The 60948-nt window shown below is 42.1% G+C and overlaps 3 protein-coding genes across 4 annotated transcripts in view; 2 read left to right on the top strand and 1 right to left on the bottom strand.

The window, feature by feature from the left end:
- LOC129839744 (ubiquitin carboxyl-terminal hydrolase 43-like) overlaps positions 1 to 542 on the top strand; it is a 131241-nt gene extending 130699 nt beyond the window's left edge. For both annotated transcript variants that reach the window (XM_055907353.1, XM_055907354.1), the window contains exon 16: positions 1 to 542. This exon is cut by the window's left edge and continues 3915 nt beyond it. The gene's annotated coding sequence lies outside the window, so the exon portion shown is untranslated.
- A 9158-nt stretch (positions 543 to 9700) lies between these two features.
- LOC129839285 (melanin-concentrating hormone receptor 1-like) lies at positions 9701 to 17429 on the bottom strand. The gene is made up of 3 exons (XM_055906594.1): positions 17420 to 17429; positions 16720 to 16909; positions 9701 to 12585 (listed from the first exon to the last, which is right to left on the bottom strand). The coding sequence occupies exons 1-3, from the start codon at positions 17427 to 17429 to the stop codon at positions 11562 to 11564; spliced, it is 1224 nt and encodes a 407-aa protein (XP_055762569.1). The 3' UTR covers positions 9701 to 11561.
- Positions 17430 to 27290: 9861 nt separating this feature from the next.
- On the top strand, positions 27291 to 59770 carry LOC129839272 (growth factor receptor-bound protein 2-like). The gene is made up of 5 exons (XM_055906581.1): positions 27291 to 28100; positions 49431 to 49528; positions 53404 to 53526; positions 54593 to 54761; positions 56306 to 59770. Exons 1-5 carry the CDS (start codon positions 28023 to 28025, stop codon positions 56489 to 56491), a joined length of 654 nt encoding a protein of 217 aa, XP_055762556.1. The 5' UTR covers positions 27291 to 28022; the 3' UTR covers positions 56492 to 59770.
- The last annotated feature ends 1178 nt before the right edge of the window (positions 59771 to 60948 follow it).

Here is a 60948-nt window from a genome sequence, read left to right on the forward strand (position 1 = left end):
ATATTATGTCTGCTGTGGGAGTAGGAGCGTTTGGATGGGACACAAAGTCTGTATTGTTCATTGACATTTGGTTTATTTATTTGGTTCTAGATGAGGACACTATGTACCTACCACAAGGTTTACTTGTACCAAAACGAGCAGTTGTATTTAAAATGAAGACTATAAATTAAGGATTTTTTTTTTCAATTCTTTTGTGAAATGTGGGATAAAGATGTTTTAATATGCAACTTTTCTACATTTTATAAAGGTTTTGTAAATAAATGACTACACATTGCTCTATATAATGTATGTATAAAGGGAGACATGATGTAGTATAGCCTTGTATAAATCGCGGGGCTATGAGGTTAAGGCTGATTCACAAGTATAGGCTACAACTGTGGTGTGTACTGTTCTTCTATGCACAAGAGTACGACAAGGGATATGCTATTACTGTAAAACTATTACTGTAAAACAACAAGGGTTTGTATCTGCCTAATATGTCTCTATAATGATATCCAATTACATTTTTTTATACTGTAAATAAAACACATTGTTTATCACAATTGGGCTTGTGTGCAGTTATTATGTATTCACTCACTTGGCTGCATGTGTATTGTATTGTATATTATAAACGGTGTGGTTCGAGCCCCGAATGTTGATTGGCTGACAGCCGTGGTATATCAGACCGTATACCACGGGTATGACAAAACATTACTTTTTACTGGTCTAATTACGTTGGCAACCAGTTTTTAATGGCAATAATGACCATAAACAACACCCCCTCAGGCCTTATTGCTTAGTGTTCTCAATGTTTTGTACACTCAGTGAATAGTATAGTATAGTATACATGGGTATTGTATGGTGCTGGTACCATTGTTGGAGCTGTCTTTATACTCTTCAAGCGTCTACATAAAGCACACATATAAACATCAACATCTCTCCCACCTACCATGCCAGTATTTCTTTGAAAGGTTCACATTGTTGCACTTCAGGGCTGGGCTCATTTTGAACTGAAGGCATTCAATTCAGGAGGTGATTTAAAAAATACATTAAATGGAAACATTTTTGAAATAAATAGCTTCTACTACTCAGTTTATTGAGAAGTCATTGAAAATAGATGCACTTTTTTTTAAAATTAAGTTTACTTTCTGAATTGACTGCCTTCAATTCGAGTTGGTCTCTAGTACTTTATACATCAACAGTGTTAGAGCAAGAGGCTTTTATCTTATTGGTAATAAGATCAGCCTGTTAATCGCAGCTATATCCCTTCCTGTTTTTCCTTGAAGGGATGTGCTCATTATCCCTATATAGTGCAATACTCTGACCAGAGCCTAACAGGGTGTCGTTTTGGATGCACATAGAGAGTGGGGCTTTTATGGGACATTCTGTCATTCACTTGATCACTATGATGCATCATACGTTCATCACCCTAATGCCAGTATTTAGGTAAATTAGACAAGTCAGTGGGTGGCAATAATTGCTCAGTAGATGGCACTATTGCAGTTGGTATGGTTGTGTCTAGTGGTTGAGTGCAGATTATATCATTTGATCATATCGGGTTTAGTTCCAACGTTCATCACATTCTAATTCTATTTGGTAGTAAACCTGCCCTGAGTCATAGATTGAAGGCAATGAGAACAGACAAATTCATATTAGTCTGTCTCAATGTAATTTATGCTTAATGTACATCTTGAGAAATGTAATTGTGTATAAATAAAAATGGGTATATTAACCTTCCACTTGATTTCATACCAGTGAATCATGGGATACATGGTGAGCCGTCAGGTAGAACATTCAACCCTCCGTTGCCCTGACACCTGAGGGTGAGTAGAGATGCCGATACAATTAGCTCCTTAGTTCCTATGGAGAAACAGACAAGTATGGCTCGGAGCCATTTACAGACATGTACAGATGTGACTTGTTATCTTTAGTCACAGTGAGACAGAGATCCACAGTGTGTGCACTAAAGGAGAAGGGATGAAGGAATAGGATAAAGGTATCCTATGGCGTCTTCACAAAGATGGCACCCATTTAGACTTGAATTAACAGGCTCTCTCTATTCTCATTGATACATCGGATGCATTCAATTGTAATGACTACGTCTGAAAGAACACACGCCTCCTGCCTTGCATTGACGACATTGAGCGGTTACAGCGAGTTCTATCTGTTTTCTGTGGCAGTGATTTTTGACCAATGTGAGGAGACGTCCCAAATGGCATCCTATTCCCTATGTAGTGCACTATAAAGGGAATAGGGTGTAATTTGGGATGCGCACAGTGTGTTCTTGTATGTGATCATGTTGGCTTGATTTATGGCTGCGTTCTGGTCTGGAGAGTGGACTGTCAGACTCAGTAGGATGAATGGGATTAAATGAGATAATGACCACTATACAGAACACAGATAATAGACACAAAGGACAGAACATTACCCTGTTCTTGGAAATGACAGGGAACAGCATCCTAAGCTTCGCCAATGAGGCCACTGGGACATTGGGTGTGTTTGAGTTGACGTTGTCATTAACTCGCAGTGCAGTACTTTCCATATTACCCTCATTCTAAGGGTTCACTTCAAGTTCTTGAGTTCTGGGTAACCTTTCCGATTTTTAAATGAGGATGGCTCATCTTCAGTCCCTAGGTGGCTAATGTAAGAATATAATTACTTCTGATGCCCGTTAATAGCCACTCTTGTTTGCTCACTTAAACATCAAAGTGGAAAGAAAATCAGCCCACTATGGAGCTTTAATGACTATGGAGCTTTAATGACTATGGAGCTTTAATGACTATGGAGCTGACTATGGAGCTTTAATGACTATGGAGCTGACTATGGAGCTTTAATGACTATGGAGCTTTAATAACTATGGAGCTTTAATGACTATGGAGCTTTAATGACTATGGAGCTTTAATGACTATGGAGCTTTAATGACTATGGAGCTTTAATGACTATGGAGCTTTAATAACTATGGAGCTTTAATGACTATGGAGCTTTAATGACTATGGAACTTTAATAACTATGGAGCTTTAATGACTATGGAGCTGACTATGGAGCTTTAATGACTATGGAGCTTTAATGACTATGGAGCTTTAATGACTATGGAGCTTTAATGACTATGGAGCTTTAATAACTATGGAGCTTTAATAACTATGGAGCTTTAATGACTATGGAGCTTTAATAACTATGGAGCTTTAATAACTATGGAGCTTTAATAACTATGGAGCTTTAATGACTATGGAGCTTTAATGACTATGGAGCTTTAATGACTATGGAGCTGACTATGGAGCTTTAATGACTATGGAGCTTTAATGACTATGGAGCTTTAATAACTATGGAGCTTTAATGACTATGGAGCTTTAATGACTATGGAGCTTTAATGACTATGGAGCTTTAATAACTATGGAGCTTTAATGACTATGGAGCTTTTCTCTTAATCCAACTCTCAGCGAGCGCCTCCAGGCTTCAGGTGATGACGTCATTTAAAGGAAACTTAATAAAAAATCACGTGCTGACAGTCATTAGGCCCTATAAGTTAAAGCTATGGCTCTTAATAGAATCAGTACTATTCATTGTTTTTTCTGTATATCATCATATCACACACAGAGTCATTTAATACTGAATAGTTCCTGGGGCATGCTGAGACATCAAGTACCGCAATTGATGTTGCAGCTGAATCAGGACTTCAGATCTGTGTGACTGTGAGGTACGCTCATCACACAGACACAGACACACACCTCCCACCCATGCAGTATTAAACTGACTGACCTGCCATTCTCAGAATCTACACTTCAATAAAGATGATGCCCTCCAGAGAGAGGACATGTGTGTGTTCTCTCTCTCCTGTAGTGTGTCTGCTCTGCGCTGGCTTCTGAAGGCTCCTTTAGAGCCCGAGGGCTTTGAGAACTCTACATTTGAATTTATTTTCTCTCCAAATGCCAAAAGCACGTTTTCATTTCAGCCCACTAATGTAAAAACATAACTTTGTTTGATTTCTGAGTATTTTTTAAGGAAATGAATTATTTGAAGACCCTATTAAATGTTATTTATTCATAAACATATTTCCAGTATGAATTTACCGTCTGTTTTATTTTGTCTAGAAACATAAGTACACAGCATTTGTCAATGCAACCCAGAATATATACTCCCTAATTATAACCAGAAACAAACTTTATGCTTGGGAATAATTGCATGTTTTTCATCTGCATAGAAAAACAACATACATCTTTTCTTTTTTAAACAACACTTTATCCATGTCAGTTGCAAACTAGAGAGAGTATACCATATTCAATAAATAAACACGCAAGTTCTTTGAACATAGCACATTGTCACGCCCTGACCATAGATTGCTTTGTATGTTTCTATGTTTTGTTTGGTCAGGGTGTGATGTGGGTGGACATTCTATGTTGTATGTCTATCGTTGTCTCTGATTGGGAGCTATACTTAGGTAGCCTGTTTTCCATTGTGTGTTGTGGGTGATTGTTTTCTGTTTGTTTGTGCGTATTGCTTGCAGAACTGTTTCGTTTTCACTCTTTATTATTTTTTGTCAATTCAGTGTTCAGTTTATTTTGTTTATTAAAGTGCTTATGAAGACATAATGAAAGCTCAATTAAGGCTTTATAAGTTGTTAATTGGTTTAAGTCTGTCCGAAGTTCCTCCTGTTGCTGACCATGGGCACGGGAAATGCATAATGAATCATCTCTAAGGAATTATTTTTAGTGTTCACTCCTAGTAATTACATTAGTATTCACACTTTCACTGAGTCACAATATTGTATTTATCTCTGTCTCTATACACAACATTAGAACTTAAGAAAGTCCAATGACATCAGTGGAGCATGACTTGGTTCTTTATTGTGATTATTGTGTGAAGTTACAAAGGCTACTTATCATCCATGTAAGTGCTGGCAACGTGACCGGATATCCTGTCAATGGAGCACATTGAGACATCGTAGCAAAGCAATTGTCCGTTACGCTAATGTAGTTTGTCACTTTATTGATTTCTCTCAAGATGGGGATGAAAATCAACCAAAATCTCTTCAGCCAATAAGAGGCCTTCTCCAAGAGGTGCAGTGACTAATTATTATTATTATTGTTATTTTTATGTGGACATGAAGGAGACAGGGCTATCATGGAACATAATTGACCAAAAATGGCCAAACAATATATAGATAGAGACAATATAATATTGATGTATATCTGTACGGCACTTGAAGTTTGAAAATAGCTGGATAAGGGAACAGTTCCCAAGAAGAATGCTTCTCAAACCTTTTATATTCCACCTGCTACCCACACTCCTGCGCTTGGACGTCTATCTTGTTCTTTTTCCTTTGTCCCATTGTCGCCTCCAAGTTTCTGGGTTAAAATGGTATTGGAGTGGCCTAGGGTGGACTAAGCTGTCCCTGGAACACACTGCTGCCAGCATGGGTTTGAATGTAGCCCACTGCTATTTCAGCACACTCTTTCCTTCCACACTTTTTCTCTGACTCTATCCAATAAACGAAATGAATGGGACTGCCCCACTCCTTTAAAAAAAATCTGTTTGGAGAGCTCCTTGGTCTTCATGGTGCCACTTGCTTAGTGGTGTTGCAGACTCTGGGGCCTTTCAGAACAGGCGTTTATATACTGAGATCATGTGACAGATCATGTGACACTTAGATTGCACACAGGTGGACTTTATTTAATTAATTATGTGACTTCTGAAGGTAATTGGTTGCACCAGATCTTATTTAGGGGCTTCATTGCAAAGGTGGTGAATACATATGCACGCACCACTTTTCCATTTAAACATTTTTAGAGTTTTTTGAAACAAGTAATTTTTTTAATTTCACTTCACTAATTTGGACTATTTTGTGTATGTCCATAACATGAAATCCAAATAAAAATCTATTTAAATTACAGGTTGTAATGCAACAAAATAGGAAAAGCACCAAGGGGGTGAATACTTTTGCAAGGCACAGTACGTGGTTGCACACACACAACTCTTACCTCATCTAATAGTTGCCTTCAGATGGGAAAACTTGCTATAGGCTCTCTCTACCAGGCTCTGTACAATCGATAACATCGCAACATGAGGCTCTCTAAAATCAATCAACACAGGAACTGCAACTGGTGTTTATTGATGAGTCATCATCAGCTGCTTCCCTCTCTTCCTATTAAGCATTTGTCCATTCCAAACTCAGCCTGCCTGTGAAAACTCTATTCTGCAATGTGCGCACGCTGATCAGTGCATTTGTCAAAGCCCAGCGAACCATAGTCATCCTCTTTCCACTGAAACAAAGGCTGTAATGAAGAGTTTCTGCCCAGCAACAAAGGCAGAAGGTAAATGAAGGAAGAGGAACAGAGACTGGTTGCATCACAAATGGCACCTTCATCCCTATATAGTGCATTACTTTTGACCAGCACCCATGACATAGACGGACCAGCTGAATCCAGGGGAAAGCTATGATCCCTCATTGATGATCCCTTTGAGAGCCGTCCTCCACAAAGCCTTTATAAAATTCACACTGAAAACTCTTGTAAATGTAATGTAATCATTTAGAAAGCTTTTACTCAGGTAATGGACTTCCATCTTGACATATATGAAATAAGAGGGGAAAAGCACAATGACAGTGACAGGACCATGACCTATGACCGATGCCTGATTCTGTTTTAAGAGGAGAAAATACATTTTTATTTTTTATTTAAACTTTATTTAACCAGGTATGCCTCATTGATGGGACCTGATGATCCCTTTGAGAGCAGTCCTCCACAAAGCCTTTAGTTGAGAACAAGTTCTCATTTACAACTGCGACCTGGCCAAGATAAAGCAAAGCAGTGCAACACAATCAACAACACAGAGTTACACATGGAATAAACAAACATACAGTCAATAATACAATAGAAAAAGTCTATATACAGTGTGTGCAAATGAGGTAGGATAAGGGAGGTATGGCAATAAATAGGCCATAGTGGCGAAATAATTACAATATAGCAATTAAACACTGGAGTGATAGATGTGCAGAAGATGAGTGTGCAAGTAGAGATTTTCGGGTGCAAAGGAGAAAAAATAAATAAAATAAATAACAGTATGGGGATGAGGTAGTTGGATGGGCTATTTACAGGTGCAGTAATCTGTGAGCTGTTCTGACAGCTGGTGCTTAAAGTTAGTGAGGGAAATATGAGTCTCCAGCTTCAGTGATTTTTGCAGTTCGTTCCAGTCATTAACAGCAGAGAACTGGAAGGAAAGGCGGCTGAAGGAGGAATTGGCTTTGGGGGTGACCAGTGAAATATACCTGCTGGAGTGCGTGCTACGGGTGGGTGCTGCTATGGTGACCAGTGAGCTGAGATAAGGCGGGGCTTTACCTAGCAAAGACTTATAGATGACTTGGAGACAGTGGGTTTGGCGACGAGGGCCAGCAAACGAGAGCATACAGATCGCAGTGGTAGGTAGTATATGGGGCTTTGGTGACAAAATGGATGGCACAGTGATAGACTACATTCAATTTGCTGAGTAGAGTGTTGGAGGATATTTTGTAAATGACATCGCCGAAGTCAAGGATCGGTAGGATAGTCAGTTTTACGAGGGTATGTTTGGCAGCATGAGTGAAGGATGCTTTGTTGTGAAATAGGAAGCCGATTCTAGATTTAATTTTGGATTGGAGATGTTTAATGTGAGTCTGAAAGGAGAGTTTACAGTCTAACCAGACACCTAGGTATTTGTAGTTGTCCACATATTCTAAGTCAGAACCGTCCAAAGTAGTGATGCTGGATGGGCGGGCAGGTGTGGACAGCGATCGGTTGAAGATCATGCACTTAGTTTAACTTGCATTTAAGAGCAGTTAGAGGCCACGAAAGGGGAGTTGTATTGCATTGAAGCTCGTCTGGAGGTTAGTTAACACAGTGTCCAAAGAAGGGCCAGAAGTATACAGAATGGTGTCATCTGCGTAGAGGTGGATCAGAGAATCACCAGCAGCAAGAGCGACATCATTGATGTATACAAAGAAAAGAGTCGGCCTGAGAATTGAACCCTGTGGCAACCCCATAGAGACTGCCAGAGGTCCAGACAACAGGCCCTCCGATTTGACACACTGAACTCTGTCTGCAAAGTAGTTGGTGAACCAGGCGAGGCAGTCATTTGAGAAACCAAGGCCGTTGAGTCTGCCGATAATAATGTGGTGATTGACAGAGTCGAAAGCCTTGGCCAGGTCGATGAATACAGCTGCACAGTAATGTCTCTTATCGATGGCGGTTATGATATCGTTTAAGACCTTGCACCCATGACCAGCTCGGAAACCAGATTGCATAGCGGAGAAGGTACGGTGGGATTCGAAATGGTTGGTGATCTGTTTGTTAACTTGGCTTTCGAAGACCTTAGAAAGGCAGGGTAGGATAGATATAGGTCTGTAGCAGTTTGGGTCAAGAGTGTCTCCCCCTTTGAAGAGGGGGATGACTGCGGCAGCTTTCAAATCTTTGGGGATCTCAAACGATACGAAAGAGAGGTTGAACAGGCTAGTAATAGGGGTTGCAACAATTTCGGCGGATAATTTTAGAATGTTGCCATGAGAGACAGATGGTTGCTATGGCGAGATATTCCCTGACAAGAATAACCATAATACAAGGTTCTCAGAAAGGAGTATCCATAGCTAGCTACTGTCAGTTCCCAGTCTACATAAAATATGTCAAGATATGAATTTCCATATTCAAGTTTTGTCACGACCTGATGTTACACCTGTCCTTGTGCTTGCCTCCACCCCCCTCCAGGTGTCTCCCATCTTCCCCATTATCCCCTGGGTACTTATACCTGTGTTCTCTGTTTGTCTGTTGTCAGTTCGTCAAGTTAACCAGCGTTTTGTCTCAGCTCCTGCTTTTCCCCAGTCCCTCTTTTTCTCGCCCTCCTGGTTTTGACCCTTGTCTGTCCTGACTCTGAGCCCGCCTGCCTGACCACTCTGCCTGAGCCTGCCTGCCGTCCTGTACCGTTGCCTCACCACTCTAGATTATCGACCCCTGCCTGCCTTGACCTGTCGTTTGCCTGCCCCTGTTGCTGTAATAAACATTGTTACTTCAACACAGTCTGTATTTGGGTCTTACCTGAAACCTGATAAGTTTACCATATTGCATTACTAATAAACATCCAATTAACTTGAACTGATATCTTAAAAGAAGGTTCAGAATGGCAACAGCAATAATTCCATTTAATGAGATGTATTGTTAGGCCTACTTAAGGGCAACGTTTTCAAGCAAGGTCCTTTGTCAGAGCACAACCATCAAGTTTGACATACTTTGATTAACTTTGACATAGCAAGATCGACCCAAACATCTTGTGGATTCAATACACTTTCAATACACCCACTTTTACCCTTCAAGCACAATGAAATCATTTACAGTGAAAGAATGTCACCTTTGAGCTCAAAGCAATTGTTCACTTTGAAAAGATCTATTGATATTTTAAACAAAACAATTTTTGTACCAAGAACGGTACAGATGCTGAGTCTTTCACAAATCGGCTATACAGCAGACTTCTCGAATGTGATGATCTTTCAAAAATATTCTGTAAGTTACAGTTCAATGTGACGTGTTTTTCCAAAACAATACAATGGATTGCCTGTTTTGCCACCCATTTTCTGCTTTAATAAATGTATTTTATAAAAAATACTGAGTATACAAAACATTAAGGACACCTGCTCTTTCCATGACATAGACTGACCAGATGAATCCAGGTGAAAGCTATGATCCCTTTTTGACGTCACTTGTTAAATCCACTTCACATGAAGGGGAGGAGACAGGTTAAAGAAGGATTTCTAAGCCGTGAGGCAATTGAGACATGGATTGTGAATGTGTGCCATTTAGATGGTGAATGGGCAAGACAAAAGATTTAAGTGCCTTTGAACCGGGTATGGTAGTAGGTGGCGGGTGCACCGGTTTGAATCAAGAACCTCAACGCTGCTGGGTTGTTTCCTGTGTGTGTCAAGAATGGTCCACCACCCAAAGGACATCCAGACAACTTGACACAACTGTGGGAAGCACTGGAGTCAACATGGGCCAGCATCCCTGTGGAACACTTTCAACACCTTGTAGAGTCCATGCCCTGATGAATTGAGGCTCAATATTAGAAAGGTGTTCCTAATGTTTGGTATACTCAGTGTATATCTCCAACTGTAGCTTCAAAAAAGACAAATCTGTAAAAAGGGAGAGGAATCAGATTAAGATTCAAAGTGAGATTTGAAGTGTCGAAGCTAAACAAAGCCTAACAGTTTATCAAATAAATTCAGATGGGAGAATCCGCGATGCCTAATTTCATTGGCATTGCATAATTAATTAAGCAAATGTATGATTAGTATGAGGATTGCACTGGTTATGCATCAAATTATAGTTGGTATTGCCTGTCTCTATACTGTGATGAGAAGTGTGAGTTTGAACCATCTTTATTTTAATTATGAACAATCTGTAAATGGTATTTACATTAAAATGCGAATAAATTAAAAACTCTGAAAGACATGAAAAAACAATGTTTCTGTACAAATACACCAAAACATACAGTATATATATATTTCCAAACATCCGCACCAAACGGTCATACATGATGACTTCTTAGACAATGTACAAATGTACAGCATGGATAAAAAAAAGGTGAAACATGCATTTATGATGCAATTGCAGTGTAGGTACTAGGTACTGAACATACTGTACAATATAAGTGGTATGTGAACATTGTACATTGAAATGAAATTTAACATACATTAGCTAGATTGACAAACCAAAACTACAATAAAGGATTGTGGTAAAACCTGCCTTCCCTGAAGAATTGGAATACAATGCCTGATACAATATCAAACTATTCATAATCATGCTGGTAATTTATGACTGTGTATGTATTTATTCATTGATTCGTACATTTAGCTATGAACCATCTTGACTCTCACACTTTTACATTATCCACTGAATATCATTAGCAAATAACTGTTTGAATATCCTTATGTTTCAGTACCTATGTTTACTGTACTGAGAACCATGTGTTGGCCGGTACTCAATAATCTCATCCTGACTATGTTAAACATCTCCTCTCAGGCTCAGCCTGATCCTACTCACCTATTGAATGATAGTATTCTTCTACTCTGATCGATCCATTAACTGTCCCCATGTAGACATACGTCATTGATCCCATACAGTGATCCAATACAATGTCACAGACTGTGTACTAGGGTTGCAAAAACTAGGGATGCAGAAATCTGGAAACTTTCCCAAAATGTCAAGGTTTTATAGAAATCCTGGTTGGACGATTTTGGATTTCTTGCTTATTACTTCCTGATTCAGGGAATCTTTCAACCGGACTTTCTGTAAAACCAGGGGATTTTTGGAAAGTTACCGGATGTTTGCAACCCTACCCTGTACAGGGGTCCATACATTGATTCAATACACTGTTCCTGCCTGTACACTGTTCAAATTCAGTGATGAAATACACAGTTCTTCCTATACATTGGTCCATAGATTGTCCTCATGCACCGTTCTTGTACACTGATCTCATACCCTCTTCCACTGGCCACACCAGGTCTCCCTGGGTAAAGAGGTCTTGTTCAATAAAGGCTCAACAAAACAGAAATGGTCATGCAACCGGCCTCAGTGGTCGGCCATATTGGCAGGCAGCAGCTCCCTGGAGATCCGATCCTGCTGGGGTCTGTCAGTGGTCAATCTCAGACTAACACTACCCTCCGTGGTGCTGGTGGGGTTGACCCGGAACTTCCTGTGGACCGGCCGCATGGCCACGATGAGCTGCCTCTTGAAGGTCTCACTCAACACAATGTAGAAGAACGGGTTGATGCAGCTGTTAACGTAGCCCATGCTAATGGCTATGTTGTAGGCATAGGAGAAGGCTGGGCTGGGGTTCTGGACTCCCACGTGAACCAGCTGGAGGATGTAGTAAGGGGCCCAGCAGGTGAAGAAAGCCAGGCAGATGGCCACCGCCATACAGGTTACTTTCTTGGTGCGCACCCTCAGGCTCCTGGGGGGCAAGGGGGCCACGCTGGTGGCCATGTGCTTGAGGATCTTGAAAAAGACCAAGCAGATGATGAGAAGCGGCAGAGCGAAAGCCAAGACAAACTGGTAGAGAGTGAACCAGTAGATGTCGGCAGACGGATCGGGAAGTAGCAGGGCACAGCCCATCAGGTCGCCAGGCAGAGGCATGAGGCCTGCGTACATCCACACCGGGATGATGGTCAGCAACGACAGCATCCATACTAGAACGATAACCGCGGTTGCCACGCACGGCGTCCGAACGTAGTTGAAGCGGATGGGGTGGACCGTGGCCAGGTAGCGGTCCAGAGTCATGACCGTGAGGATGCAGGTGCTCACGATCTGGCTGTTGGAGTCCAGCGCGGTGATGACTGTGCACATAGTGGCGCCGAAGCACCACGAGCCGTTGCCCATCAACTGGTGTATGAGGAAGGGCATACCGACGAGGAAGAGGAGGTCGACGATGGACAGATTGAAGATGAAGATGTCAGGGACGGTCTGCTTGGCGCGGCACTTGGTCTTCTTCAGGATGGTGTAGATGACCATGCAGTTACCCATAATGCCCAGGAAACAGATGATGCCGAATATGGTGGGCAAGATGGCGTTGTTGTAGTAGGCATCATATCCCCCACTTATAGGGACAAGAGCAGCAGAGGAGAATGTTATTAAAATACCGGTATGATGTGTCATATATCCATAAACCAGAACTGTCAAGCATCAATTTACATAGCCTGGCTCCCGCGACCCAAGTGGTACACTCTTACATGCTGACCACACCGTTCGCCTCGCGTGCGTGAGAGTTGCAAAATAAATGTACACATACATGTTATTCAATCATTGCACCCACACTGCTCGCACCCGTCAACGAGCGTCTGCTCTAGGCGTTAAAATAGAACTTGGTTCTATTTGTGAAGCTTCAGTCTCTCCTCTCTCATCTCCTCATTGTTTTTTAGGAGCATATACCCACGTGGATGATTGAAAGATTAACTGAGGTCCACACTCCAGTCCAGTCGGTAGTAGCAATGCACCTTAAAGTTGGTTGCCAACAGCCATATAAAGTCCAAAGAAGAAGAAGAAGCCTGAAGGAGGAGAGATTACTAGAAAACAAAGTTTTACCCTTTTATCTGAGGATTAATTGTTGGAGTAGAGGACCTTGTGCATTTCAGGTAAAATAACAACCAAATGTTTATATCCCAGGATAAATGAGTGTTTCCACTGCTACAGAGTCCAATGGCAGCGAGCCTTACACCACTCCAGCCGACGCTTGGCATTGTGCATGGTGATCTTAGGCTTGTGTGTGGCTCCTCGGCCATGGAAACCCATTTCAAACAGTTATTGTGCTGACGTTGCTTCCAAAGGCAGTTTGGAAGTCGGTAGTGAGTGTTGCAACCGAGGACATACAATTTTTATGCGCTACGATTCAGCACTCAGCGGTCCCGTTCTGTGAGCTTGTGTGGCCTACCACTTTGAAGCTGAGCCGTTTTTGCTCCTAGACATTTCCATTTCACAATAACAGCATTTACTGTTGAGCAGCTCTAGCAGGGCAGAAATGTGATGAACTGACTTGTTGGACAGGTGGCATGCTATGACTGTGCCACATTGAAGGTCATTGAGCTCTTCCGTAAAGGTCATTTTAGTTTAGTTTATTAATAAGACCATTTTAAAAAACAAGCACACATAAAACTTAAAAGCCATACATGCACATTAATAAAATCATTGAGGATAACACACAATAAAGTCTGGGACTTATTTCCATTGTGGTCCTTGAGACAAGATGGCTATACAAGATCGAACACAGTACGGCAGTGAAATAATAAAACAAAAACATAAAAGAAGAACATCTATCTCATCATTCCAGTTACATCATAGGGGTTTATTCATATGGGCACAGAGGACATCAAACATATTTTAACTTTCTTTTTAAAGCTGTCGAGAGAGGACATTGTTTTATAGGCAGAGGCAACTCATTCCATTCTGAGGCTCCAGTATACAAGAAAGTACCTTTCCCAGCATTACTCCTGAACCTGTATAAGCACACATCAGCCACACCTGATCTGGTGCTGTGATTGTGTGCATCCCTAACACGAGGAAAGTAATCACTTAAATATCTGGGCGCAGGACCATAAATACACCTGTAAACCAAACCTAGTCTAATCTGGGACTCCCTAGCCTCAACAGGCAGCCAGTTTAGTTCCTGAAAGCAGCTCCTGCCTATGTGAGTACGTGGACTCACCTTCAAAACTACCCTGATCAACTTATTCTGGGCTATCTGGAGCTTCCCCTTCATAAGTTTAGATAAGCCCCCAAACCAGGAAGTACTAGCATAGTCAAAATGGCATTGAATGAGGGCAGTAGCTAGCACTTTCATGGAGTCCTTATCAAGCAGCTTGGACTTTCTAGCCAGAAACTTAATCCTGGCATTAACCTTCCCTAGCACCTTATTGGCCATGCTCACACCTCCCAAGCTTCCATCAAGGATACATCCCAAGTAGCTAACAGAGGTTTTAGTAGTCAGCACCTCACCCCCTAACTCCACTCTGATTTCAGACAACCTACACAATTTAGGTCTGGTTCCAAAATTAATTGCTTCAGTTTTCCCTAAGTGCAGAGATAACTTATTATCTCCAAGCCATTTTCTAATGTTAGTAAGCTCTGTGCTAAGTATGCTCTCCAACATAGTTTTGTGAGACACCAGAAGTGTAGAGTCATCCACAAAGAAAAAGACAGCAAGAACAAGCATCTTTCATATCAATAATATACAATAAAAACAGCAGAGGCCCAAGCACGCTCCCCTGCGGAACGCCACAACTCATTGGTTTTGCCTGAGACAGTGAACCATCAACCTCTACTACTTGCTCCCTTCCTGATAAATAGGACTTTACCCAGCCTAGAGGGATACTGCTTAACCCCAGTGCCTCCAGTTTGGAGATTAGAAGACAGTGGTTAACTGTATCAAAGGCCTTCTGTAGGTCAAGCAGTACCATTCCACACAGATTTCCCTCATCAATCTCGTTCCTGATGAAGTCAGTCAAGTAAAGTAGACATGAATCAGTGGAGTATGTTTTTCTAAAACCCGACTGAAAATCATACATTAGACCATGTGTGTTAACATATTCATACATTTGCTCATGTACAATTCTCTCCAGGAACTTTGATGTTACACAGAGGATAGATACAGGCCTATAATTCCCAGGGTCAGACTTTATCCCCTTCTTATACAGAGGTATAACTTCAACTTGTTTCATGTCCCTGGGAAAGGTGCCTTGTTCAAGAGAGAGATTAACAATATGCGTAATACAAGGGCCAATTTGCTCAGCAGAATTTATTAGAAACCTTGCAGGAATATTATCCAGGCCTGTGGCTTTGGAGGATTTAAGCTCTGCCAGCATACTGACTATTTTGTCTGTTGCTACCTTTGCAAAAGAAAAAGAGTTTGGCTGAACCCCTAACTCTACATAATACTTCTGGACTTGGTTGCTTCCATACAAACCAGAACTGGTGGGCAGCTTGCTAACCAGCTTGCTGGCAACAGAAGTAAAAAGTTGAATTCATTGGCAACCTCTGCCTTTTCATATACCATCTCCCCTTTGATGTTCAGTCCAATACTGTTTAGTTTGTTTTTGGTAGTACTACTACAGCCTAGTTCCTTAAATTATTTCCAAAGCTTTTTAGGGTCATTTTTGTTTTCAATTATTTTCTAAGCAAAGTAACCCCTCTTAGCTTCATCCATCCTGCTCTGTGCTTCATTTCTGTGATGTTTATATAGGACAAAATCATGCTGCTCTTGAGAGTTCTTACATTTCTTAAAGGCCTTATTCCTTGCTTGGATAGATTCTAGAATCTCATGATTAAACCAAGGGCTAGATCTCTGCTTCACCCTGACCCATCTAATGGGAGCCATCACATTCACCACATCAAGGAACCTACATTTAATAAAGGCTTCCCAGGCACTGTCTACCCCTACACTATCTAGCACAGGTGACCAGTCAATTTTACCCACTTCCTCCCTAAACTTTTCTACACAGTATTTTTTGAGTCCTCTGATTCTAACAGTTTTGTGACACTTAAATATATCTTTAAAAATCCTCCTTCTGCAAAATGTAATAAAATCACTGATTCCATATACTATTACTCCACTCTGCGATATTTTAGATTTATCAGACACCAATATTAAGTAAATTGTACTTTGCACTGTTTCACATATCCTGGTGGGATCTTTTATAATTTGGGTCAGAGCAAGTGATCTACAAAAGTGCATAAATACATTGTGGGTTGGGCTATTCTTTTTGCAGACATCAGTATTGAAATCCCCTAACAAAATGATTTCCTTCAACAGCAAATCATTACAGTTTGACGACACAATTTCAAGACCTTCATAGAATGCATTCTGCTTGGGCGACCTATAACACACCCCCAACAAAATCGGCTTGGTTTTGGGAAGGCAGATAACCAGCCAGACAATCTCCAGATCAATCTCCTGATCTGACGTTAAAAGCAATGTCTGATCTTACAAACGCACATATTCCCCCACCGTTCCGATTCCGATCCTTCCTGACAACAGAGTAATTACCCATCTCAATTTCTGAGTCACAAACAGATGAATCCAACCATGTCTCAGTAAAACAGAAGACACCCACCTCTGATTTGCAAACCAACAGGCGTATCTCATTGATCTTCGGTAGTAGGCTTCTGACGTTTAAGTGCACAAAATGTAAGCCCTTCTTCCCAAAGGCCTCATTGAATTCCCGATCCACTTGTAACTCGCCTCCCACCTTCCCACTGCCCTGCCTCTGGTGGCCTCTCTGTCGCCATGGAGCACCCCTCCCCAGGTGCCACTCCATCGTCCTCACCACCATGTCCTCCGTCACTCGCCTCTGGTTGCCTCCGCTCCGCTGTGGACCCCCCCTCCTCCGGTGCACTCTCCACCCTCGGTAAGTCCTCTGGTCCCACTCCACCTTCAGTGCTCACACACCCCGTGGGTACAGCACACCGACAGCAACGGTAAGCTTCATTGATCCCATGTCCAAAGCTAGAGTCGCTGCATTTTAAATGAATCCACTGCGCGCATTCCAAATATTCCAAAGCTTTACTGTTACTCTTTATCCACAGTTCGCAAGAGGAGCATGGGTGCATAGGCCGTTTGATGGGGTTCGTGATAAAGTGAGGTCCAGGGCATTGATTGATATCACCCGATAAGAGAAGGCATAGAGTTGTTATAAGATCTCCACCATTCATTTGCGATTTCAGACTGGATTTTGATGATCGTTTTGGTTTGTGCCAAGGTGCTATGAAAGTTTGGTATATAACATTCCTTCCAAATCCGAAGTGCTGGATCCATCAAAAGTGTTTGCATGACTGAGAAGTTGCTGAGAATTTACTATTCTTTCATCTAAATAGCAGATGCAATTATTTCCAGTAACATTTAAAACAAACAAATAAAAGTGCTGCCACCATGCCGAACTTGCCGGTCGCCATCTTTTTTCTTCTACTGCCAATGTTTGTCTTTGGAGATTGCATGGCTGTGTGGTCGATTTTATACACCTGCCAGCAATGGGTGTGGCTGAAATAGACAAATCCACTCATTTCAAGGGGTGTCAACATACTTTTGGCCATGTAGTGTATAAAGCGATCTGTGCATTTGAACAAATGCATAAATACACCAATTTGTTTACATCCCTGTTAGTGAGCATTTCTCCTTTGCCAATATAATTAATCCACCTGACAGGTGTGGCATATCAATAAGATGATTAAACAGCATGATTATTACACAGGTGCTGAGGACCATTTCTGTCTAATAAAGCCCTTTTGTGAGGAAAAACTCATTCTGATTGGCTGTGCCTGGCTCCCCAGTGTGCCTATGCCCTTCCAGGCCCACCCATGGCTGCACCCCTGCCCAGTCATGTGAAATCCATAGGCTCTTGAGCAACTCATACACCTCTGTTAGCCTCATTGAAGCAACAAAACTGTCAGTGTTCAACTCTACTTCCTCAGAAACCCGGGTCAGGGAGCACCCCCACCAGTAAAAAAGCTGACTAGCATAGGCTAGCATTGCGTCACAAGTAAATAGTAGCATCTAAATATCATTAAATCACAAGTCCAAGACACCAGATGAAAGATACACATATTGGTAATCAAGCCATCATTTCTGATTTTTAAAATGTTTTACAGGGAAGACACAATATGTAAATCTATTAGCTAACCACGTTAGCAAAAGACACCACTTCCATACTCCACCATTTTTTTTACTCCATCGGCAGCGATCACAAATTCGACCAAATAAAGATATAAATAGCCACTAACCAAGAAACAACCTCATCAGATGACAGTCTGATAACATATTTATTGTATAGCATAGGTTTTGTTAGAAAAATGTGCATATTTCAGGTATAAATCAGAGTTTACTATTGCAGCCCCATCACAACTCTCACCAAAGCGACTAGAATAACTACAGAGACCATCGTGTATTGGCTAATTACTCATCATAAAACATTTCTTAAAAATACACAGCGCACAGCAGATGAAAGACACAGATCGTGTGAATCCAGACAATATTTCAGATTTTCTAAGTGTCTTACAGCGAAAACACAATATAGCGTTATATTAGCTTACCACATGTGCAAACATCACCCCAGCATTGATTCAAGGCAAAAAGAGCGATAACATGTAAACCACCAAAATATATTAATTTTTTCACTAACCTTCTCAGAATTCTTCAGATGACAGTCCTGTAACATCATATTACACAATGCATATAGAGTTTGTTCGAAAATGTGCATATTTAGCGGCACAAATCGTGCTTATACAATGAGAATAGTGTCCAAATACTCAAGCAATCTGTCCGGCGCCATCTTGGAAAGGCACCTATTCTTATCGAAAACTATTCATAAACTTGACTAAAAAAATACAGGTTGGACAGCAATTGAAAGACAAATTAGTTCTTAATGCAATCGCTGAATTACATTTTTTAAATTAACGTTACTGCGCAATACAGGGTGCGATAACGCAAGGCTACACTGCAAATAATGGCGTCTTATGCATTTTACTTTTTTCAACAGAACAACGAATTATCAGCATAAATAGTTCCTACTTTTTGATGAACTCCCATCAGAATCTTGGGATAGGTGTCCTTTGTCCAAAAAAATCGTTGCTGGGTTGAAGAATGTTGTCTTCCACGTTGAAATTAGCAGTACACAATGGCATGCGAGAGAGAGATACCCAACTTCCTACAACGCCAGAAAATTAAATACCCGAAAATCGCAATATACTGACATAAACTGATATAAATCGGTTTAAAATAACAAGATTATGATGTCTTTAAAGCCTATGTCGAATAAAAACAGGATATAACTAGAAGCTAAAACGGGAGCTTCTAAAACGACATGCCAATGTCCTCAGTGCGTCAGCGCAAAGAATCAAAAGGAGGGACACATCGATTCCAATCCATTTATAGACTTTCTGATCTGTGTAGAGACTCCATTTCAAGGCCCTCTATTCGCTGACACCCAGGGGAAGGCGTATGCAGTGCATCTCAACCAATAGAAGACAGGCAAAGTTATACACAGGTCTGAGAACAGGTTGGAAAAATCTGCATTTCTCAACTCCACATAGGGAAATTGCTCTAAGTCCAGTTCTGTTTCACTTACAGACATAATTCAAACAGTTTTAGAAACTAGAGAGTGTTTTCTATCCAATAGTAATAATAATATGCATATTGTACGAGCAAGAATTGAGTACGAGGCAGTTTAATTTGGGAACACCAAGAAAAAAATAGTGCTAACAGCTACCCCTATTGACAAGAAGTTTTTAACATGTGACGACAATACAACAGAACAGACGAACAGGAATGACATTTACTCTAACGGGTGGCCGAAAATAGATCTAACTTAAAGCCACACCAGTACTTAGCCACACCTCCATGGTTCCTCCAGGAACCAATAGCTACATTGAACCCTTACAGGTTCCTCCAAGAACTCAAAAAAACGAAGGTGCAAATATGAACCATTGACTAGCAATGGTTCCTTGAGGAACTCCAGGGTTCCTTGAGTCACTACTAATTCTAAGACTGTACACAGCCAGGAAGAGCTGTGACTCACTGGTCTAGACGGGAGGAAGCATTGATTTGTTCTCTCAAATATAAACCTTTTTCCTGGGGCGTTGAGATCTAGCTTTATACAGTGCCTTCAGAAAGTATTCACACCTAGGGCTGTGGCGGTCACAACATTTTCGTCAGCCGGTGATTGCTAAGCAAATAACTGTTGATGTCACGGTAATTGATGAACAAAGACATTTAACATCTCCTGGCTTTGGAAAATCTACATTTTAAAAAGTCTAATAAAACCATGTAATACAGCCTACATCTTCACAATAAATCCATTACTTATTTTAGACAGGTCTAAAGAAATATGATATGAAGAAAATGTAGTCTATTTCAGAAGAACAGAATAGTTGTCCTTATGTTTGGTCCTGATCTGGCTATGCCAAATGGCTGTGGGCTATACTAGTACATTTAGCAGGAGAGATTTGCTTAGAATTCCATGGCATTATTTTATATTATTAAGAATACAATTGAACAAAGCTGAATAAAATAGAAAGGATATTTTCACCAAACGATTTTAGTGTGTGCACACATGCGGCTATTCTGTGTTGAGTGGTTAAAAAAGAAATAGGTACTCCTATATGCTTAATTTAGAGTTATTCATGTAATTTTAGTTGTTCTACAAACGTTGGGCTATATGTTTATATGTTTTATACATTGTAAGGCTGCATGATGCGACTAATGATTTGATGATTTGAAAAAAGTTGCTTGAAAGGCATGAGCTCTGCTTAATTTTTTGCGCAGGCTGTACACACTTCATCAGTCTCTCATTCACAATTTGACAAGCACTTGATAATGCCTCATATTTCCCAGCGGCATCCCCTCTATGCATTTAAATGGTGAATGGAGGACGCTTTTCCTGTGGTTCATATTCATGCCAGCCAGGTCGGCTATACTCCTGTTGTAAAGATAAGCAATGTGCTTAATATTAGGAAAGTTCAGAAATAAATATAGTAGGCCTAGCCTATAGAAAGCGGAACAATCAATCAATCAAATGTATTTATAAAGCCCTTTTTACATCAGCCGATGTCACAAGTGCTGTACAGAAACCCAGCCTGATGGGATCCTCCTCTTTTTAATAGAGGCCATTACTTTGTTTACTCCCCCAATTGCATAGCCTATAGAAATGTTGTGCAACATGAGCTCTCATGAAGTGTTTGATTCGATTTTTGAACACATTTGCATTTATGTCAGAGTGATTAGAGGGATAATAGAGTGCTGAGTACCAGGCAGTTAGCAAGTTTTGTAGGCTACTAATGACCATCAGCAGCATCAGAGCTTGGCAAAGCCTAATTACGTGACTAAACGGTCACGTGGAAGGTGTCTGTCTCCATGACTCGTGACCGCCAGTGTGGCAGTAATACGGTCACCAGAACAGCCCTATTCACACCTCTTGACTTTTTACATATTTTGTTGTGTTACAGCCTGAATTTAAAATTGATTAAATTGAGATTTTTTGTCACTGGCCTACACACAATACCCCATGATGTCAAAGTGGAATTATGTTTTTAGAAATGTTTACTAATTAATTAAAAATGAAAAGCTGAAATGTCTTGAGTCAATAAGTAAAACCTTTTTAAAGCCTAAATAAGTGCAGAAATAAAAATGTGCTTAACAAGTCACATAGTAAGTTGCACTCTGTGTGTAATAATAGTGTTTAACACGATTTTTGAATGACTACCTCATCTCCATGCCCCACACATAAAATTATCTGTAAGGTCCCTCAGTCGAGCCGTGAATTTCAAACACAGATTCAACCACAAAAAACAGGGAGGTTTTCCAATGCCTCGCAAAGAATGGCAGCTATTGGGTATCCCTTTGAGCATGGTGAAGTTATTAATTACACTTTGGATGGTGTGACAATACACCCAGTCACTACAAAGATAAAGGCCTCCTTCCTAACTCAGTTGCCAGAGAGGTAGGAAAACGCTCAGGGATTTCACAATGAGGCCAATGGTGACTTTAAAACGGTTACAGAGTTTATTGGCTGTGATAGGAGAAAACTGAGGATGGATCAACATTGTAGTTACTCCACAATACTAACCTAATTGACAGAGTGAAAATAAAGAAGCCTGTACAGAATAAAAAAATATTCCAAAACATGCATCCTGTTTGCAACAAGGCACTAAAGTAATACTGCAAAAAATGTGGCCTGTCTTGAATACAAAGTGTTATGTTTGGGGCAATTCCAATGCAACAGATTACTGAGTACCACTCTCCATATTTCCAAACACAGTGGTGGCTGCATCATGTTATGGGGTATGCTTGTATTCGTTAAGGACTAAGGAGTTTTTCAGGATAAAAAATAAACTAAGAGCTAAGAACAGGCAAAATCCTAGAGGAAACCCTGATTCAGTCTGCTTTCCACCAGACACTGGGAGATGAACCCACCTTTCAGCAGGACAATAACCTAAAACACAAAGCCAAATCTATACCAGAGATGCTTACCAAGAACACAGTAAATGTTCATGAGGGGCCGAGTTACAGTTCTGACTTAAATCTGCTTGAAAATCTATGGCAAGACCTGAAAATGGTTGACTAGCAATGATCAACAACCATACAGAGCTTGAAGAATTTCGAATAGAATAATGAGAAAATCTTACACAATCCAGGTGTGGAAGGCTCTTAGAGACTTACCCAGAAAGACTCACAGCTGTAATTGCTGCCAAGGGTGATTCTAACATGTATTGACTTAGGGGGTTGAATACTTGTGTTTTTCTTCCACTTTTACATTACAGTGTTTTGTGTAGATTGTTTACAATAAAATTTACAATTAAATCCATTTTAATCCCACTTTGTAACACAACAAAATGTGGGAAAAGTCAAGTGTTTTGAATAATTTCTGAAGGCACTGTGTTGCTATACCACATTCATATCAGCTCGAGGGATCAGGCGTCTTGTTGAGCTCTCTCACTGTTTGGATTTGAAAACAGACCCCCTCATTATCAACGCATCATGGTGACAACATCAGAACAGCCTTTCCAGACTCTGAAGTCAGGACTTTGGTATCAGCCAAAGCAGAGGAACATTGTAATAAATCATGATATACAGTATAGTAGACTAAGGCTATCCATAAACCAAACCTGTGAAGATCTTTCAGTGCCCAGTAATATATATTTCAGTGCCCTTGGTATGTGCTATATTGACAAAAACCCAATAACATAGCTGCTACTCTATGTGTGTGGTGACTAAAAGTTCACAGGAATTTTCATGGTTCTTTTGAGATTAAGGTAGAGTGTGAGCCATTCAGACGAAAAACAAGTCACTCAAAAAGGAAAAGGTTGGCACTAGCTGTGCCTTCAGGAAGCTATACAGATTTTCATTTCCCTCTGAATAACAAGTTTTACACAGAGCAGTGAAGGAAACCAACCATTTAACGTCTTCGAGGAAAAACGAATGAAAACAAAAAGAAGATGACTGTAGCTTTCATTATAGCCTACATTATGTGTGCCATAATAAGATCATGTGAAATCATTGTAGGATATGAATCATTTTAAAAACGCGCTAAAATTTCCTCCAGTGCAGTGACCTTTACACTCTGGTTGTTGAATTGCTAAACTGAATAGCCTACAGTAAAAATATTTTAAATCCTGATAAATGCTTACCTGTTGAAGCTTCAGATGAGTTCACTGCAACCGGTGACACATTATAGAAATCCATTGATAACTTCCGATGTAATCTCAATCAAATCAGGGTAAAGAAAAAAATATCAAGTGTTAATGCTCAGGGAAAATTCTCAAGTAGTTAATAATGCAACTGTCTTGCTGTTTTTAAATAATATTGTAGTGGCTAGATCTGCCTTCTGCAGTGCTATAATGTCCAAAAGTTATGGATGGAGTTAGAAAGTTGGCTGTCAGAAGTTTTACAATATAAATGTACTTTTAGTCCGTCTATATGCATATTCTGAGGTACCAGAATGCAATAGAAAAGAATCACCTTTATAAGAAAGCTAAGCATGCATATCATCACATTTGCGTAGTGGCATAGAGCAGTAGAGTAGAGGCACTTACAGAAGTTACATACATGGGAAGAAAATGTTGTGGCCTAGTGTCCGGGAAATGTTGGGCCTTTGTCACGACTTCCACCGAAGGTGGCTCCGGAGGTCGTCGTCGCCGGCCTACTAGCTGCCACCGATCAATTTTTCCTTTTCATTTGTGTCTGTCTGTTGTTGTTATCACCTGTGTCTGATTAGTTAATTTCAGTGGGTTTATTAATTAACCTCCGCTGCCTGCTAGTCTTTGTGCGGGATTATTTTGCTGTGTTAGCTGTTAGGGGTGCGTGTTTGCGCCACAGGGTTTTTTCCCTCGCGGTCGTTGTACCGTTGGTACTGTGTTAGGAGTAGAGGTTTCTCCTCCGTGTGTTTCGTGATTTTTCCCGCCTGTTGTTGGTGGGTTGGGACTTATAATAAACGACTGTGCAAACTGGAATTCCTTGCTCTCCTGCTCCTGACTCTGCACCTACCTCTTCTTAGGAGGCACCTAACAGCCTTTTATAAAAGCATTTCATGCAATTCTACGTCATTTTACACGACCGGAGACTTTGGCATAATCGTTTTTAATGCTGCGTTTAAAAAAACTGGGAATTATGAGTTGTGAAAGTCTCCGACTTCAGTGTGTTCAAGACAACTGAGAAATCGGGGAAAAACAAGTTCTGACTGGGAAATTTCGTTTTGAAAGGGCATCCAACTCAAAATTATAGTCCAAAAAATGCTAGTTTCGCTGACTCACCCAATGATGCACAGCTCACTTGCTGGTGATGGCATATGAGTTCATGGCAAAAGCCTTTCTGTCTCTCGCTCTCTCGTTTTACTTGGTAAAACAATATTTGGAAGTTGATCTGATTGCTGTTGGCAATGCTGGACGCACGATGTCTATAGTGTTGCAGGGCAGTAAGCATGATGCGATGTTAATTGCTTAATTCACTCAGGAACCACGCCTGTGTGAAAGCACCTGCTTTCAATATATTTTGTATCCCTCATTTATTCAAGTGTTAAGTCCATTTTTGGGGCAATTACCTGTATGTAGCCTATCAAATTATATGCATATTTTTTCTCCTGTATAATTTCACAATTTATTCTAATTTTGTACCACTAGATGGCCAAGTAATCCCTGCTATGCAGTCCCTGTTAGAATTACACACCTATTAGGCCTACATGTACCCTACACCTTAAGACACAACTACAACAGGTGAGGTCTAGAGCCTAACTAAATTTTGTCTTCTACTCTTCACACATGCATATTCATGCACAAGTGTGTGTTTGTGTGAGAGAGAGATCATTAGAAAACTAAAAGATAATTACTTGTCACATTGGAATGAACTAACCAAAAAAACAGAAATTGGAATGCTATTTGGCCCTAAACAGAGAATAGTACCCAGTGGCAGAATAACTGATCACTGTGACTGATCCAAAATTAAGGGATTCTCAGTTTCCACAAAATGAGGTGGAAACTAAGCTGCACTTTCTAACCTCCTGCCAAATGTTTGACTGGTTTTTAAAAATGTAACCTTTATTTAACTAGGCAAGTCAGTTTAGAACAAATTTGTAATTACAATGACGGCCTACCAAAAGGCAGGGACGGGGGCTGGGATTAAAAATAAATTAAATCAAAATATAGGACAAAACACATATCACGACAAGAGAGACAACACAACATTACATAAAGAGATACCTAAGACAACATAGCATGGCAGCAACACAACATGACAACAACATGGAAGCAACACAACATGACAACAACATGGTAGCAGCACAAAACATGACACAAACATTATTTGGCATAGACAACAGCACAAAGGGCAAGAAGGTAGAGACAACAGTACATCACGCAAAGCAGCCCCAGCTGTCAGTAAGAGTGTCCATGATTGAATCTTTGAATGGAGAGATTGAGATAAAACTGTCCAGTTTGAGTGTTTTTTGCTGCTCGTTCCAGTCGCTAGCTGCAGCGAACTGAAAAGACGAGCAAGCCAGGGATGTGTGTGCTTTGTGGACCTTTAACAGAATGTGACTGGCAGACGGGTGTTTTATGTGGAGGATGAGGGATGCAGTAGATATCTCAGATAGGGGGGAGCGAGGCCTAAGAGTGTTTTATAAATAAGCATCAACCGGTGGGTCTTGCGACGGGTATACAGAGATTACCAGTTTACAGAGGAGTATAGAGTGCAGTGATGTGTCCATATAAGTTGCATTGCCAATGCCAATTAGAGACACATATTTCCCTCAGATTACACGGACCCACAAAGAATTTGAAAACAAATCCTATTTTGATGAACTCCCTTATCTATTAGGTTAAACACCACAGTGTGCCATCACAGCAGCAAGATTTGTGACCTGTTGCCACAAAAGGGCAACCAGTAAAGCAAAACATCCATTTTAAATACAAACTATATTCATCTGTCTAATTATTTTCGCTTTTGTACTTAAACTATTTTCACATTGTTACAACATTGCGCATAGCCAGAAGGATAACATTTGAAATGTCTCTATTCTTTAAGAAACTTTTGAGAGTTTAATGTTTACTGTTAATTCCTGATTGTTTATTTCACTTTTGTTTATTTTCTATTCCACTTCCATTGGCAATCTAAACATGTTACCCCTGCCAACAAAGCCTTTTGAATTGCATAGAGAGAGAGAGAGAGAGAGAGAGAGAGAGAGAGAGAGAGAGAGAGAGAGAGAGAGAGAGAGAGAGAGAGAGAGAGAGAGAGAGAGAGAGAGAGAGAGAGAGAGAGAGAGAGAGAGAGAGAGAGAGAGAGAGAGAGAGAGAGAGAGAGAGAGAGAGAGAGAGAGAGAGGGCGGAGCAGTGGAACAGGGGAGTGGGCAAATTTCTGTGCAGATTTAAGTATTCCCAAAATGTCGCGATAAGGAAGCTTCCTATATACAGAGCTCACGTTCTAGGAAGTGGATAGCCTACAAAAAAAATCATTTCAAGGGATAGCAAGTAGAAAACAAGGTAACATTAAATGAGTGTAGGTGGACTAGGCCTAGGTTACTTCAGAGACCTGAACAGTTTCACTTCAAGCAACACCTGGTGGACCGTCGTTCACTTTTTTGACATGATTTAGCCTATATTCTTGTTTAATTAGCCTACAGTGTAGGACTAGCACAACAATAGCCTAATAGTCGTATCTTCGTCATCTTTCTTCTGTTGGAGCTAAAGTAGGCCTACAAGTCTCATTTCGTAGTTTTAGCAATTGTCACAACTAGGTTACTTTTAACTTTGTAACAAACTGTTGCTTGTCAAATTTGGAAACAATAATTTATTGCATTGTTACAACTATCGCAGCTCTTTGTTTTCACTCGAATGAGCTGGAAAGGTATACAAAAGAATGACTTGGCTAATGGCAAGGAAAGAGGGCAGAAAACATTGTACGCGACATAAAACGATTTTGAGTCGAAATTAGACATTCCATATTTAGCTCGAATTTTGAGTCATCAACCACATCTGCCTGTCAAAAATCCTCTACAAGGCGTGTAAATTAGCAATCCCATTGGTTTTGCACAGCTACAGAACACCGATTGGATATGACAGTATTCTCACATCCGATTGGTCAATTGTGGAGATGATGTGCTTTAGTTGGCTTGAGGAAACGTCAATCAGATTATAACCTTCCTCCCCTGATTGCGCGAGCGTCAGAATGCTAGTATTGTCTATGGGCGCGGCATCACTTCACAAGCTATCATATTAGTGCATTGTTTTCCGGTGTTGGTTAATGTTGCTTTACTGCTACATAGTCTCAGGTTTTCTATCTGCGTTCATATTCACAGGTTTGTAGCGGCGTGCAGCGAGTGAGGGTATTTGTGCTACTCGGAGTGACTGGTCAGACCAGGGGGAAAACGGGACCGGTTCTGTTCTTTTTTTTCTGACATTGTTTATCATTTTCATCATTCCTTTGAGGAATAAACTCAATTGAAAGACTTCAGAAGGGTACTTGTGCATTCATCAACACAGCATACAGGTGTTCCAACAATCCTCACCATGGAGGCCATTGCCAAATACGATTTCAAAGCCACTGCAGATGATGAGTTGAGTTTTAAGCGTGGAGAGACGTTGAAGGTAAGCAGCCCATTGCTTCACTATTTATATTCTTAAGAAATGTGTCAGATATTTTTCCTTTGTGGTTATTATTAGGCCTAGTTATTACACTATTTGCAATAGCCTCTTACCTTTTTGTTGTTGGTCATTTTGTGTCTTCATATTCGACACTCCTGCACAGTAACTGGTTTTAAGGACATTATCTAACAACTTGTAACCAGTAAGACCCCTAATTCACTTTAATTGGTCAATTTAATCAAGTATTTTCTAAGAGATTTTACCTTTTTTCAAAGGTCTATTTATTATGATAGACCTACAGAATGAGAGGGAATATAAATATAAACATGTTGCAGGTTGTTTGTTGTCCTTTGGTTCCAACACATTGAATGAGGGGCAGCTAATGTCTTTGCCAATGGCAAATCATATGGTAATCGGTGTCATGGGTTCAAGGAAAAGTTCAGCGATTGTTTCCGTACAGATATGGAAAAGGATAGCACTGGTAGTCTTTGGCAGGACACAATTCTGTCTTTCTCACATCCTATAACAAGCATCCTATACTGTACGCCACATTTTACATGCAGTCGTCATTTTGTGTGGAGAACCAGAATGAGCAACCCCAAAATTTGTCTTTGTAGCCTATATGACAAAAAGTTTTAGTCAAAGAAATGCTACAAGAGGAAACCGAATGCGACTGTAAGTAACCCTCCCCCTAGTTTGTTAAAAACTACGCTTAATAACCTCTTCCATTGAATCCTTTCATTATCCTCAGTAGTTCAGCAATATTGGACTTCTTCTGTGGTTAGACTGTGGACTGTTTTATTATGCTGAAACAGGACGTCTCCAGTATCATCCTTGGCTTCTATACATTTTCCCTCACTCAGTCAGAAACGGAGAAGGAAGGAGAGCTAAAGAGAGGATGAGCTGGCAGTATGTTTCCAACCACACCCCTTCCCTTGCTGGGATTATGACAGCTCCTTCATTTCAGTGTCAGAACTGTACGTTAACAGCTCTGCTTCAAGACATGCTATAATGGTTATAACAGCTCTATTATAGCAGAACTTTTTGTGACAACTGCATGCTGACACATGACTGCCTGCACTGCAATCATAATACTGGTGTCAGTTCGGGTTAAAACCATATGCAAAAAAAACCAATATGCAGTAAAGAGAAGATTGAGAGTGAAGTGTGTGTTTCTGAGGTAAACGGCTGGTTGTGGTTGTGTGCAGTCTTGTCTTCTTTCCAGTTCCCTCTTTCAGCTGGTGTTTTGAGAACGGTCTGGCCCTGTGCTCTGTTCTCCTCTACTCCGGCAATGTACCCCGGCAACGCCACGTTCAGAGGCAGAAACAGATCCGGCGAACCAGGACAGGAATACGCATTCATATCTCCTCGAGAGAAACATCAGTTGAAGATGTTCACACTAGAAACAGGAACAAATCTGATCATGTGGCCTTAAAAGGAATATGGCCGCGAGCTGTGAAAACAGTGAACAAAGTTATCAGTCAATTTGTTGCCTGAGTCAACCTCAGTTCATCATGCAGCGGCTTTTGCACTTCAAAGAGAAGCAGTGTTCGTCACGCCGTTTCTGGCGGCATCTACCGACTTAACAAGTCTGTAACTGCCCAAGAGGAGCATCTGAAGGACAATTGGTGCGATTGCCGATTGGTGATAGGAGGCATGTGAGTGCAGGCTATATTGCGTACAGTATACACTAGTCTAAGTAACTTTTACTATCCGTATAGTACATTCTGTCAGCCAAACCAATGTCCCTCCTGTATTAGCCAAGCTTTTAGCCTGCGTGACAATGATCATAGCATTTGGCAAGACGGCACAAACAGATCTGGGAGCGGGCTATATTCTAACAGCCAGATCAATCGATTTTAATCGTTTTTTTTTTTTCTTGTGTTACCTGATTTGTTCACAGAAGTGAAGCTCAATGGAGAGCGAACATTCTTTATCTCAGCCCTGTAGAAGGGGATGGGGAGTATGCCAGGCAGCTTGCTCCATCCCCTGGGCCTTAGGCTTCGCTCGCTTGGCGAGTACCACATAAATATTAATCGTCCAAGAGTGTGATGTGGTGTGTGGCAACAACTTGCCGGTAAAAACACTACTACACCCGAGGCTATTCTCTCTTTCTTTTTTTCTTTCTCTCCCTGCTCGGTTCTTCCTGCGTAGCATGCATGCATGCATGAACTCCGCCCGGAGTTGCGAAAGGGTTCTGTCGAGTTCCGTTTTTGCAACTTCCCGGAAACGCTCTGCTGACGCAGTCTTGGCTCTTCTGAGTTCATAGAGGGAGAATCTGGAGGGGATTCAGGAACGTCGGCAGTGATCTTATCCCTCCTTTCCGAATTGAATTCTGACCGTGGAGGGAGGATGGCGGGAGAACGGGGCTCTTTGGCACAATTCTCGGGGCCCATAGGTGTCCTCTTCTTAACCACACACTTCAAAGCTTTTGGCCTGGCACTGTGTCAATGCTCCAGTACTGTTCCAGCATGTACTATTACACAAGTGTTGTTACATGGTATTCAGTCAAGTGGCTCTTGTGAAATAGGTCTACTCTCTCGATGAATTGAGGTCTAATGGAGTAAGCCTACTGTCTTGGTGATTTGCTGAGAATTAGAATACAGCCAATGCGTGACGTGCCATGTCCATGATCGATTTAGCTCAGTTCTTGAGATCCCTTTACAATACAGGGGACATTAAGTCCTCATGGATATTTTTAGAAATCTGTGAAGATGAGAGATTATTTCCTCCTAATATGTAGGGTAACTCCCCCATCCCCCACTTTACAAAGGGTGGAGGAGTTTATTCTCTGGAATTGAGTTGTCAGGAAGAGAATGGCAGAAATAAAAAATGCTTACCGCCAGAAGTCTTGTATGATGTCTTGAGTAACACAAACATCTCGGTTTTTCTCATGCATTTAGAAGGGCATGAGAGGAGAGCTCAGTTTTTATTTACGGAGGTTTTTTGATGCAGGACAGACTTTCAATGGCTCTGGGGCATGCAACGTCTCTTTCTCTCTCCCTTTATTTTTTCTGTCAACTGAGGCCGCAGCACAAAAGCCGTGCACCATCAGGTCTAAATTTAGCCTGCAAGCAAGGAGTGGAAAGAAAAACCATCTGAGACAGGAACCTGGTCACGGTCTGCGTGTCTGATGGAGAAGTCCAAAGAGAATGGAGCATCACTCTGGTCAAACAAAGGAGAAGAAGGAAACAACAAACAGCTTTGGTCTCAAATCACCTGATTTGTGTCTGGCTAAATAGTTTTTAGGTAAGTAGCAGCACCTAGCCTGGTCCCAGATTAGTTTTTGCTGTGTAGCCAAATCCTATGGCCATTGTCAATGCCGTTTGGCTAAGGCTATACAGCACAGATCTCAGACCTGCCTGGTCTCACTTTGGCTCTGACTTTTTGGTGCAAACCCACGGACGTCAGTAGTCTGTTTTCCCGAGCTGGCAGTCAGGCACAGAAGGATAAAGAGAGAAAGAAAGAAAGCACTCCACTCTCCCAGAATGCCAGAGGCAGCGGGAGCTAAAACGGGATGTACTGTGAATGTACAGTAAAGTGTCTGTCAACACTAGCTAGTGAACTGAACTCATTCCCATGGCGGATGTTAACCTGGCTAGGTTTCTTAGGACCTTATACACCAGAAGCTGCGTCCTATGGGTCACTTATGTCATGCATGATAGGTTCTTCTGCCGTTTTACCATAGCATTTCTATGTGTATACTAATGAGTGTGTATGGGTGCGTGTGTGGTTGACACTGACTCCTTTGACAGAATGTACAGTATATCAACGCTCCCATTACAAGGTGGAATCACCACTCTATCCAGATGAGTGTCAAGACAAGGGCGATGGAAGGAAAGACAATAGACCCACATTGACTATCCCCATTGAGAGAAGAACAGAACAATCATTAATCCATCTGCCCTTCTCTGTCACAGCTCTTGTCCTTATCTTTGTCCTCCAGAAGGAGGAAATGAAGGTGAGCGCTGCGGCTGGCTGCACTCCTCCATCTCTCCATTTCTCTCCTCTGTTCCCTTCATCCCTCGTTCTCTTCATCCTGCCGACTGAAGCACTGTTGATAGAGAGAACGAGGCCCTGTTTATTTATTTCCCCTGGCAGAAAGAGAGTGAGTGAAAGATTTTAACAAATTCAGGTCCCATGTCAGAGCATGTGACCTGCTAGAGGTGCTAAAGAAGACCGAGGGAGAACAGGTCTAAAGTAAACCCACATTCCTGTGCCAGGCTCTCTCTCGTCACCTCCCGCCAGGTTAGGTTTGAACTAATGTCCGGGTGTTTTAACAAATCGGGCACTCCCCCTATAGGTTAAGTTAGGATGTTCTAACAAATCATGCACTCCCCTCAATACAATGGCAGGGTGTTAAAAACATTTTTGCACCCTCGTCCCCCTGCGGCTACTGCAGCATAGATGATGCTTATTACCCTTGGAAGTGAATCTGACCTAATTACAGTATGAGATCGTCTGACTGGAGGGCTGGCAGTGCACACATGCACAGATATATATATATATATATATACATACATATATATACATACATACATACATACATACATACATACATACATACATACATACATACATACATACATACATACATACATACACAGAGTTGTCTCAGTGTATCTTTGAAAAGTTTACTGCTACTGTCTGACCCAGTCGTAAGGCCAAAGGCTGCTCTTATTACCCCTGTGTTCAGGGACCTTTGCTCTGAAGCCATCCTGGAGCTTTGCTTCCTTGTTTTCCTGCTTGTCCTCCTGTGTGGTTTGGGATGGGTAGATGCCGAGTTCGCTCCACCCTGAGATTTGACAACATCTAAGGAACGAGGGATTTTAAACTTTCAGAAGAAAAGAGTCTTTTCAGGTGTGCTCAGAAATTTCCAGACCTCACAACTTGCCAGAGTTTCATTTTGCATGGGTTGACTTCACCCAGTCTTAATTCTCTCCAGGGCTACAGTAGTTGAGGCTCACCACAACCCACTCCCTACTGCTCTTTAGCTATGAGTGTGATCATGTGCCCGACAGTGTGAAAAGCAAGACCTGTTTTCCTTTCACAGCTAATGCTTCTCTTGACTCTCAGCCTCACAAAACGCATGCAAGCAGATGCATACACACAACTGTGTCAAGCCCACCCTAGAAAACACACGCACGTACAGACGCACACTAAACTAATCCACAGTGGGCTCTTCAACATGCTGTTTTTCCTCAAAGCTGCGATCCCCAACACTGCTCTGTCTAATGCCTCAGAAACAGCCCTCTCACACCACACACAGCCTCTCACCCTCTCTCTCACACCACACACAGCCTTTCACCCTCTCCTCTCTCTCACACTACACACAGCCTTTCACCCTCTCCTCTCTCTCACACCACACACAGCCTTTCACCCTCTCCTCTCTCTCACACCACACACAGCCTCTCACCCTCCTCTCTCACAACACACACAGCCTCTCACCCTCTCTCTCACACCACACACAGCCTTTCACCCTCCTCTCTCTCACAACACACACCGCCTCTCACCCTCTCCTCTCTCTCACACCACACACAGCCTTTCACCCTCTCCTCTCTCTCACAACACACACAGCCTCTCACCCTCTCTACAGTGCTCTTCCAAAGATCCATCTCTAAGCCCAGTCAAATGCTTTAACCATTGATTAAACCTAAACCGGCCTTCTCCCATGTGGGCCAACCATACAATACATTGGCCTGTTAGCTCTATACGGATGGCTTTCTAACTAGAAGCTTTGTTTTCCCTCCCTCCCCTGAGCTTTTAAATAACTTTTTTTTTCACAACACCCTGAAATGGCTCCCTATTCCCTATATAGTGCACTACTTTTGACTAGTCTTATGGGCCCAATCAAAAGTCATGCGCTATATATGAAAATAGGGTTCCATTTTGGATGAACAAGTTGCCTTCTCACACCTCATTTGTCTTTACTGTGATGTCAATAGAGCCACTTCCTGATATTGATTGTTCTCACTCTATTTGTATACTTCAGGGACTGGAGGGAACAGGCTAAATGCTCACTGCAAGATTATTTACTGGTTTGCTTCAATTCCAGGAAAAGCGTAATTGTTTCAGGAACTGTGTGTGCGTGTGTCTGTGTGAGATAAATTAAGCAATTTCTTCTTTCCCATCCTGTAATTTGGCCGTTGTGATGGAACACAATTCCATCAACATAATGTGAGTGAAAACACCCATAACTTTTGCGGTTCCCGAAAGTGGCATTTGTTTTATTTATATATATATACATATATTTGAAGGCACAGACCCTCCCCCGCTCAAGAGCCTGCCTGGCTGCTGCTCTGCTTCGCTCTCCCTCTACAGCTCCGGTTAATAAAGTAGCTAAAAATGAGCCTTTTTTTCCCTCCTACTAAATGTTACAGCATAGTTGCGTTAGTTATTTGTTTAAAAAAAAATCACAAATCCCTTTATGATGATGATCAGGACCTGTTGGTGGTAGTTTTGTGATAGTTGCACTGTGATTTTAAATTTAGTAAGGGAAACGCTTTTTTTTTTTTTTTTACGTCAACAATCCAAATTTCACAGCCATAGTTAAGTTACTACCATAAAGAAGTGAAATATTTGTTCATGATCAGCAAAACAAGCTTACAAAATTGTAGAATCAATTTGCAGGACATGTTTTAGCTAGCTAGATTCTTTACATCCATTGCACTGGGTTTCACAAGATGACAGTCTGGTTTGCTCAGGAGTCTCTAAAACATTCAACACGTATTACAAGTCATACAAATGTCACGTCCACCAGCAAGCTAAATATATGGTTATTTGGCTAATGTTAGCTAGTCACCTTGTTAAATAGCAAATTTCGTAAATTAATTTATGACCAAAAAATATGCATAATCCTTTCCTGCATTAATATATTCCTCTTAACTTTAAATTTTTTGCATGATTTTGTTATGACGTAATAATTACTTAAGTTTGCTTCAATCATAGTATTTTTGCAACTTTAGAGACTTGGGTCACAGTGCTTCATGGTAGTTCTGATAACCACTAGATAGGAAGTCTGCATGTCAATTTGCATCGTTTGGAGGGTCAACTACAGGGCTCAAAGGCACTACCCCTCGCTCAAAGTTGAATTGGAACACCACTTCGACTCGCTGTGACTCGCGGGATGGCACAAAACGGAGGGGGATGGCTGAGGTTGGGGGTAACTGGGATTGAGCCCGAAGAGGCGGAGCGAGAGGGTTTACTCCGCCCATAATCTGTCCACATTTAGAAGATTGTTAATTATTACGCAAGTGAAGTGTTTTTTTGTATGGGGGGCAATGAGAGTTTAGTCAAGATAAAAATGTATTGCTATTGTGACGCTTTTTGATCTAATAGACATTTCAAAATGCTTAGCATGTTACGAGTGTACCGACGTAAGTGTGATGTGAGTGATATCCCCGCAATTTTTAATAAAAAAACTCTTTATATCAGTTGTCCCTGTTGGAACTCGTGACAATCTATGCATATTCATGAGGTTAGCATAGCATCTCACTCTACATTGAAAACAGGCGGTTGACGTCAACACCCCTCACTTTAATATTTTTTACAAAACTATTAAATAACGAGATCTATACACCAATCACCAGAGAGGAATAGACAGGAGCTCGACAGCCTGCCATTCCGCTCTGTGGACAACGAATCCCATTGTTAGGGATTGATGCGTATCCCGTCATTATATCCAGTATCTCTGGTTATACCCAAACTCTAGTTTATTTATTTTATTTTTACCGGGACAGTGCACATTAATCAACGTTTCAGTAAAAGTGCCGGTTTTAGCCAGCCGGCTAATTTTCAACCGCAGTCCCTGGGCAGGTTATTAAAAACAATTACATTATAGACAATCATTGAGCAGTGAGGGCACGCAGAGCAACATAGGACAAGCAAGACATAGCATACAGACAGAGCAACATAGAACAAAAAGCAGCAAGACAAAATTCATAAAAGCAACAAAGTGTTTCCACACCTCACAAGCTACAGACAACATGGAAAGCGGCAATACACAGCTAGGGATTATGTTCACAAATCTGATTGACCTTTAGCCATGTCTTCATGCATTTTGTGAAAGTGTGATATGTGGTGCAGTTATGTGTGTCTGATGGCAGTGTATTCCAGACATGGGAAGCTGTCACAGAGAAAGCGGATTGACTAAAGGTGCTTTTCCTTAAGGAAAAGTCTATATCCAGAGTTTCTGATGAGTTTTGTGACACCACTGCCTCTGAGAAGTAATAGTTAAGATGTAACGATCCTGTTACAATTGTTTCTGTACACATTTGAGCAAAATAACCATATTTTGCAGTTCCAGAAGCCTTGTGGTGTGCTTCGGAGAGTAACCAGGGGAGCAGGGAGAGGGAGAGAGATGGCAACCATGTTGACTCGCAGTGGTAGACATATTGCTCGTTATTCATCTCGTCTGATTACGTAGTATCTGTCTTGACTGCATCAAACTGAGAGAAATTAGCTTAGCTAGGCTAATCGAGACTACATTACTTTAACTGTGCGGTTTCCATTCCTTTCTATAGCAAATCACACCATGCCCAAATGAGCGCGTCCGCAAATTGATTTTGTTCCCCCACACCAAACGCGATCACAGCATGCAGGTTGAAATATCAAACAATCTCTGAACCAATTATATTAATTTGGGGACAGGTTGAAAAGCATTTATGGCAATTTAGCTAGCTAGCTTGCAGTTGCTAGCTAATTTGTCCTATTTAGCTAGCTAGCTTGCAGTTGCTAGCTAATTTGTCCTATTTAGCTTGCTGTTGCTAGCTAATTTGACCTGGGATATAAACATTGAGGTGTTATTTTACCTGAAATGCACAAGGTCCTTGACTCTGACAATTAATCCACACATAAAAGGGTCAACCGAATCATTTCTAGTCACCTCTCCTCCTTCCAGGCTTTTTCTTCTTTGGACTTTATATGGCGATTGGCAACTAACTTTCATAATAAGGTGTATTACTGACCTCAGTTCATCTTTCAATCACCCACGTGGGTATAACCAATGAGGCGATGACACGTGGGTATATGCTTCTATAAACCAGTGAGGAGATGGGAGAGGCAGGACTAGTACCGCATTCAGTGTCACAAATAGAACTGACTTCTATTTTAGAGCTTGGCAACGCAGACGCTCGTTTGCGCACGCGAGCAGTGTGGGTGCAATGATTGAATAACATGTATGTGTACATTTATTTCGCATTCAGAATATTAAGTAGCATCCTACCTGTTGGCTCTCGGTGTTGTAGCCTGTCTTTCTCATTTAACTTTTAGTTCTGTCATTTTAATTCCATCTTCCATTGATTAGCCTAGATATCTGCCACACGGAGCCTCTATCTATGGCTGTAGCCTAGTGCCGGTTTGATGACTTCAGAACAGTACTTCCACTGGTAGTGACTAAGTGAAGGAATTGCGACTGTTAAATGTCAAACTGCTATGGAATGAAAGTCCAGCTTCAGTATTCCTCCAGTTTGAACCACAACCAGAGGATGGGTATATTACGGGCATATTGCTGTTCTCATTTCTTGTTCATATGGTAAGTATGTATTTGTTGCACGAGAAATATAAGGAAAGCTATTACTGCCACCAGTACAGGCATTGTGAAAAACACAAGGCTCGTCGTCAATGAATTGAGTGGTATCCGTTGACAGTTTCTGATGTGCGCAACTGATGTAGTGATGTTCCATTCCCTTGGCCTAATTTAGCTCTCCCTTCCACTAGTTGCTCCATTTTGAGTGCCACTCCTCCAATGAGCGACCCTCTAAGACGAGGGGGAGGGCTAAGGGGAGGTATTTGGAATAAGCCTTCCTCCCTGGTTTAACCTAGTCCTTGCGTGCCAACATGCAGTACAGGACTCTCAACCCTAGTCCTTGCGTGCCAACATGCAGTACAGGACTCTCAACCCTAGTCCTTGCGTGCCAACATGCAGTACAGGACTCTCAACCCTAGTCCTTGCGTGCCAACATGCAGTACAGGACTCTCAACCCTAGTCCTTGAGTGCCAACATGCAGTACAGGACTCTCAACCCTAGTCCTTGAGTGCCAACATGCAGTACAGGACTCTCAACCCTAGTCCTTGAGTGCCATGTTTTTGAATTTACTGACCTGGAAGACCAGCTGTGTTAAATTCAATCACTGAGTTGATCAATTAGCTCAGTTGGTTAAGTATGTTGCCTAGTTGGGACAAAAAGATGGACTATGTAGAGACCCTCTGTTGCCTCATGCTGACTCATCCCCAGCTGGTCTCATCACCGTGGGTGAGTCAGTTGGCATTAGAGTGCTAACATGCTAGGCAGGCACCCCAACATACAGGACTCGTCTTCTGCTCATCTTCCCGATCAGAGTGACTCATTCCTCTAAGTTACCCCTGCGCTCCTTCAGACTAAACAGCAGCATACAGTGTTTTCCACAAGCACATGGAGTAGCCAGCCAGGGTCAGGTTAAGACATTTTTGCCGAACAAGCTTTATTTTGGTGGCCTCTGGTACATTCTAATCCTGGATAGTTTCTGGCTGAAAATACAATCAGAATATAACACTGATCAAATATTTTCACTCTTTTACATTGTTAGTTTCATCAGCTGTTGTGCAATATGATATAAAACACAGGAACAACTTCATTTTGACTGCACTGGGCCTTTAATGCATCCTGTAAGAGTCTGACTTCCACAGGCTTCAGGTATGATTGAAGAATGAAGTAGGTGTTGAACATGGGCTTTGCCACACAGAAAGCAGCATTCTCAAAATGTTCATTAAATCAGTAGACCGACAGTATATATCTTTTGAAAATAAGTATACGTGGCTTTTAAAACAATTCAAAGCCTACCAGTATGCAAATTAGAGAGCCAAATTAACTGCTCTCTTAGCGATGCGATTCGGTAGACTACTGACGAGTCACTCACTTTAACATCATTGTCTGGCGAGTACTAAAAGACTTCATATCAAAAATACAAATGAGATCTTTAGTTTACTTGTCCCGATGCGACACCATGGACATATACAGTAACTACGTTGTATGATTTATGAATGGCAAGGATATATGAGATTGACTTCCTACAGTCAGTTCCACACCTTTTATAAACAATTCAAGCTGGCTGTTCGTCAATCAAAGCACAGTAAAGAGCCTATGCGCCACCACTCCGTGGATGTTTATGAAACACGCCAGGGTCCAACGGTAGCTTTTTTTTCTCACTGGTAAAATTCGTCATGTTGGGCCCTGGAAAAAATCTACTGGCCTGAACAGAATTTCTACTGGCCCGGACAGGGTGTAGTTCTTAAAGGGATAATTCAGTATTTTGGCAATGAATGTTTGAAGGAAGTTGCTAACTAGCATTAGCACAATTGCTAACTAGCATTAACACAATGGCTGGAAGTTTATGGTAACTGCTAGCATGCTAGTAGGTACCTAGCATTAGCTTGTGAAAACTAACTCCGACTTCCTTCATTGCCAAAACCCAGAAGTATCCCTTTAAATGCACTGGGGTCATGCAGGGCCTATAGGTTGGAGGCATGCTTTCTCTCTATATTCAGCTATTAAGAGGCTACATTTGGTGATTATATGTATTAAAAAGCTGTGTAATATAATTTGGCAATGTAAGTCATTACGCTATTCTTTAGAATTGTATTAATTGCATACATTTTTTTCAAAAGTATGTCATTTTGAGAAGATTTGAAAATAGAACGTTGCCTCTGAGTCCAAAAGACATATCGACATGGCTACAGTAGGCTAGCCAAGACTAATTCTACATGTCTTTTTGTAGCTTTCTTTTTGCAGACTATCAACAGTAGCCAGCATATTGCTAGTATGTTTACTTTTGTAAATCACTTTCACTAAAAGAAGACAATAGGCTAAGTGGATTTCCCTGTCATCGCTCACTTTGTAAAGCGTAACCTCGTTCAATAGTTCTCCTCAAAATAGGATCAGTTGCAGTTACCTCTGCAGCATCTGCTCGTCTGTCACCTGGGGTGAGTCAGTTAGCATTACAGCGCTAACTTGTTTATGCTAGCGCTAACATGCCCAGGCCCGGCTGCCTGCTGTGTCTCCTGTGAGGTCGAGAGACATAGTTCGCATTAGAGATACACCAGGGACACTCATCTTCTCTTCATCTTCCCAGCCAGAGTATCAGAGTGACTCATTCCTCCCCTAAGTAACCCCTGCGGTCCTTCACAAGTGGTAGATGTCATACCACTCACTACACCTGTCAGTGGAGCAGGGCAGAGAGCAGGGTAGAGGGGTTAGCTTGTGTTTGTGTATGCTTTCTTCTCCTGCATTAAAAGCTCCTTTCGATTCTGCTTTCTCTCTCAATTGAATGGCTTTATTGGTATGGGAAACATATGTTTACATTTCCAAAGCAAGTGAAATGGATAATAAACAAAAGGTATCTCGCTCTCTCTGTCTCTGCTGACCCTGAAACTCTACTGTTGTTGACAGTTTGTAGACATCGATAGAAAGCCCTCCCAGGGGGAGAGAGTGTCTGAGAGGGGCAATCTGGGTAGACTAGATCCTCAGAGGGCTGTCCCGTACACTGGGCCTCTCTAGTCTGAGTGGGCTATGTTGTGACTGCCTGTCTCAACCTAATGGGCCTGCTCTTTCACACTCTGTCGCTCTTTCTCTCTCTGTCACTCTGTCTGTTTCTTTCTCTTTCTAATCCAGACAGCCCCAATCTGGGATCTCGTTAAAAGTGTCCCAGTGCTGTAGCTGGATTAGAGGTTTAGCTGTCGCTCCTCGCCCTTTATCCCCCCCTCCGACACAGGATAAATAGACCTCATGGATTAGCCCCAAAACAGAGGCTGGGATCGGGGCCAACTGGGCAGAACCGGGACAGGGGGCAGAGAGGGACACAACAGCACACAGCTCTTCAGGAAAGCAAGGCCCCAGCTGCTACAGGCAAGGCTCTTGGCACCATCCAAAATCCCAGAAAACTAGAGGGTTGTGTAATGAACCTCGATTACCACTGACTTTATCCAAGTGAAGACTTGGATGTGTGGCAACTGGCAATGTAAGATTCAGTCCAACTAGAGGATTGTGTGATGTTGTGCTACTATACTATGCATCAATGTTTTAGTGTTGCTATTTCCATAAAGCAGTAGTTTGGATTATGTTGTAGAAACGCTAGGTACCATGTTACTATGCAAAGTATGCATCAATGCTTAATGTTGCTATTTTCATAAAGCAGTGGGTTGGAAAATGTTAGACATGTCATAGTTTGTTTTCAGAGGTCTAAACAGATGCAAATCACTGTACATGGAAATGCACCACTTTCTTCACTGTACCAATTCCTACAGTATGCTTCTATAAATCGCTGCTTAAAGCACTATTTGTATGTTTTTGTGGAGACAAAGCTGATTCTTGTGAGTTTATGTAGAGCCTCTTCGTGGAAAGAAAGACTGACCAAAAATATAAACGCAACATGTAAAATGTTGACCCCATGTTTCATGAGCTAAAATAAAAGATCCCAGAAATGTTCCATATGCACAAAAAGCTTATTTCTCTAAAATGTTGTGCAGAAATGTGTTAACGCCCCTGTTAGTGAGCATTGCTCCTTTGCCAAGAGAATCAATCCATCTGACAGGTGTGGCATATCAATAAGCTGATCAATAAGCTTGGCCCGGCAAGAGCTACGGACAACAAACACAATTGCATTTTATCGATGGCAATTTGAATGCGTAGAGATACTGTGATGAGATCCTAAAGCTCATTGTTGTGCCGTTCATCCGGCGCCATCACCTCATGTTTCAGCATTATAATGCACAGCCCCATGTCACACGGATCTGTACACAATTCCTGGAAGCTGAGAATATCGCAGTACCTCCATGGCCTGCATACTCACCAGACATGTCACCCATTGAGCATGTTTGGGATGTTCTGGATCAACGTGTACGACAGCGGGTTCCAGTTCCTGCCAATATCCAGCAACTTCACAAGCCATTGAAGAGGAATAGGACAACATTCCACAGGCCACAATCGACAGCCTGATCAACTCTATGTGAAGGAGATGTCGTGCTGCATGAGGCAAGTGGTGGTCACCAGATGCTGGCTTTCAGATCCCTACCTTTTTAAAAAAAGTATCTCTGACCAACCGATGCATATCTGTATTCCCAGTCATGTGAAATCCATAGATTAGGGCCTAATGAATATATTTCAATTGACTGATTCCCTTATATGAACTGTAACCTAGTAAAATCTTTGAAGTTGTTGCATGATGCGTTTTATATTTTTGTTCAGTGTAGATATAAATGTATTTCTTTTGCACGCTCCCACCTGCATTTGATCAATTTTCTTGTCTGCTCTGATTCCCAATGTGCGCGCACACACTCTGATTCCCCTCACATAGTTCATTAAGTTTTCTGTCAGGTATCGCCCGTCTTTCTCCACTCACCTCCACGGACACCTTGGATGTTTATCGCTCTGGGAGAAAGATAAGCTTACCTCCTGTGTAGTGTGTGCGTGTTTCTCTCTGTATTTCTCTCTCTGAATTTCTCTCTCTGTGTCTCTTTCATTATGCTCAATTTTTCTCTCCTTCCTTCTCGTCTACCATCTCATGTATATTCATGACGCACCAGAAAACAGTATTCACCCTGAATGCCTTGTTCCCTGGCTGGTTGTGGATACAGAACAGGCTCGCACACATGCACTGAAACACATATATACATACACACACACACACACCCCCCCCCCCACTCAAACACCACACAGAAGTCTCTCTTGTCGGAGTAGAGGAGAGGAACCCCCTGTGGATATGCTTTAGATTTAAGAGCATGGTGTCTGCTGAGTTGTTGCCCCGATTGAATTCACATCCCTGGTTATAATCCTGCAGTTTGATTCCTTCCCAATCCTCTCTGCAGTGGCAAAATACCCCTCTCTTCCACCTCCCTCTCCTCTTCCACCCCCCCCCCCCTTTCTCTCCATCCTTCTCTTCCTTTTAGTCCTCGTTCATCATGCTCTTGTATGAGACCTTACTTTATTTAAGTATGCGAGAACATGGTGCAGTAGCATTGGCGTCCTATATTTAGATGTGGATAGGCATGCAAGGTGTGGTGTGTGAGAAAGAGTATGCCATGCGTGTGCATGCCTGTGGGTGTGTGTTTGTCTCTGTGTGTTAGTTAGTATGCGTCCATGCATGCATGTTATTTTGCCACCCACAGCCATTGACAGGCGTGTTCCACTCCCATGGTGAAGCGTGTTAACTGGGACCTTCCTCCCAGGTCACTATCTCATGTCACGTACAGCCCTATATGGTGTCCGTTCCTCCTGAAAACCCACAGTGGTTCTTCTCACACAAACTGTAACACTTGGTTCCTCAGGGCACAGCGGCTGCAGCAGTAATGGGGCCATCACAAGACTTATCACGTCTGGTTTAGGAGATGGCAGAATGAGGATTTGGGATGATCATGATGGTGTGTGTGGCAGCTGTGAAGGAGATTACTCCGGGGCCTGATCTTGTAAATGTAACCGCATCAACGCCCTTACAGAGGTTTACAACAAGGCAACGAGATCCATCCAGAGGACTGTGCCTCAGCCACGACCAGTAACACTGAGGCAATTACCATACTGAGATATATCATATATTCACTACAGCCACTATGGTTCTGCCTGCTGAATGGGAAGCAGGCACTTATAGCCTCACCCTCCGTTAGCACGGTGGTTGCTGATGACATAGCCTATACATATCATAGTGCCATTGTGCTTCTGTATAGAATATACAGAGAAGTGGAGACAGAATGGGGGGGGGAGAGATGGAGAGGTAGTACAGAGAGAAAAGGGAGAGATTGCGACGAAGCAGGACACAGAGGGGTATCAAGAAGGGTGGAGACAGAGAGAGAGAATGCATCATTGTGTGCGACAGGAAGAAAGAGCTAGGAGAGACAGAGGTGTGTGCATGTCATTGCCCCAGCCAGTCAGCCTATTGTGACAGCTAGGTTACCTCTGTTTCTGTCCCTAGGCCTGATACGATCAAATTAGCAGATGGTATTATAGCAGTGAGTGGTGTGGTCTCATTTCATGAAGTCGACAGACAGTTTTATGTTTTTCCAGCTTTAAAACCCATTACCGGTCTCTGTTATGGGAAGTCCAAACTGAATTAGACAGCCACTGATGAAACGATGTACTGTACAACAAAATGTACTGTTAATGGTAGCCAGAAAAAAGACATTGACTGAAACGGACTTCATTGCCGTGTCGGATGGGTTTTACTAGTCTGTTTTGTTTCTCATTCTTTGAAGTGCGCTTGTCTTTATTTGGCTTTCACAAATCCCTGGCTCATTCACTTTGCTGTAGTGCCAAATGCATGGCCACGTTGCCTTTGAGAGCATGTTATGAAAAACTAAAGTCTTTATAGGAATTCAAAACAATGGGATAACAAAGTTATATCCTTCCAAACCATGGATTAGATGTGTTTTAAGAGAAACTCTCTCTTACGTCTTACTCTTATGATTGTGTTGGAAGGGTTAATGTGAAGGGGGTGCCTAGTTCTTACTAGTCAGCAAGCAAGGTGGAGAGTGTCCACATTGCTTCCAGTATAGAGTCCAGTACCCTTCTGTTGTTCCACCTGTTATGACCCCCATACCACACACACTCACATATAGGACGCAGCCTCTACTTCTGTGTACGTGTGTCTTCTTCTCCCGCTACGTTCTCTCTCTCCGTCAGAGCACTAGCTCCTTGTTTCCTAGCATTGGTGTAATTAGTTTTATCAGCAGCCGGAGCTCCTGCCTCGCTCATGGGAGGGAGAGGACTGTCATTATATCCCTCATTTCCTTCCCTCCAGTGCACACACACGCAGAGACACACACGCAGAGACACACTGTTGCACATTTCCACACAGACATGGATGTACTCACCCACGCACACACACATTAGCTCATCCTCTCCCTCAGAGATTCATGTATGCGCAGTATTCAGTCATACTAGAGGCCCTACATGTCTGTCAGGACTGGATTGGCTCTGACTCTTCACAAGGTTACAGCACCGCGCCTCTCTTCATCACTAGCAGTAGCTATCACTTTAGAATAATGCTCAGGCCAACACAGCCCCCAGGGTACAGACTGGGTGAGTCACCAGTACTGAGCAGCTGGGCGTGTGTGTCTGGGGGGGGGGGGGGGAGACAGACACAGTGTGACAATCTCTCCCCTCTCTCTCTGTGTATGTTTATCTCCTGCGTTCTCAAACTGCGTGAGTATTTATTACCGTGTGTGAGGGACAGCCGGCCAGTGTTAGAAAGAGGCATGGGCCAAACACACTGCGCTGGTCGTGCTATGGGAGGTGCTGACTGTGTGATTGGCAGATTGGGAAGCAGTCAGAGGCCAGCAGTAGACATACACCAGCATCCCTCAGAACAAATAAGGGTATCCACCCCCTCATCTGTCACTTTCTCTCTCTGTGTGTGTGGGGGGGGGGTATGCTTGCTTATCAGTCTTAAACCCCTCATCTTTGCCAATGGGGGATTTGAATTCAATAGAACAGAAATTGGGGCAGATTTTGCATATTCAGATTTCTCTCCACAGGAAAAGGAGGTCAGCTAGTACAACACTGGTTCCTTGTTATAGTTATTTTTGGAACAAATATCTATGGTAAACAGTGGGGCAATTCCACGGTAACGGAATGATGCTGAGACTCCCAATGTTTCACTTTAAAATGTATGTTAAACAAAAGCAGTCAACTTTTTTTCACAGGGATGACTTAACAATTTCCACAGAACATTTTACAAAAACCCATTTACTTAAAGAACAGTGCAGATTAAAAGTTTGACACAATGATGGAACAAACAGCACAAACCGTAATTCTGTTACCAAACTGCATCTGCACAGGCCAAGTAAATGTGTTTTTGTAACATTTTCAGTAGAAACTGTTAGAAGTCGTCCTTGTGCGTAGAGTTGTATGGTTTCACTTTGCAATCATTGTTTTTTGTTTGACGTGCATTTTAAAGTGAAACATCTGACTCTCAGCCTCATTCTGTTATCGTCAAATTGCTCAGAAGTAGAGTTGGGGAAGGTCATGGTACAACAGAAAGCATTTTAGGAATCACAAGCACGGTTAAAATTGGCCCGTATGTGACGTCACAACTGCCTATACGTTTTCTAACCCACTATTATTTACATTAGGAAGCCTAAAATATAACCCATGTCTTTTTGTTTCCTGCTTGGTGCACATTGTTTCCTGTCTTCTGTTTACAGTGGCAGGCCATTTCACTTGTGGCCTGGTAAGAGTGGCGCCATAGCCCCATGGCAGAGACCGCGAGAGAAAGCTAAGATTAATGGGTGTTTACTGAGACCAGCGAAGGCTAAGAGACTGAGCTTGGCCATTTCTCTCCACTAAGATGACTGGGTCATCCACCGTAGTGTGGAGACACTGTGGGAGACGATGCAGGCCCCAGTCACATCAGTGTTCTGTATGATGGTCTTGCTTGTGGGAGACAATGCAGTCCCATGCTGAGTTGGTTTGGCATCAGACAGGGACAGTGTAATAAAGAGTGGAGGTGTAAGGTCATATATTTGAAATAATTTGTCTAGGTAGAAGTTGCCTTTATAGACCAACAAGCAATTTTTCACTCAATCAAACTCACCCAGAAAGAGCAATTCCACCAAGACTCATACTACTACTTCTCACACCTAAAATCCAATTCATGTTCTATCAACCGGAATCCTCTTCCATCCAACCCTAAAACCCATTTAACTCCACAGTTTTTGGTCGTTGTCTTTGAGAGCTCTCTGGTCCGGTTACAGAGTGTTTGTGTCAGCCATCGATGCTGATGGATCTGTGGCCGGAGTGGTTGTGACAGATGGTCTCTCTGTGGGGACAGGAGGGGGTCTGGTGGTGTGGTGGCAGTCTGGTCAGGTCCCACTGTCGAGCCTCCAGATGATCACGGTCAGGTTGACTGACCCGGACTAGGACACATTGGGGCAGTCTGTCTGGAATATCCTTTCACCTTGCTAGACTTTGTGAATGGACATATGGGAGGTTAGGGGGGAAATGTGTACGGTATAGTGGTCAACCGATTAATCAGAAGGGCCGATGTTATGGAAACATGAAAATCAGAAATCGGTATTTTTGGACACCGTACACCGTATTTCTTAACACCTTTATTTAACTAGGCATGTCAGTTGAGAACACGTTCTTATTTTCAATGACGGCCTAGAACGGTGGGTTAACTGCCTTGTTCAGGGGCAGGACGACAGATTTTTACCTTGTCAGCTAGGGGATTCGATCTTGTAACCTTACGGTTAACTAGTCCAACGCTCTAACCACCTGCCTCTCATTGCACTCCACGAGGAGCCTGCCTGTTACGCGAATGCAGTAAGAAGCCACGGTAAGTTGCTAGCTAGCATTAAACTTGTCTTATAAAAAACAATCAATCAATCACAATCACTAGTTATAACTACACATGGTTGATGATATTGCTAGTTTATCTAGCGTGTCCTGCGTTGCATATAATCGATGCAGTGCGCATTCGCGGGAAAATGACTGTTGCTCCAATGTGTACCTAACAATAAACATCAATGCCTTTCTTAAAATCAATACACAGAAGTATATATTTTTAAACCTGCATATTTAGCTAAAAGAAATACATGTTAGCAGGCAATATTAACCAGGTGAAATTGTGTCACTTCTCTTGCGTTCATTGCACGCAGAGTCAGGGTATATGCGATAATAATAAACGTTTTGTTTTCGAAATGATAGTTTCCGGATTCGACCATATTAATGACCAAAGGCTCGTATTTGTGTGTTATTATGTTATAATTAAGTCTATTATTTGATAGAGCAGTCTGACTGAGCGATGGTAGGCAGCAGCAGGCTCGTAAGCATTCATTCAAACAGCACTTTCGTGCGTTTTGCCAGCAGCTCTTCACTGTGCTTCAAGCATTGCGCTGTTTATGACTAAAAGCCTATCAACTCCCGAGATTCGGCTGGTGTAACCGATGTGAAATGGTTAGCTAGTTAGCGGGGTGCGTGCTAATAGCGTTTCAAACGTCACTCGCTCTGAGACTTGGAGTAGTTGTTCCCCTTGCTCTGCATGGGTAACGCTGCTTCGAGGGTGGCTGTTGTCGATGTGTTCCTCGTTCGAGCCCAGGTAGGAGCGAGGAGAGGGACGGAAGCTATACTGCTACACTGGCAATACTAAAGTGCCTATAAGAACATCCAATAGTCAAAGGTATATGAAGTACAAATCGAGAGAAATAGTCCTATAATAACTACAACCTAAAACTTCTTACCTGGGAATATTGAAGACTCATGTTAAAAGGAACCACCAGCTTTCATATGTTCTCATGTTCTGAGCAAGGAACTTAAACGTTAGCTTTTTTACATGGCACATGTTGCACTTTTACTTTCTTATCCAACACTTTGTTTTTGCATTATTTAAACCAAATTGAACATGAAGTTAAAATAAGTGTTCATTCAGTATTGTTGTAATTGTCATTATTACATATAAAAATATTTAAAAATCGGCCGATTTTTTTTAATCGGTATCGGCCTTTTTTGGTCCTCCAATAATCGGTATAGGCGTTGAAAAATCATAATCGGTCAACCTCTAGTACGGTACATGGCAGTTATGGGATGAATGGTGTATTTTAAGCAGTATTCTCCTACATTGCAATGTTCTGCTTTTTGTCTGGGAGCATATGGGGGAAATGCACTGTGGACAACATTAGGGGCACCTTCCCAGTATTGAGTTGCAAAACCCATTTGCCCAGAACAGCTTCAATTTGTCACGCCATGGACTCTACAAGGTGTCGAAAGCCTTCCACAGGGATGCTGGCCCATGTTGACTCCAATGCTTCCCACAGTTGTCAAGTTGGCTGGATGTCCTTTGGGTGGTGGACCATTCTTGATACACACGGGAAACTGTTGAGTGTGATAAACCCAGCAGCGTTGCAATTCTTGACACGCTCAATCCGGTGCACCTGGCACCTACTACCATACCCTGTTCAGTTGCACTTTTGTCTTACACAATTCATGTCTTAGGTTAAAGAAGGATTTTTAAGCTTTGTCTCCTCCCCTTCATTTACACTGCTTTTGAAATGGATTTAACAAGTGACATCAATCAGGGGTCATAGACTGACCAGGTGAATCCAGCTGAAAGCTATCATGGAAAGAGCAGTTCCTAATGTTTTGTTCACTCAGTGTATGTACATGGCAATACATGAATATAGAGGATCTGCATGATATTTCCTTAAATATTTGTTGTTAGCTCATCCAATGGTTTCCACACCATTATGTTGGCTTTCATGTACCCACTCTGTCAGTGGGTTTTTATAGTGTGGTCTTAATGTTTGTCACGACCATGCTTATAACCATTTGTGACTCTTTAACCCAGCTCTCTTCCCTTTGTTTTATGTCTTCAGGTTTTGAATGAAGAATGCGACCAGAACTGGTACAAGGCAGAGCTGAATGGGAAGGAAGGCTTCATCCCCAAGAACTACATCGAAATGAAGGGACACCCGTAAGTATGAGCCAGCCTTCGAAAACTTGAGAGCCAAAATGGCAGCGTTCACCTCCCCCAAATGACTTCATGTTTAACCTGGAGCTCAAAATGGGGGTATCAAACGTGAGGTTCTAATGTTGGCTCCAGTACTAGTTTGTCAAATGTGTTTTTTCCAAAGGGCATTTATTTGTGCTAAATATCAGAAGAAAGGTAACTTTATAGACAGTTTTACTTCTCTAGTTCCCATGGTTAGAACCATTCAGAAGACACTGGAACCAGAGTCTAGCGAACTCCTGTGGCTAGGATAAATGCTCCTCTGGTCTGAAGATAAGGGGGATAAAGATCTCATGTTGCTGCTGTGGTCTGGAAGCTAGCCTGGAAGCGACCCTGCTTTCTAGATCTGATTTGTGGGTTATAGGCCTCTGAGTTCCATGTGATCGCAGGGTTGTCGGTTTGGCAACTCAGAATCCCTCATGTGGCGTCGTCAGTCCTGATTCCAGAGTCTGTTTCTGCTGCGTCAGACCTATTAGGTTTTCCCCCACAATCGCCCTCTGGCCCAATGTAGCCTCTAGATCTTTCTACATACCCTCTACTTAACATACAGTGCATTGGGAAAGTATTCAGACTCCTTGACTTTTTCCACATTTTGTTACATTACAGCCTTATTCTAAAATTGATTAAATCGTTTTTTTTCACTCACTCAATCTACACACAATACCCCATAATGAAAAACAAAAATTGTTTTTTAGAAATTTTGGCAAATGTATATAGAAAAAAAATCTATCATAAGTATTCAGACCTTTTACTCAATACTTTGTTGAAGCACCTTTTTGGCAGCGATTACAGCCTCGAGTCTTCTTGGGTATGACGCTACAAGCTTGGCACACCTGTATTTGGGGAGTTTCTTCCATTCTGCTCTGCAGAGCTCGGTCGGGTTGGATGGGGAATGTCGCTGCACAGCTGATTGGAGTGCTGCAGAGATGGTTGTCCTTCTGGAAGGTTCTCCCATCTCCACAGAGGAATTCTAGAGCTCTGTCAGAGTGACCATCGGATTCTTGGTCACCTCCCTGACCAAGGCCCTTCTCCCCCAATTGCTCAGTTTGGCTGGACGGCCAGCTCTAGGAAGAGTCTTGGTGGTTCCAAACTTCTTCCATTTAAGAATAATGGAGGACACTGTGTTGTTGGGGACCTTCAATGCTGCAGACATTTTTTGGTACCCTTCCCAATTCCTTTGACTTCATGGCTTGGTTTTTGCTCTGACATGCACTGTCAACTTATATAGACAGGTGTGCCTTTTCAAAATCATGTCCAATCAATTTAATTTACTACAGGCGGACTCTAATCATGTTGTAGAAACATCTCCAAGGATGATCAATGGATACAGGATGCACCTGAGCTCAATTTTGAGTCTCACAGCAAAGGGTCTTTATACTTATGTAAATAAGGTATTTCTGTTTTTTATTTTTAATACATTTGCAAAAACAAATGTTTACTATTTTCGGTTTGTCATTATGGGGTAATGTGTGTAGATTGATGATGAATTTTAGAATAAGGCTGCAATGTAACAAAATGTGGAAAAGGTGAATGGGTCTGAATACTTTCCGAATGCACTGTAGGCCCTATTGTTTCAATATGGGGCACCGTTTTTAACAGGCTATATTTTGTAAAGAATATGACTTCAGCTGAGCAACAGGGCTTTTGTGTAACTGTCAGATAGGAGATGGATTGTACTGTAACTGTCCTACATTTGCCCTTTCTACATAAACTTAAAGGTCACTAAATGGATCCTATTCTGAGATGGACTGTACTTTATATTCTACAGACGCACACAGTAGCAAAGAGGGGCTTTGTCCTGTATAGTTGTCAGCTGTGTGAGAACGCCTTCCCCACCACCGCCACCTGCTCTCAGGGCTGTGAGGGCTCTCACACCGCAACCAATCAGATACAGAGAGCCCTATTATAGCAGTCAGGAAGAGACTGTCCATTAGCTTTAAGGATCCTATGACTGATTGGTCAGCTGGGCCTAAATACAGGAGGGAGGGAATCACCTGCTCGATAGAGGAGCAGCTGGTGGAGGAGGGTCCAGGATAGCAGGCAGGCAGATGGTGGGGCTGGATATGAAAAAAAACAGTACTCACTTCACTATTGGGCTGGCCTTGGCCTGGTTACATCCACCATGGTTGCTGTTACCATGCTGGAAAGGATCATGTGAAGAGAAGATAGCCAAGTCACAACAGTATGGTTTGGTTCAGCTCGATAGTGTAAAGGGCTTTGACTCCCTTATGGAAGCCTGGTAGCCGTGGATGTCAGTGTGACCACATCAAAGAGCAGCACTCCACCGCAAAGCAGGAAGGACCAGGATAATAGGAGGATATCCACATTATCTCTCTACACACAGTGTTACTGTTACCTCAGGGTGTTACCTCAGGGAGATCAGAGCACTGTGGATGAGGGGGTTGGAGTTCTGTCATCCCTAAGCTTGTTTGCGTCTGAACACCAGGCACAAAGAATAGCATTGCTAAATGCTAAAGGCTTGTGGGTTGAAACCAATGGCCCAGAGGTCAATGTGTGTGTACACATATAATGGACTGATAACTTGTTCTACTCGTATCTGTCATCTTTACCCAGCAGGCAAAATTAGCCAGTGGGTATGTGACTATCGGCTTGTGACACTGTTTGAGGACTCTGCCCTGATGATGATACTGTATGTGAAACCTGGCTGGATTATCATTCCCTCATGAGGAATAGCTGGTGTTGATCAGGTCCTCTGGCTTTGTCATGTTGTCTGAGCTCACAAACGAACAAGCTAAGCGGCTTAGCGCTAGCACTCACCTGCACTGACATGATCTACTGCAGAGGCTGTGGCTATTGGCTAAGCAGAAGGTATGCTATCGCTAAAATAAGCTACAGTATATGGTAAGGCTAAGCTATATGGCTAAATTAAGCTATATAGATAAACCTCAGGGTGTGTATGCTTTCACTGGAGATAGAGGCACACATTGTGTGTTGCAACACCTTTGTTGGCACATTGTGACAACACCTTTATCTAGACAGTAAAATTCCACACCTGACGAGTCACAGAAGGAAAGGGAGGTCCCACACCATCACACACTACCCCCATGCGCAAACACGCACACACACACAGTGACACACACACTCTGTATGGAGTATCCGTGGGGGTTGGTGACTGACCGCTGGTATTGGGCACCAGTCAGAGCCAGAGGAGTAGGTAGCAGGTGCGGTTGGCATGGCAGCACACAGTTGTCATTGTCTCTGCCCAAGGCTCCACCAGTTTCTTTTTTTTTTTTTTTTATCAGACCAGGAACCTCCCTGTAATTACAACCTACTAGGACAAATGCAAAAAGACCAAATTAAATGGCCCACCGGTGCTCACTTACTGCGTTGATTTCATTCTATTTGGCATGCACAATAGATGTGATATTCTGATTTTGACATCATTGTTTAGTAGTGTTATTGGTCGCTATGCACTTCACTCACTCCTCCCCCACAGACACAACAACCACTACAACTGTCAATAACAGGGGTCAAGTTTGAGGTCAAGCTCTGCTTAAGGCCATGTTTCCATGACATTGAGTCACGCCTATGACCCTACGCTTTGAGGTTACTCAAAAGGGTAGCTAGATAGCGTTGACCGTCACAACCACACCACAATCAAATTTTGATAAGTGCTGCTTTTCCTGCAAATGAAGAAGGGAAAAACCACCCAGCTTGGTAGGGCTGGTTGAAACAATGTCATTTCAACCAGTTTTGCCAGCACTATTTTTTTTCTTCATTTACAGTAAAACAGCACTTGTCACTGTTACTTACAACTTGTTTTTATATCATTTTTAATGAGTTATTAAAGTGTTTTGTTCTTATTTGTTGTGTCCCAGGTGGTTCTATGGTAAGATCCCCCGGGCGAAGGCAGAGGAGATGCTGAACAAACAGAGACACGATGGGGCCTTCCTCATCCGAGAGTCGGAGAGCGCGCCGGGAGACTTCTCCCTCTCTGTCAAGTATGTCAAACGCACGCACACTCAGTTTTATTTAATTTCAGTTCAATCATTGTATAACTCATCGACCGATCATATCCGTTTTCCCTTTTTTATTACTTAAAAAAATTCACTGTTCTCCAATATCAGTCCTTCGTTTATTTTATTTTTCTAACTCTGCTAAGTGCTTTCTTTCTCAAGCACAGCTCCCATCTTGGTTTGCGAGGGTGGCGTCTAGCCAGCTTGACCTGGGAAGTGCTGACTGTTCTAAGTCGGTGACTGGCCACCCTGTTCCCGCTCTAGTCTTTATGTAAAGTCGCTGTGCAGATCTACAGATCCATATCAAGTTAATTGGCTGTGTCATCTCTGACTCACCTGGGGCTAACCAACAGTTATCTGCTACTAAAGCACTTTGGTCTCTGTCAGATAGCTCCGGTGTGGGCGCTGCTGTCTGTTATCAAAGCTTTGCAAGCTGGCACTTTCCCTAGTCCCAGGCTGTGTCTGCAGTAAGTAAGTGTGTGTATGTGTGTGTGTGTGTGAGAGAAATGGAACCTTATTCCCTTTGTCCAGGCCAAAAGTTGTACACTGTATAGAGAATAGGGTGCCATTGTGGACACAGACTCCAGTTCAGCACTTACAGTAGGTGATAGAATATTATTCTTGTCGCTACTGCTACGTTTGCACTGTCCTAGTATCACAGCTGTGTACCAAAGAACTGTCCCTGTCTAATGCAATCTAATGAAGTATATCTTCTGTGGCAAAATCCCAAACTCATGGTATCACACGGGGAGAAGGAAACTGGGCCATCTGGGCTTAAATCATTCATGAAAGCACTGACACAGATGGTTATGAAACGATTGCCCACGTGATGTAGACTTAACAGTGTTTTGACTGCTGTTCTCAGATGGTTACTACGGTAAATGTCATCACTCACTTTCTGTATTATTCTATACTTATCTCCCCCTTCTTCCTCCTCCGCCACAGGTTTGGTCATCACAGATCTGAAACGGTCGGACTGATGGAAGTAGTAGGATGGTCACCTTGTTTAAACTTAACCAATCACTTCTAGATCTATGCTACCTCTCCACAGGTTTGGTAATGACGTGCAGCACTTCAAGGTCCTGCGTGACGGGGCTGGGAAGTACTTCCTGTGGGTGGTCAAGTTCAACTCTCTCAACTCCCTGGTGGACTACCACCGTTCCACCTCTGTGTCCCGCAACCAGCCCATCTTCCTCAGGGACATCGAGCAGGTCTCACAGGTGAAGAGGGACACACACACAGGGACACACACACAGGGGACCCTCATCGATCATATCCGTTTTCCCTTTTTTATTACTTTCGAAAAGCCGCTTTACTCCTAAATCACTCCTCCCTTTACCTTATCAATGACCACAAATATTCTGTTTATTCTGTCCTTATCTCCCTCTTCTGCTTCTTCATCTTTTTCCTCTTCTACTTCTTCTCATCCTCGTCCTTCTCCCCAATACACACACACAAATACATGTACGTACACACACGTACAGCGCCTTCAGAAAGTACTCACACCCGTTGACTTATTCCACATTTTGTTGTTAGAGCCTGAATTAAAAAGTGTATTACATTTTTTTAAATCCTCACCCGTCTACACACAATACCCCATCTTGACAAAGCGAAAACATGTTTTTAGAAATGTTTGCAAATGTGTTCAAAATGAAGTGCAGAAATATCTCATTTACATAGGTATTCACACCCCTGAGTCAATACTTTGTAGAAGCACTTTTGGCAGCGATTACAGCTGTGAGTCTTTCTGGGTAAGTCTCTAAAGAGCTTTCCACACCTGGATTGTGCAACATTTGCCAATTATTATTTTAAAAATTCTTCAAGATCTTGGTGGTGGTTGGTCATTGCTAGACAACCATTTTCAGGTTTTGTCGTAGATTTAAGTAAAAACTTTATTGGCCAATCTTCCAATAGATACCCTTTGCGAGGCATAGGAAAACCTCCCCGGTCTTGGTGGTTGAATCTGGGTTTGAAATTCACTACTTGACTGAGGGACCTAGTCCTAAAACAAAACACTATTATTGCACCCAGAGTGAGTACATGTGACTTGTTAAGCAAATGTTTACTCCTGGACTTATTTAGGCTTGCCATAACAAAGAGGTTGAATACTTATTGACTCAAGACATTTTAGCTTTTAATTTTTTTTATTAATTTGTAAAAATGTCCAAAAACAATTCCACTTTAACAGTATGGGGTATTGTGTGGACAAAAAAAACTCAATTCAATGTATTTTAAATTCAGGCTGTAACACAATGTGGAATAAGTCAAGGGACGTGAATACTTTCTGAAGGTAATGTATGTACACACAGCGCTGCACATCATACGGAATACCAGGGAAATCCTCATCTCCGACAATCATTTAATGAGATTGCATCACATAATCTCATCTAAGCAATCATGCAAAAACACAGCTTAACCGATTACCAGTGAACTACAGTTCACTAAGCAATTTTGCAGACAAATAGCTTAATTCACTATGGTGTCCATGTTGGTTATGAGACAAATATACAAGTAGAAGTACAATCCAATTGGTAGTTGGAAAACAGGGTCATGTTCATTAGGCACCAAACAGAAGAAAACTGACTTTAACAGAGGGTCTACTACACAGACCAATACGAAACACTAATTTCCTATTCCATTGCAAAGCGTTTTAAAACATGTTGCGTGCCCTAATGAACATGATCCAGGACTGTGTCTTGGCTAACCTGCCCGACTTCCCTCATCACGTATTCTAACCCATGTGTTTCTCCTCTCGTCTCTCCAGCATTCGACGTACGTGCAGGCGCTGTTTGACTTTGACCCTCAGGAGGACGGCGAGCTGGGCTTCCGACGCGGCGACTTCATCCAGGTCCTGGACAACTCCGACCCCAACTGGTGGAAAGGCGCTTGCCACGGCCAGACGGGCATGTTCCCGCGCAACTACGTCACGCCAGTCAACCAAAGCATGTGATCATGTCACACCCGTCAACCAAAACATTTGACTGGCTAAATGAATAATGACATGGCCCCCCTCGTCCCCCATTGGCACATTTACACCCCCTCAGAACTTTGAGGGACACTTCAGAAACACACACCTAAATGAGGAATGGGAAGTGGAGCAAAATCCCTGCAAAGACAGAGCGAGAGGCAGATTTCATTACTCAGACTCTACAGTTGACTCTGTGGATTCTTTGATGCAATGAGGGAGACACACGGAACAGAGAAGCATTGCAAAGGAACCTAAGTTGACGTAAAAAAAACAAACAAGGGATCCGGCTATAGTTCGACTCCGGCTACGGCCTCCCTTCTTATACGTTCTTTGTTTTCTTTCTTTATGCATGACATCACCATTCTATGTTTCAGTCTATTAGACAAAGACAATGAAGAAGATGTCAGAGACCAAAGACTCTAGTCTAGTGTGTTATTCATATCAACCCAGCTTTGGGCTCACAGAGAAGGACCATGGACTGGAGAGAAAATCTATTGTTATCGATGTGTATGTATATCTATAAATATTTGTAGTTTGAGCCTGTTTTAGTGTGGTTTTTTCCCCCCATTCATTTACTTGATTTCTTCCCTATTTGTAGGCCTACATATTGTCATTTTCTAGGATCATATTCATTTGGTACCAAATGGAAGGAAACAGATCCAAACAGGGAGGAACTACCTGAACTGAATAAGAAACACTAATTTTAGTTTTTCGTAGCAAAACGTTTTGTTACGTTTTGAAACTGTGCACTAATTAATGTGACCCAGATCATGCACAGAGTCTCTGAGACAAAAAGCTAAATGGTTTTCATGTGATCGGGAGTTATTCAATATAGGAATAATATTTAAGATGGAAATCTAATTTGGAGAAGGATTCTACTTTGTTCTGGTATGAAAGCGGAAGCGCGGCTATCAGCTGGAAGAATTTGTGTCCTTTTTTTACCCGTTTAGACATGTAGGCGCTTTCTGCATTCGTAAACGTATCCATCTTTCTCAATAAAATCAGAGACAATGGTATAGAGTTTTATGTCCACCCGCAATCAATAGACTTAATTGATGATGGGGCTGATTCAATATGACCTAAATGTAGCTAAATTGGGTTGTACGGGTTCTTTATGGAGATTGGTAGTGGTTGACTGGGTTGAAACGGCAGTATCCTTATAATCATTAGTTGTATGAAAGAAGGTATTGAATAGTGCTACACTCACTGATTTCACCCTGCGCTTGTGGAAGTTGGGTAGTGCCTTTTCCATCTCTGGTGTTTGTCTCTCCAGGTTGACCAATGAGCGCTTTTTAAGCAGCAGATGGCAGAGATATGGTGACCAATACATTGTCTCCATTCTCCACACATGCCGGCCATTGGTTAGGGGATACCTTATGGAAACCCCAGTCTGAATCTCTAAACCCATCTCAGCTTCGCAGTCTCTTGTCTCACTTTCAAGTATGATAATACGATGAAAGAGAAACATAATGCTTTGTGCCAGAGGGTATTGTTATGTAGTGTTTCCCTTGAGAAATTACTAAATGGTTTTATGTAAATGTGCAGTGTGGTTCTATGTTTTCAACAGAATGACATGCATATGACAAAATCTTGTTTTGTCTGATTATGGGACGTATCAAAAGGGCTTTTGGAATTCTATGAGATTAGATGCGAACACATTGTCTGCCGTTTTGGTTGTGTTTAAAGGGGGACATTTTTGACAGCGGGCGAAAAGAAGTCACAGAAAAGGTAGCTTAGCATTTCCTGAAAGGGGACAAAGTGCTTGATCTGGGCAACATCTTCAGTATTTATCCTTCAGTCAGTGTCTGCTTGTGGGGGAGGCAGAATGGAATCCTCCATCTTGATAAAAAGATTAAAGGACCAATGATGCTGACAAACTGACTAGATCAGGATGACAAGCGCAACGGGTGGGTCATTTACCTATTGCTGTCCACAACTCTCTACTTTGGACCTTTTGAGAATCTTGAAGAGGACCTCAAATGCAAGGAATTCCATATTATCTCTCCTTCACTCTGCTTGTTATTCCATATCTACACTCTTTGATTTGAAAAAGATACTCGAATATGCTTTATGGCTTCTTGAAGTAAAATGGCTGAAATACACAGGCAGGTCTGGAGGGAATATGCAGGGAGTGGACCATGCAAGTTTTCAATGTTATTTCTAGCCTGCAATGAACTGCAATGAGCCATTCCAATGAACTGATACTCCGATTGACTTGCAGGTGTTTGAGAACGCAAGGGCACGAGAAACCTTGCTTACGTGGTTTCTCAATGAACTGTAGCCTGGCTGTGTGTCACCTTGCTGTTGTTTCAAGCCGTCTTCCCCCCCATTCAAAGTTCAGTATGTCACACTATGTAAAAAAATAAAAATAAACAAGTGACGTGTGTGTGTATTTTCTGTACGAGACAAGTATTTACTTCTTCAGGTGTGTCTGAATTCTCAGCCAATCATATGACATGTATGACCCTGAAGTTTTCCTGACCATCTGATCTGGAGTATTTCCAAGTCATGTCACGTGTTCAGGGAAAATTCCTGGCCCTAGACCTTATGCGATTGCAAGGGTCAATGTTTCTGCAGGTTTTAGAGTTGAGACGGGTACCCTATTGGTTGACTCTTGGCCTGGTTGAACCAGATTGAACGCTGCGTTCAGCATTGTCTGTTCTACCAGGCTAGTTGACGCTACCAGACGGTGGATTTCGCTGCTCTCAAGGGGCCTGATAAATAGGACCCAGTCCAAAACGTTGATGTCTAATTACGCTGTTTCTAGGTTCCCTTGCACTCTCCCGTGGTCAATATTTCACTCTCCTCGGTCAGTCAGTCATTCATTACAGTGCGAAGGTCGCCGGCAAGTGTGCCATTCATTAAGCCTAGTTAAATAAGACACAGCGTTGCACTCACTATTGTTTCACTTCGGTGACAATAGTCTCCAGTCTGCTACCAGTATCATTCTATGGTTTATTTCCTCGTTCACTCAATTGCAGCCGTCTGACTCGCGTTATTCCAGAGTGGTATCATAGTGGTTGAAACTTAAGACGATGTGATTGTTTACATTATGCTGGAAAGTCTTTGTATGTATGTCTATCTGACATGGTTGCTTTTATGTCATTTCATGATGTGCACGTATTAAGAACATATTTTTATTTTTTTACATTTCCGTTTTCAAACTGGAAGATGACGATGTCCCCTGATGTCTCACAGCATTTGATTTCCTTTGAACGTAGATAGACGACAACAGAATAATAAAACGATCACTATGAAGAAGCTACTGTTGTGATGTTGGTTACTTTTTGCTGTCGTGCATACTGTATGTTTCAGATTAGAACAATCCACATTTTCTTATAAGGAAGTTCTACGCATAGAAATGAGAACATTATGGGCCGGTAACCCCAGACACAGATTAAGCCTAGTCATTCAATTCAAAACTCTTCAATGTAGATTCTCCATTTTGAGAATGCTTTTTAATCCAGGACTAGGCTTCATCTGGGAAACAACTGGCCCTGTATTTCTATGGTTACTCCACTAAATATTTCACCACTAGATCACAACAGAGAGCATGGAGGAGCAATGTAGCAGATTGGATGTGGGCTCTTATCATGGGTCATGTTTGGTTAAACTCAACACCACCCACTGTGACGCAATGTTTCAAAAGAGAAAGATGCTGATTAACTGGGTGAAATAATTAGTCAGATAATATGCCCAAGTCCTGATGTAAGATCAGTTTGACATGTACCCACTAATGGTTACTATTAGAACTAGTGTAAGTTGTCTTATCCTAGATATGTGCTCACAGCCCAGACAGTCTCAAGAGTAAGATTGCTGAATAGGGTCAGTATAGCCTTTTAGATAATATGATCAAATGGACAGTGGGCGCTGAGACGCTTTATAAATACGGGCCCATAGGCCCCCTCTACCCAGTAGCGTTGCGTGGATAAAATCACCGGGGAAGCCAAGCCAGTTAAAAACAAATAAAAATGGTGTTGTGATAATCGCGTTGTTTGTTCTATAACCTGTTAGGCCTACCAGTGTCAAGGAATATGAACTAAGGCTGAGACAGTAAGAAGACATAGTGGCAGAATACATTCAACCACACCTTTGTTTCGTTACAAAACCGGAGAGCAACATCTGTCCTGTGAAGTCCACAAACCATTTTGCATGTAACACACCGTTACATGACTTACAGCAAGGTAAGGTTTCCAACATTTTCAGACTACTAAACAACTATTGATTTAGAACCACAGAGTTACCGCAAGTCGCAAAGAAAACAGGAGCTGCCTCCACTATTCCAGCACCATTTCAACTTCAACATTTCAACATTAACTAATCACCTATGCTTAGTCTAATCGAGTGACAACTAAAAGATACCAAAAACGTTTTAGTCCAATCGACGTAAGCTAAATATGTGGCTGTCCATGGTATTGATTTCTGTGTGTGTTTGGTAT

Source organism: Salvelinus fontinalis, chromosome 40 (genome assembly GCF_029448725.1).
Source record: "Salvelinus fontinalis isolate EN_2023a chromosome 40, ASM2944872v1, whole genome shotgun sequence".
Lineage (NCBI taxonomy): Eukaryota > Metazoa > Chordata > Actinopteri > Salmoniformes > Salmonidae > Salvelinus > Salvelinus fontinalis.

Excerpts from the sequence above, each read along its gene's own strand:
- LOC129839285 (XM_055906594.1), bottom strand. Across the intron at positions 12,586-16,719 it reads GGGCAGTGGGAAGGTGGGAG|TGGGGGATATGATGCCTACT; the intron begins GCGAGTTACAAG and ends TGTCCCTATAAG.
- LOC129839272 (XM_055906581.1), top strand. The coding sequence starts at position 28,023 with ATGGAGGCCATTGCCAAATACGATTTCAAAGCCACTGCAGATGATGAG. Across the intron at positions 28,101-49,430 it reads AGCGTGGAGAGACGTTGAAG|GTTTTGAATGAAGAATGCGA; the intron begins GTAAGCAGCCCA and ends TTATGTCTTCAG. Across the intron at positions 54,762-56,305 it reads ACATCGAGCAGGTCTCACAG|CATTCGACGTACGTGCAGGC; the intron begins GTGAAGAGGGAC and ends TCGTCTCTCCAG.